This window comes from Apaloderma vittatum, unplaced genomic scaffold (genome assembly GCF_000703405.1).
Source record: "Apaloderma vittatum isolate BGI_N311 unplaced genomic scaffold, ASM70340v1 scaffold3342, whole genome shotgun sequence".
NCBI classification, from domain to species: domain Eukaryota; kingdom Metazoa; phylum Chordata; class Aves; order Trogoniformes; family Trogonidae; genus Apaloderma; species Apaloderma vittatum.
The window spans coordinates 17779-77558 of record NW_009703994.1 but is presented as its reverse complement, the minus strand read 5'-3'; the positions used below and the strand labels follow the sequence as shown (position 1 = coordinate 77558).

The following is a 59780-nucleotide window of genomic DNA, read 5'->3' as shown; positions in this document are numbered from 1 at the left end:
GAGGGTGCTTCAGGATAACCTCTGTGACTGGGGCAGCTGTCGAAAGCCGCTTCAATCAGTTTCCTCCGAGAGAAGCAACGTGCAGTTACCCCGAGCCCGACTGCCTGCAAATGCTGTTCGCCTGTGCCCATGTGCCAGTGTAAAATGAGAGGTGGGACTTGCGAGGTGTAACAGTTCCAAGTATTTCCACATCGATGCATATGAAACCAGGAAAACTTGCAGTTTAGACAGAACTGATGGTTTAAAACTGTCTGTTTAGCGATCTAGTAGGCTTACTTTCTGCGTGTGGGTATGTGTGTGTGTGCACACGTGTATTAGTGAGAGGTCACATTAGTGTATTTCGAGAAGAGGGAGGTCCAGTTTGTGTTACCTGAAGTAGGCAATTAATGAAACAGTTCCACGTGTGCGTTACAACCTGTGGAAAGCACAGCATCAGTTATGGAAGATTACTGCCAGGAGGGTCAGTGAAACATTTTCCACAATGGGGCCTGAGGGGACAATAGGTTGTTGAGTTTTCTACAGCAGAATGACACTGTAGTTGTACAATTGCTTAACTCTAATGCATTCCTGAAGGAAACATGATAAAAATTCTCCAAAAATAAATTGAAATTGAGTGCAGACATATGTTTCATTTTGTTGCATAACATAAGAAAAGCCAGTTTGCAGACCAGCGTAGTTACAGTATAACTCTCTATACAAGATCAACAATTAATGTAGGAGAAGGTTCTAATTGCAGTTTTGTGGTTTCTGTTACAGGATAATTCTGTTTTAAAATGCCAAAGACTAATGTGTTAAAGAAGGAAAAGAAGGCAGAAAAAAGAAAAAAGCTAAAGCAGCATGTGCCCCAAGAGGAAGAGCCAGAACTGGAAACTGAACCAAAGGAAAAGAAACCAAATCTGCAGGTATGTTCTCTACTTTTGACTATAACTCAGTCAAATGTGTATATGTTGTTTCCTGTGATGTGACCGTTTTAGAGATCTGATATTGAATCTGAATGTACGATTTGATTCAGTTGCAATGATTCGTTGAACGGGATATGCCTAGAGGGAAAGCTAGAAGGAGAAGAAAATTTAAGCTGAATCTGGATACGATTGTAGCAGTCAGAGTACGCGATCTCTGGTTTGGATGCTTCTGTGAAAGATGGAGAATCAGTGAGAGAATGTGGGTGAAAGGCCAACTAAATGGCTTTAAGCAGCTGTCATATGCCACTATAGGCGTAGCTTAAGTCTTCATGTGATCCTGAGTTGTTGGAAAAACATGAAAGATGTTTTCCTGGAAATCCTCTTAACTTTTGGACAGAATGTCAAGTGGCCAGAAGGTGTCAGCAGTCTCTTTGTGTTACTGAACATTTTATTAATTAATTTGATGAGAATGAAATTAGCAGTATTGAGATGTTATTCAAGCGGAAGCTTCGAGCTGTAAGCTTTTTTGTGATGAAAATGATACAGGAATTCTCAAGGTGGTGTTAAGCCATGGTCTTAAAAAACTCTCCTGTTTCCTGGCCTACCATAAAATAGATGTCAAAGCTCCTTGTTACTTCATTTATTGTGAACTTTATAACTCAATGTTGATAATGTAACTAAAAAGTAATATTTCTTATTTTGTTACTAGACTGTATTTAAGCCCAAGAACGTTTTTGAGAGCTTTTGCATGCACGTCTCTATTACATTTAGAGTTTGTGAAGCATAATATAAGAAAAGCCAGCCTACTGGCAGTAGCTATTCATGGGTCTGTAAATTATTCCAGTTTTGAACTCAGCAGAAATATTCGTAAGTAGAGAAAGATTGCACCTTTGTCTATGTCAAAGCAAAAATAGAAAATATGGTATTTATAGCATAATAAGGGAATGATTTTCCTTTCCTTTGTAGGGTGTGTATTGTAGACTTTAGATTCACAGCAGTGTAACTTAGTCTGAGTGGAAATAATTTTTCCAGGATGAAACAGTGTGAAATTAAAATGTCAAAATTAAAATTTTATTAGCTGTGACAATCTGTACAATTCAATGTAAAAGTGGATAAAAATCCCAAGTAGGTTTCAGACCCCTGGCAAGGGGGCCCTTTTCGGACCGTGTGATGTCAGGCGATAAGTTCTTAGAACCCCCACATTAGTTGTTGTTGGCTGTGCAGACTGTAGGACTTGTGACAGGAAAAGCAAATATTAAATAGAAAGAAGCATCCTTTACACTTCTAGGGAACACAACTAGAACAGTTCTTAAAATTGTAAAATTTGGTGACAGTGGGTGGCTTAAACATGTGTACAGTGTGAGTTTGAGGGCATTCCATATAAGGTCTATGACAAGCCATTTTTTGGCATCAACTTTGTAAACGATAACTGTTGATAGTAGGAAAGCATAAATTAGTAGACTGTGGGTTTTTTTGTTTTAAATGGCTGTTGAGAATGAAAAATGTTAGGCCATTTTTTGGCATCAACTTTGTAAACGATAACTGTTGATAGTAGGAAAGCATAAATTAGTAGACTATGGGTTTTTTTTGTTTGAAGTGGCTGTTGAGAATGAATAATGTTAGGCAGATCTGAAACAATTTCACTTCAGAAATGGTTAATGGAAGTTAGCTGTTGACCAGTTTACGATTGTTACTCAGCGAGTGTGCTGCTGAAACAATTTCACTTCAGAAATGGTTAATGAAAGTTAGCTGTTGACCAGTTTGCGATTGTTACTCAGCAAGTGTGCTCCCAGCTTTGCGTGAAATGCTCTGTTAAGTCACAGTGGCAGTTGTGCTTTAAAATGTTTTTGGTCATCAAACCTTCTCGGCATGGAAAATGTGAAACAATTTCACTTCAGAAATGGTTAATGAAAGTTAGCTGTTGACCAGTTTGCGATTGTTACTCAGCAAGTGTGCTCCCAGCTTTGCGTGAAATGCTCTGTTAAGTCACAGTGGCAGTTGTGCTTTAAAATGTTTTTGGTCATCAAACCTTCTCAGCATGGAAAATTTAGTAGAAAACAAGGTAAAACTGCTTTGTGTGTACAGGAAGATGAGGAGGAACTCTGAAGCTGCAGTGATGTGCTCAATCTGGATGGTGGCAGAGAAGAAATTTGGAACAAAATTTAAAGCAACTATTGAGAATATTTATTCTGCAGCTCTACTTTAATTTTATTACTGCTACTTTAAAATAAGCTGGAACCTTGATAGATCTACAGAAATTCCTGGGTCATGATGACTGGATTCTGATGAGTGTGATTGACTTTTGTTGCAGTAACTGAATTAAAGAAAAACTTTTTTTTTTTTTTGTATTCTTAAAGTAAGGATGGGTAGACTCCAGTTTCTCCTAAGAAGCCTCAGATGTGATGGCAAGAAGTCAAACGATCGCTGTATAACACATTGCTTTTGGTGGGAGAGAGGCTTCACTGGTTCATTAAGTCATAGTACTTTTCTGTGGTTTACTGTTTTTCTATTCTAGTACAGCAGTTTTAGTCTCCAAAGTGGAAAATGTAAATCTCTAATTGATTTTGTTATTGAGCTGCTAGTAGACAAGTTGAAATGTGTCCAAAGTGACTGCATTTAGTGTACATTAATCATTCCTTCATGAAATTTCTTTCAAAAATTCTTCCTGGTCAGAGACTAAGGCATTTTTTCCTTGGAACAAGTTGACCTTTCAGAGTGATCTTGATGTTTTATTGATTTTCATCTACTCGATTTCTTCTGTTTACATTAAATAGCAATGAGCAATTCAAGACCAATATAAATGTTTCCATGAATGATCTTAGAACCACACGCTCTAAGTGACACACCCATGTGGTTTTTTCTGACAGATTTTCATAATGTTACTGTTTTATTTAGCTACTTGGCTATAAACCCCACATTTTAAACACTGGTGTTATTGTTGTTGTCTTTATATACCCAAACAGCAACTTTACTTGCTTTTTAGTGATTTTGTAGTTTACTAACATACTTGTAAGTTCAACCTTGTGATAGTAAGAGTTTATTCTTTTGAATCATAAGCATAAAGAGATTTAAAGTGTGTCATCTAGACTGGTGGTCTGAATTTAAATGCTGTCTTCTTAAATAAAAATCTTTCTCATGGACCTTGTCCGAGACAAATTCATTTGATTCAATTCTCTGGGGAAAAAAAAAAAAAAAGAATTACAATGTTTTAACGTGTCATCCTGAAATAGCAGAAGTGCTTGTTTGCAATTGCCCGTGTCTTGCTTCTGCTTATGGATTTCTTCACCTTTCAAAATTTCAGTTGCCTTAGCGCCACGACACACATCGAAACAGCAGCGTGGACATGTGCAACGCTGTACGCGGGAACAACTTGCCATGGTTGCTTTATTTATGAAGGCTGAGTTCTACCCAGAGTGACCTCACTGTATCAAAGGATCTTTTAACCTTGTAAATTAAGGGAAGATCTTGTTTCTCCAGTGCTGTTTTCAGAGCTGCAGGCTCTCTCTTCTTTGAGAGTTGAACATCTATTAGGCAAGATTTAAAATTCATAATCCATAGAAAACAGCATTAATTTCCTGTTCATTCCCAATTTATCCGACTAAACATTGTAACTTCAAGGCAAATTGCAATTACTAAGAGGCAATCAATCTTTATAACTGAAATCCCCCGGTTTGCGGCTGGAGGGTACTTTAGGTAATGCTCAGTCAGTGGGTGGTTCCTTGTTATCTTCAGCATTGCAAATGGTTAGAGGAGGAGGAGTCAGCATTTTCCCCAGATAAAGGCAAAATCAGTGGGAAAGGAATTTAATTTTTGAGATTCCATACAGACAGTACAAACAATGGCAAATAAACAAGTAGCTCATGGTGTTTCTTTAATCAGAGGGCTAGCATGCAGGTGCCCAAACAGAAAGATCTGTTTACTAAATGGAAAATGGCAAAATTAGTAGGGAAAGGGTTTTTCTGTTTAGCTTTTTAGAGGTTGTTATAAAGACCAATACAGAGTTATTAAGCTAGAACTACAGCAAAGCAATCCACACACACACAAATGATTCTTTAAATCGTTGTTTGCTTGTAGTGGTGGAAAATCCCGTAAAATTAGGCTTAAGCTGTGAGGATAAACGTTTTGGCATGAGCTTGGTGGAATAGCTCAGAATGTCACTGTGAAACGATCTCTAATGCTACTTGTAATCAGGTAACTGGGGGAGTAATTTGACTGTTTGGTGAACGCAAACCAGACATTCATGCTACAAAACCGATCAAGTGGATACCGTAAAGTTATCATCGGGACGTATATTTATTTATTTGACAGCCCAGTAGTTCATACTGAAGCCTGTTGTTGAAATAATGAGTTGTGGATGATTTGCAAAAAAACTTGGTAATCCTTTATTGTTCCATTTATTTATTTATTAATTAATGGGAGGCTTATCTTGAAACCATCAAAATAACTGGTTTTGTATTTTCCAACCCTAAAAAAAAAAAAGCCATGAAGTTACAACTTAGTGTTGCAGAATTTTCTTCTGATTAGCTACTGATATGAGCTGTATCTTACATATATCAACAATATATTGTGGAAACTGCTTGCATTGCAATGCCGCTATCAACTCTTCCTACATTTGTTTAGTTTTGCTTTCCTAGTTTAATCCCCTCTTGCACACATTAGCATTATCTGGGGTTATTAATTGTTGTTTGTTTAAGAAATATGTAGAAAACCAATCTTAAGTGTTGAAGAAAAGGAAAATAAATTCCAAAAAGTTATTTTTATTTAGTGGAACCTCATAAAATAAGCCTCTTGTAATGTTTTTTTGGACCATTTTTGAAGTTTCTTGAATGTGCAAATAAGGTTTTGTCCATGTTATGAAGAGAAGATGACATAATCTTTCAACTTCCCCCCCACCCTTCCGTCTGCCCCCACGGTTGCTGTAGGGACACATCAGCCATTAGTGGCTCTCAGGTGACGGAGTGGAGGTGATGGTTATTTCTCAAAATGGCAAAGTTAAATGTTAATCTGGATATTAGTGCATTCTTGTCAGCCTGCTGGTTTGGGTCCATCTGTAAATGAAGTGTTGGGCCTATTTCTCTTTTCTTTGGGCTACCTTTCCTTAGCTGAATGCATATTCTTTGCTTTATTTGTATTTTTTTTTATTTGCACATAGACAAATTTGCTGGCCTGTTGGCTTTTTACGGCATCCCTCTATGATGGCCTCCTGATAGTTGAAAAAAAATCATGAAGTTACAAGCCCATTTGGCATTTATGGCTTAGTGTGTGACACCTTGATCTGTCTCTTTCATCTGTGCTTTATTTCTCAATTTAGGAAGAAGAAAATTAAAAGAAAACAAAAAAACACTTTTGAGGGCAGCTGCTTATGGGACTGAAACATTTGCTTCCTGCTTACAGTTTTGCATTAGAGTTTTGATAGAGTTCCTTTAGTTAATTAAATTAACCATGCATTTATTTATTTAAAAAAAAAAGAGGTAAATTTGATTATGACACCATATAGTCCTTATAGAGAATAGTAGCCCCTTTGTAAATGGACATGTCTAAAAAGGTACAAAATAGTGGCTGAAATATGGATATGCATAGATTAGGCTGAATAATTTTACATGCCTTTGAAAATTATTTTTGTAATGGTAGGAACAGATTTCCCAGGAAAGAGTATTCACAGCTGGGAAAACAGTTGCTACTTTGAAGATGGTTTTCCCAGGCGAAAGGCTCACGTCCCCAACTGTGTTTGGTATAAACAAGATGTGGTGTATTTCTTGCTTTTGTTTAAAGGAATTGTGCGTTCTTCGTTACATATTAACCAGCAAGAGTTTCATGCTAATTCGGCCTATTTGCGTTCATGTGTATACGTGCAAAGTTAATTCTTTGCTTTTAATAATATAGCTAGGGAATGAAATTGGTGGGGATTTGGGTGGTGAAACACAACTGCCCCGTCTTTGCTATAAAGGGGAGAAATTCTTCCTTCTCCTCTTGTCCTTGACATTTCCTCTTGGCACCCCTTCTTCACCTAGTGGTGAGACCTTCCTTGATGGGTCTTGTTAGGTTTCCAGGATAAATCCTTGCTTTTGTGACTTAGCTGCAAATATATTCACCAAATTGAAATTCAGCACTTGTGGGCTAAATTTGTTGAGTAACATGCGTGGAGGAGTTGGAGCAGGGGCTCGGTCTGCTTCACTACGTGTCACCCAGTGAGAACACTGTTTTCTGCACTTTGTCAATTATATTTTATTTTTTTTTTCTGGTTCTGTGTTAAGGACTTCTATCTCATCACAGAGAGAGGCATCATAAATTAAAATTGCTGAAAAAGGCCCAAATTGCTGAATGTAGAAAATTTGACACAACCCCCTCAAAATATGTGTAACTTCAGTTAAAAAAAAAAAAAAGTAAAAATCCCATTACATTCACAAAATGCATTCCACTTGGCAAGACATTAAATTGTAAGCTTGAAAGGGTAAAGGTTTACTATGTTTTGATACAAGATAAAGAACAGGGAAATGGATATTCAAAGGCAAGTGTTACTGATGGGGCATGAAACTTGCAAATTAGAACAGTGTAACATATTAATGCAAGACTGATTCTTGTGGATCTGTTACTTCCTCTTTATTGCTGTTGGTAGTATTTTGTTAATTTGTTCAGAAAACATAAAATGGCACAGATTTGTGTATTTAAAATATGTTTATTCTAAAAAGCAGCAGTTTTCCCTGTCCTTGACAGAACGCTACTGCCTTTATAAACAGCACAGGAGTCTTGCACAAGGATTTTTATAAAATACAAATTACTGTGTGTGGATGGAATAGATTTAAAAACTAAAGAAACCCCACATTTTTGGAGCAGATTAAAAGGGGATGAGGGCCGTTTCCACAGTATGAATGAGATACAAGAATTATTTCACCTAAAGTTTCCTCTTCCAAAATATCTTTGTGTTTAGATGCAATATTGTGAACCACATGAAAGATTAATGTATATTTATGTATGTCAATTAATAAATTACAGCATAGATAAAATGACTCTTAGGTACTAGATCAAAGCCACACAGATTAATAAATACTTGGAAAGTACTTATCTGTTACATCCAACAGGTAATTAGAACAGAAAATTAATCTTTTGACTTTCAGAAGCTGCCTGAACTAACAAGGATATGAGCATGAAGGTATTTGACAGGGGGAACCACTTTCTTAAAGAACCAGACTCTGTCTTTGAATGCATTTACCTATTTCTAATTGAATCCCACAAGAGTTCTGTAGGACATCAAACAGAATATCATCAGCCAATGTTTTATTAAATTTCTTGGCACTGTATAATAATTTGCATCTGTAAACCAGGCTTTTGCAAACAGCATTTATACACAAGGGAAGGCAAAGCTCTGCTCCTACCATCTTACAGTTTGAAACATGTCAAAACTGATCAGAGAATGTACCAAAGACTTAAGAGCTGCTTGCTTGAAAAAGAGTAGAGAGGTTGTATAAAAGAGGATAGAAAATCTTACGTATGCGAGGAAAATACATGCTTTTAATAACTATCATTCTATCCTACCTTTACATGATGTACTGAATCATAAATGGGAGTTATGTGTATTCACCCACTTGTAAAATAACCAGCTGGTTACAGAACTGTTGTGCTGAACCATAGTACAAAGCTCAGTGAAACCGGTCATGGCCTTCTTGTGTACTCAGAGTGGACTTTGGAGCCTTCATGTACATCATTGACTGGTTCTTTTTTTTCTAGTTTCCTTTGGAATAGACAGGTTGGTAGTATTTTGTTAGGAAGGTCTCATCTTTCATGGCTACTCTTACATCAGTCTGTAGCTCTGTGATTTTTCTAAAGGCATTTGTAATAAACTTACAGGGATTTTCCTGTTTGTCTTCGTGGTAAAAGTTTACTGTGACATGGTATCTTCTTTACAAAGATTTGTCTGGAGTACATCGTGGTCTTGTTTGGGCTTAGAATTGTCCTAATCCGATACGTCTTGCAATAAAATCTTCTGGACAAGACCCAAAAGGTCTCGCTTGGTATCAGTGAGAGTCAAGAAGAGCACAGGGTACATGGTCAGTTTTCTGTGAATCCTCCTGGGCCCTTTGTATGAGGCTGAGCATGCAGTTAGGTTGTGTGATGTGATGTCAACTTTAGCAGCACCTCTGCCAGCAAGTTTGTGCTTCTTATCATGTGACACTTCAACAGTGTCATGCATCATCAGGCATCTTTACGTTAGAATAAGAAAATAATTTATCATATTTCTCACCATTATTTTAGTATCAGAAGTAAGTCTTCTGACTTCATGTATTTGAAAGCCAAGCAAGGTTATAAATCAACTCTCACAGCCTTCACTGTCTATCTGTATCTTCTTCCTTTCTTGTTCCTCAGTTACCAGCTGGATGTTGGGAGTATTGTCACATCATTTAAGTGAGTGCGTTCCTTGGTTTCACTCTCAATTTGCTGTGTGTACTTCACTCTTAACTGAGTACTGGAACACAAGAGTTAAAAGGTTTCTATAATCAGGTAAAGACTGTTTCTCTTTCATAGTTCTGAATGGAGAGATTATGAAAAGAAGAAAATCTTATTTGCCATTATATTGCTGTTTCTACTGAGGGAATGCCCGGGAAAGGAAATGGTTCTGCTGCTGAGGCAGAAAACAAATCTTTGTCGCTATTAGGCAATTCTACCACTGAGCTTTTTCTATAGCCTTAGCTCCAATTTCTAAGGATATTTTAACAATATTCTAATAATTTTCCTGTTTCTCTAGTATGTCTTCTTTTCATAGTTTTTCTAAAGCCCTTCCAGAAAACACATTCCATGCAATCTGAAAAAGTTTTAAGCCTTTTTAGTCTTTTTTTCATGTAGGTCAAGTGATTTGGGACTTGTAAGCAAAGTTGCTCCTAGAAAGGCTTACCGTGCTGCATCGACTATTTATTTAGAGTAGGAATATTAAGAAAAAAGTTAGGTTTTACTTTTTGGCAATGAAGAATTCAGCAGTCTGTTAAATTAAAACTGAAAAACTTCTGTATGTACCTGCACCAGACTGTATGAACAGTTTGAGAAAGCAGATTGGAAACTTGGAAATGGTTTTATCACCAGGGTTGGACAACTTAAAAAACTGTTCCAAACCCAAAGGTTACTTTGTGGGGCTCAGACAGTCACCTTTAAATTTTGTAGTGGAATTCACTGGACATAACTGAAGTATGAGACTGAGCTGAAAGTGCTGAGTCTGAAGTTCTGAAAGGTGCTGCTCTCGGGCTGGCCCCTTGGGTGGCTGGCTCACTGTGCGGCTCTTTATTCTTAGCTCCTGGCTGTGTCATGCTGCTGTATGATGGAGTGGAAGGCTAAAAGGAAGCCAAAAGCTAGGGGCTCAAAGTTTGGTGCGCCATATGTCAATGTGGGATAAATAGTTTGGACAATACTGTTGAAGAAAGGACACCTAAATTATAAATATGACTGGAAGGTGTTCACACTTTCAAATCCAGCGTGTCTCTCTTTACAACACAGCGCAGGGCACGTGCCACGATGTCCCTCCCCGGCAGCAGAGCTTAGGACTGTACAGAAGAGATGGACTTTATGCATGTTCCCTATCACCTGTGGTTGCAGATTTAATGTAAAAAAAGAAAAAACTACAATTCCAAGATGGAAATGGTTTATTGGTGACATAGTTATTAAACAGAATGTAATATTCTGTAAGCAGTCTGAAGGGGGAATGGCGAAATCTAACTGTGTGCCAGGGGGCTGCTGCAGATGGAATTGGTAATAGAAGCATAAGTTTCTATTGCAAAGACTGAATTAAGCAATTAATTTGGCACTATGGTTTTCTATGATGAAAGTTTTAAATATCCGAGTTGGTAAGGTAAGACTTTTGGAGCGGAAGGGAAGCATGCTGTCACTGAAATTGGAATCCAATCCTTATCTTGGTTGTTTTCAGTCAAAATCAAATCACTTCATTGGTTTGCCTTCGTGAATGGCTATTCAAATCCAAACCTGCCTTCTTCATACACTCGCTTGTTTTTCCTACTTATGCAGAAACAAGTTCAAATGGAATTAAATGATAATCAGGGTTGAACTTGACATGCTTTTACTTATGGTAAACCGTTCGTAAGTAAGGTTAAACTTTTTAACACTTTTTTATGTGACAATCCTAACCATTTAAAATTGTCCAGACAACCTTTTCCCTTTTGCAATCTTAATAAACAGCTGAGAGAATATAGCAAAATCCTTACAGGGGAAAAAATTCAGTTAGCTTCTAACATAACTTGATGGCTGGAAAAAAGATTAGAGTCTGCACTGTACATCCAAGTGAATTTTGTTTAAATCACAGTCTGAAATTCGAAAAGCATTTTCTTATTAAAACTTTGTGCTCATTTTTTTTTTAAAGCTTTCCTATTTGCAGGTTTAGTAGAATGCGTTTTCTGTGCCAGATAAGCCATTTTCAGTTAATATAAATGTCAGATTACATTGGTGGGAATATAAGATGAACCTGTAACTTTTTCATTTGATGGAAACAATATTGAAAAAACCCACACGTTTCAAGAATTCTGATTTTCACATTTTTCTAAAATTCATTTTATATTCTCCGTTGTCTTTTGGAATTGGTGGGTTGACTGTTGTGAATGGTAGTGTTCTGATCTTCTGTGGAGCTGGAAGGGGAAGAAGGGGTGACTTTTCTCACATCTTGCCCATATTGTGTCGGTCTTGCACAGAATCTGGGATCGCCTGTCTCACTGATTCAAATTGCCTGTCACATGCCCTCACATCACGTAATGCTTTTCATAAATTAACCAAAGCTTTATCTTGAGTCTGACTCACTTTGCTTTTTCTAGATGTGGATGTGTCGTGCCTGTGCAGTCAGTATTCAGTGTATCTCCTAAAACTGTGCAAAGTTAGAGCATCTCTTTAACATGTTATAATAGTCTCAGGTAACTGTATTTCTCCCATCTTTTTATGCAGCTGAGGGAAGACTGTTGCTTTTATTTGTATCAGCTTCAGAATGGTCCTAGTTTGTGCTGTTTGGGTTTATTTTGTTTCTAGATACTCAGTAATAATTTGCATTCGAGACATTTTTGTGTTAAGGTGCTGTTTTCAAAGCAGTTAACTGTTTCAGGGATTCTTTGATGAATTTTCTCCCCCTTTTTCTTTTTTCTGTGTGCTTTTCCTAATACTAGGCTATTCTTGCCTGGAGACTTGATATAGACTATTATAGCAAAGCAAGCTAACCGGGTTGTTAAAACTCATAGTTGTTATTAGTCCAGCATTTTAGAAAGGTATATGGAATCCTTTCCTTAAATTAAACAATTTGTGAGAGACCAGAGAGAAAAGTGAAGAAGTTGTATCAGGATTCTTACTCCCATGTCCCTTTCCTCCTACACTCCAGAAAAGATTTTGTTCACTCATGATCATGCTCTTTAATTTTAAAGAAGCACGTGAAGCACGGGTCTTCTTGGTTGCTGGATGAGCCATGGTACTGAGTTACTGATGGGCTGCAGAAAGTGTTGTATATCTAAATATGTGAAAATTGCCTGGCATTTCTGTAAATATTACTTTGTATATAGTTACTGTTAAAAAAAATAGTTTTGGGAGGAAGCGTGTCACTTTTTTCACCTCGGAGAGTACTTTTTTTATTTAAAGTAAGTAGTATGTTTAAATTTAGGCATTTCAGGCACAGTAAGCCTGAAACCAAAATATTGACAGTATACCAAAATATCAACAATAGGAAACTCGTCAGGTAGTTTAGGTTTGTAATTTGGCTTTAAACATGCAATACCTTGTTTCAGGTTGAGTAAATATTGTTTCCTTCATGCTATCGTAACCTGATCTTTCCTAAATTTCATTGTGATACCAGGACATGACTAAGATCATGTAGAAACAAGCTGTTTCATAGTATCAATGAGCAGACACTTGCTGTTACTGTCTGTTTATTATTATAAGCTTCTGAGCAAAGACACTTTATCTACAGTGGTGATGAAAGGACTTCTACCACAGCCTTGATAGAAAAAACCAAATTCCTGTACTGGAAGGGAGAAGGAGGGGAAAAAACACCAAAATAAGCAACAACTGTAATTGGGAAAGCGTATTCCTGTAACCTCAAATAAGTTAGTTATTCATGGGAGGTGTCCAGATTACACAAATTTAATATATCTGTAATCTCAGAAGACGCGTCTTCACGGAATTGCATTGCCAAAAGAATTATCCATTCCTTCAGTTTGGCGTTGTCTGAAATGGCTCTTTCAAGGTGTGATTAATGTCAATAGGATATGAAAAACTGTGGCTGATTCCAAAAGGAAAAACAATGAGGAAGAAGGGCTACGTGTGAGGTAGCACAAAGGTGTGACCTCTCTTGCTAAGGGTTTAGCAACCCGTTCTATGCAGAGGAGGCACAGCAATGCTCGCATCTTTCCTGAGGGAAGGTGTGTTTGGTGTTCTACAGGGCAGATGTGACTAAAGGACATCTTTCCTAAGACTAATGAGCAGTCACTGCACAGTTGCTGCAGTCCCTGCAGTTGCAGGAATATCTAGCTAGCTATTTCAAATTCAGCCATCGTCTTGTGCCCTTTCTGTTTATAGGTCAAGTCTTTTGTGGCCAAAGCTTCCACTAGGAAACTCTAAATATTTCATGAGAAATATGAGTGGAATCATCAGTTTCATGGTTTTCTTTATTGCTTAGTAACTTTAGTCCTTGTTTTAAGTGTCTGTGTTTAAAAATCCTGTAGAATCCATTTGTGTGCTCATTAATTCATATATGACATTTGAAAATAGGACAAAGCATCTTATTCTGCAGAGTTCTGGTGCTTAAGTCGATGAGCACAGAGGTGAAATGAATTTGTTCACTTCAGAGATGCAGCAAGTGATGCTGTAATGATCTTGCACGCTAATCTCCAGGAACTTTATAGCTTGCTCTGAACAAGTGCAGCAGTAACTTGTGTTAAACATCAATCAGATTTAAAACCCAATTATTTTCTAGCAGAAATTAAAAACTACTGTTATTCAAGTATGTGGTGCTAATTTTTTTCTTTTAGTATAGTGAATCTTCAGATGAACAAAGCAACCAACATAGAGCTTCAAGTCTCGAAAGGCCAGTGGTTTCTGGAGGTGGGATGGACAGTGCACAAAGTGCAGATCTGGTAATAGCTCATCACACTCCCCATTACATAAGTTCTTCCTTTCTAAAACCTGAGGCTTCTGGAGTTTTCAAACAGAATTTCAATACTCCTTTGCAGAATGTGACTTTTCTTTTTCAAGCCACAGCATTCCTGGCAATCAAAACAGGTCTGCTAAATGTAAAGAGATCTCTTGCGACCTGCATTTAAATCTGAAAGCAGGTATGAATGTGCATCTACGAGTGCTGGTTTGTGACAAAAGGCCCAGTTATGTCTGTCTTGGGAAAGGTGGTCTTGGGCAATCCCTAAAAGAGGGACTGAAGTGTTACTTCTTGCTTAAGTTCTTTGAGATGAGCAGTATAGTTTTGATCAAGTACTGTTGTAAACAGTAAGTTACATTTGTGAGACGAAACCTCACCTCCATGCTAGATTATGCTAAGATTAGAAAAAAAAGTTAATTGTGGAAGATGCGCTAGAATACAGCAGTGATAGTGCTATGTAGTTCTTCTAAGCAAAGTCATTTATCTTAACATATTTGGATGGAAAGAATCGATGTTTTCTGCATCTCCACATCAATATGTTGTAATGATTTCCCCCCACTGTTACGGCAGCTTCATTATTTCAGTGGAAGTACCTTCTATACACCAGCAAAGTAGCATCTCTGATAATCAGGTTACATCTAGAGTCTTCCTAACTTGATAAACTTTTGTTCTGTACTGTCATTCATACATGTATAATACAAAATAAAGCTTCATCAGTGCTCAGCTTTTAATAATCCTGTTCATAATTAAATATAATCTGACTAAAACATATTCTTCTACATTAAAGTCTTGTCATAAAAACATTTTGAATAGAAACCTTCAATACTCAGTAGAGCAATACAATATATATATACAAACACGCTTTTTTTTTCTGTTAGTAGCAAGCATTTTGTTCACTATTGGCACAACTTCACAGTCATACGTTTTATAGAACCACTGCTAAATCAAACTTCTGATTGCTCGTTACTGTCGGGAACGACAGATGTTAAGGCAGCCTGACAAAAGCGATGCAATGTTGACATTTTTGTTTTCTGTTCGATATACAGTCGTAGTTTGTCTCTGAAGGTTTCCCCTAGAAAACTGTAAATTAGGGGGTTCAAGCAGCTGTTAGAGAAAGCTGCCAGGTTCACAATGTGTCCCGTTAAAGGATAATCGTGCCTGAAGGATGGGCTGCTTGAAGAGACCGGCTCGCTTTTCTTTTGGAGAAGCTGAACACTAATAAAGACATTTTCGGGTAGCCAGCAGATAAAGAAAACCAGGACAACAACAAAAATCATTCGAAGAGCCTTTTGTCGCCGCAGACGAAGACTCCTGTGCTTGTGTGCTTTTATGAGAACTCGAACAATTAACGAGTAGCAAAGACCGATGATCACGAAGGGGATAATAAACCCCAAGGTTATTTCTAGCCACTGGATTTCTTTTACATCTGCAAAACAGAAATAGACCTCTCCGGTGTGCTGCAAGTGCACGGCTGTGAATGGCACGAGTGCCGCGGAGATAGACGCCATCCATATGAGCCCGCAGCTTAACCTGGCGTGTTGCATTGTGCGAAATATATTGGACCTCATCACTTTTGCCAGTGCTATGTATCTGTCAAAACTCATCCATGTCAGAAAGAAAATGCTGCTATACATGTTGATCTGAAGGAACAACGACATAAAGGTACAAATAATAGTGATATCATAATACTTTTCATCTAGATTAAAAACCTCAATGAGCGAGTCGGCAACTAAGATCAGGTCGGCTACGGCAAGATTTATGAAGTAAAGGTCTGGAATAGTCATTTTTTCACGAAAGCTTATGTTGACAACCAGTATCAGAATGTTTCCTACAAAGCCAATAGGAAAAAGAAATATTGTGTAAAGACACGATAGGAAAAGACCAATAACGTATTGTTGGTGTTCTGATTTATCGGCTAATCTAGAGGACAGGCTTTCATTACACAAATGGGATCCATTTAGGCTAAAAGTTGTGCTGTTACATATAACAGGTGACAGGGAGGCAGAATAAGTTTCCATGGTTAAAATATCTGCAGAAAAGGTGTTAGTACTCACAGTTTGGTGGTAATGCCAAAAAAATGAGATTTTTGCTTGTTTCCAAGTAAGTTCATAGTAAACATTTTGCTTGACGTGGAGAAAGATGCACACTTTTGCATAGGAAGTCAAAATTCTTTAGAAGTCAAATTAATTAGACTTAAAATTGACTCAAATATAACAGTACAAATAGTAAATTTTGTATATATTTTTTTTACAGGACACTATATACATTGCAAATGAAAGAATTTGCAGTTCCTGTATGCCTTGAGATCATGTAGGAATCTTTTTACCATTATGGTATTTGGATCTCTTTAATAAAAGCTTTTCATCAACAGTGTTTCTTCATGCAGGTGGGAAGGTAGTAGAATTTTATCTCCATTTGTTTTCCTTTAATAATCAATGAACGTCCTTTGACCTGCAATTTGCAAATGGAAAACAATTAATCTCATACTCCAGCATTGTACCACGTACCATTTCCTTCTGCTAATGTACATAACACAGCTGAGGTTGTAGGAAACATAATGTTTGAATATATATATACAAAGGTTCAGTTAAAAGAATTTAAATTTGTTCTAGATGATAATATATGATGAGGGCAGGTCTGTGAAAATTGCGTGTACCCCTTGGGGATTCAGTATTGGAAAATGTAGAAATGGAGAAAATCACATGAGTGAGTTTAGCCTATTGAAGAAGATCTTTATTTTTTGTATATATAGTGTGTGTGTGTATATATATAAAAATATATTTATTTCATCAGCAGCATGTAAAGCTATCAAGGAGGAGAGTCTGTGCCTGAGAAGGCAATGGAGATGAAAAGCACTTGGTTCCTTCTGCCTTCAGTGGGAAGGAAAAGGCAGATTTTAGAAATGAAGGTACTAACAAGAAGCGTATTGATTTACACCAGCATTATTATACTCAATTTGCTTTTCTTTGTGATTAATTATGTTGCACCGACTTCCGCATAAGAATGGAAAATAATCAGTTATCTGATTTGTTTACTTATAAATGCTGAGGGCTATGGACTTGAAGCATTGCTAGAAATTTATTTTAAAGAAAAAACAAACAAATGAGACACCTCAAACAAATAAAACAGCAATAAAATGATAGCCCAGGGTATTTTATATTAAATTTTAAATATTTTTAATAGCTTTTATCTTCATCTTACTACTAAACCCTTGTTGTAATTACAGTGAAAAAAATAATTGTTTTCTAATTAAACTCATACTTATTTCTACATTTTAACAACTTAAATCTTGCTGAGGCACAGTCGGGGAGGGAGAGAAAGGAGCAGACCGCTAATGAGTAGGCATGTTCGAATATTTTCCGTCAGGAATATAGCTCTGAGTTTGCCTGAATGTATTCAAGTTATCCAAAGTAGCCAGCAGTTATCGGTTCCTCAGCTTTTATTTCTTAGTGAACTCGGCAATGAAATAGGCACAGTGAGCAGCACTCGGTAGCTGTTGCTATGTTTTGAATCATTTTCATGATCATTTTCATGACACCCGTATGAAATTACGCTGAATAGAAGAAGGTTGGGTGTTTGTTTTAAGCAGCTATGGAAGTCAGATAAGAACTGCTGCCTTTCATGGGAAGTCCTTTTACAGTGAGGCAGTAAAGCTGCTTTAAATACAATAAAAGTTAAGAGTCTAAGCAATTGATTTGAAGAGGTCGGTCTGTGGTCAGATTTTAATTATGTCTTGAAAGGCCACCCAAAGCCAAGCAATTACAAGCATTACAGGTACCCGTGTACTGCGAAACACTTCATTTTACCTTAATTCCATTTCTTCAGAGCTGATTTTCCTCCAGACGACAGAAGGCTGGTTCTTGCTGGGGTCGACGCTTAATGGATGTGTCGGCTTCGACTGTCCTGTTGGTAAAAACTTGGATTTAGGTGTGCAAAGCTGCAGTGAATGCCACCTGTTGACATTTCAGCAGTAAAAAAAAAAAAATCGTATAAATGTCGGCTCCGTTTTAAAATGTCTTAAATAAAGGATAGTTTACAGCAGCAAAATGCAGATCTTGCTGCGTGTCCTTGGCAATAAAACAAGCTTTATAGATTCCCAGGGTTGTTCTAATTTGTGTGCAGTTGAAGTGCTGCTGAACAGCCTTATAAGACTAGAATTAACCCTGTTTCTGCTGGTTTCTTTTTACTCAAACTAGTCAAACATCTTTTCTCTCTAGTTTGTCGATTTTATTTTGCCCAGTGTTCGTTGCACCCTCCTTTTTGCCTTTAGCATTTTCTTCAAATTATGTAGTCTATTCAGACCTACAGCTCAGCTGATCAACAATTAAGAGATTTATTTGCAAATTGTAACTAAGCATATTCTTACATTGATATAAAACAATAATTATTGTTATACATGTTTTTCTTTAAAAGTCTCTGGACAGTCTAAAGAGAAGTATTCGGCTGGAGAAATCTAGCAGCTGAGAAGGCTCATTTGCTAAGCTGACAATAGAAATTTCAGTTTTCCTACCTTCAAATCGATCCCATGTTGTCTGTTTGCATTTAAATTTTCAGGTATACATCGTCATCCTCACACTTCTTCAAATTGTTCAGCTCAAAATCAGAGGGGTAAAATCAGCTTTTTTTTTTTTTTTGCAGAGGGTGTGGAGCCTCGGTCTTGCATAAACCCACCACTATTGCAGGTGGAGTTTTGCATTTCATCTGTAGCAGAAAAAAACTACTTGACATTTCCCGAAACACCACCTACTGGTGGTCAGAATTCAGAGAAGGGGAACGAAGTGAAACCTCTCTTTCTCACAAAAGACAAGTATTTCACATGTGTAAGTTGCTCTTTATGATTAGACTGAGCTGGTACCTGGCTGTGAGGTGGCACCGAGGGCTGTGCCGGGCGCTGGTGCAGCATTTCGGCTGCTGCTGGCACGAGATGAATGGGAGCTCAGCCTTGAGGATTTTGAGAAGACAGCACTACCGTTTCAGAGGCGGGGAGTAAACGATGAGCGTGTCACTCTAATGAATGTATTACACCTATTACAGCGGTCAAATATTTTTGGATTATAAAAGATCTCTTCTGTAGGGAAGTGAAACCCAAGTTCTTTACACAAGTGGCTTTGGAAGTCAAAGGCACTTTGCCTTCGAGGGCTGTTGAGGCCAATGTGTTATTCGCCGTAGGGACACAGTGTTACTAAAAATGATTTTTAAAAAATGTTCTTAGGTGGTGGCTCATCCTAAATAGTTCTGGAATAAATTGTTAAATAGCTTAAATGAAAGTTCGTGCAAATTAGCGCTGGTAAAGATTTTCTGCGCAGAAGGCTTCCCGTGCGTGGGGCGTGGCTTTCTGGAGCGTCTTTCGACAGAGTTATGAGGACGATGAGCCTAAAGCTTTGAAAAGTGTGCAAATATGATTGCCTTACAGGGCTGGAATAATTGTAATGTTAGACAAATCTTGTGATACCAGCTTTGAAGGTCTTAATTTTTGCTGTCCTAAAGAACAGGATTATAAAGAGTCTTTGTTGTTGTTTGTTGATCATGTGGTTTTGCTGTACTTCATTCTGTCCTTCAGAGCTTTCACTGATCTTGTAAGGGCCAGAAGGATTTTTTTTTTTTTTCCTTTCCTTTACGCATGATGTTGGCTTCTGAGTGTTAGTTGTTTGTAAGTATGGGGGCCTGAATTTGATAATCAGCCAGTCTGTCTGTCCTTGTTTTTCTAGCTGTGAATATCAGCTAATTTGCTATAAAATCTATAATTCTAGTGCTCATTTTCTTGTTTGAATTCACGATAAGAAATCTGTCAGTTTGACAGACTTCCAGGATTGTTAGGAAATTCCCTTTTGAAAGACCCATGAAGTAGCTGTTTTTCCTGCTAGTAGAACTATGAAGTGTAAGAGGCCAAATCTGGTATTGTATTATTATTTTACAATTAGCGAGTTCTGTATTGCACTAAATATTTTGAGATGACCATGTGAATCCTCTGAATCCCATTTCCTAAACCAGATGGCACCATATTCAGGCTCTTGTTTACGTAGTCAAATTGTTGTCACTGGTTAAATACCTTACTCTCACCATTTGTCCACTCCATATTCCATAAAATGCCTAAAACTGATTTTAGCTGCTGCTGTGCCTTGTACCCTTTGTCTTTCCCTGTCAGTTGCTGAGATTCTATGGGACTTCACAGGGAGTTCCTTGATGATCCATACTGGGTGACAGTTGTGAGAGCGTTAAGTATGACAGTTGTGCCTGTCGGACCTGAGCTTTTCTGGTTGTTGCTGGGAACATGCGTGGAAGCAACCGGTGCAACAGCATCCATATCATGTCGGACCTCAATAATCCAACATTGAAAGTTTTCCTACCAGTTCCTTTTTAAAGCTGCACTAGTCCATTTCCAAACTACTGTACATAGCTCAATAAACGCGTTTAATAGTCTTTAAGGACCACCAGTGTAATTGTCTGTGATGTACTTTGGTGCACCAAGAGGCTTTAAGTGGGGTATAATAAAAGATATTGTGTGTAATTTAGCAGACTGTGACATAAGTGCCTGCTGTTGTGTTGCAAAACTGTGACAGCTGAGGAGGGAGAAAGTGGGAGGTAGGAGTACAGGAGAGGAGAACGTAAGAGGTCTGGTGTGTCGGAGCTCTTGAGCCCTTGCTGTGTGGCAGCCTCTCCAGTGGGATGATGAGCAGGATGAGCCCTGTAGGATGTAAGAGCTGTTGGATTCTGTCACAAGTGTGGAAGTGAGTCCTAGAGAAATTAGATTGGGGCCAAGGCATATAAAGCAGGAGAAGGAAGGATAAATGAAAATTGTGTTGGAATGCTTGCAGTGTCACCTAACCACGTGCAGAAGAAATCAGATCTGTATAAGAATTTCCACTGAAATTATCTTCAGAGGAAATAAAGATGCTGTGGTAATGTTCATAAAACTTTGCAAGTAGACTGAACTCCTCCGAATTCTCTCATCTTTCTGTTAGCATGGACACTGACTGTTTTCAGCCACTGGGTGACATCTGTCTGCATCCACTGCCCTGCTCCAGAGCACCCTCAGACTCTATCTTGTCCAGCCTCAGTAACTTTCCCTTGCCTGCAAATAACCAAACCTAATTTGAGTTGCAATTAATTGTGTTCTCTGCCTGCAGAAAACCTTGGATAGAGAGTATTTTTTGTGTTTAGGCTTTTCAGTTGCCAATAATTCTGAGAATGCATTTTTCTTACTAAAAATAATTTGTAAAGGTTCTCTTTTGCTTGGACACCACCTGTACCTGTTCAAATTATTCTGGTAAAACCTTCATCTTAAAGTGTGTATCACAGAACTCTTAGGGCATAATACAAAAATTTTACAAAATTGGGCCACAAAATGTTGTGTAGTGAAAGATAATTCATCATAGGATGTTGGGCTCCGTACAAATGTGATGGAAAAATAAAATGCACAAAGCATCAACTGTTGTACTTTAGTCTGGCAGTCCTTTGCTGGACACTTGGACCATGGAAGCGAAATGTGTTCTTTCATTCTAGCCAATTAGTGAATCAAGTTGTCATGCAACATATATGGTGTAAACATTATATAGGGGACTTATTTTGGCTGAATTGCTTGAGCTTTTACCCTATCCCAAATCTACTGCAACTTCTTAAAAAACTGGGTAAATAACGCTGTAACCCTTTCAGGGACTGTTAAGTTTAAAATGAGAATGTAACTAAGGCCGGGCTTAGTAATACATGTAGAGGTGTAGCAGCTCGAGTTATGATTCAAATGTACCAATCCAGTCTCTCTTTAGCTCAGATGTTGTTTTGCAATGGGATCAGATCAAATCTGAGCCAGCTGGTTCAGCAAAGATGGCTCCTTAGTCTCTACTTGTTCTTTTCCAAAACATTACCAACTCAGAAATTCATGCTTAAACTTCAGCAGCCTGCTCATTTCTCTTCTTTTACTGAACAGAAGTTTTTTTCAAAAGCTGGCTAAGGTCTTGGAAAGATACTGATATTACCAGTACAGAAGTACGATACTCTTCTTAGAATTTTCCAGTATATCCCTTCAGTTAAAGTTTGACACCATGCCTATAAAAATATATGCTCTATTTCTTCTGGAACACACTGTTCAAAACTAGGTGAAGCCTGGGAAGTAAGGGTTCAACAAAGCTGTTGCTCGTATGGGGGGGGGAAATATCTCAGAGCGGGGAGATTTTAATTTTGTGCTTAAAAATACACTTCAAATTGTTAATAATTAAAAAATTATTACTTTTAGTCTTAGCCAAAGCTGCTCTTTTCTCCCTCACATCAGAATATTTCAGAATGCTTTTTGGAGACTGTTTCCTTTCCTTCCCCTATTGCACACAGGGGCGTCTGCCCTCATGTTCTAGCTGGATGCGAGTAAATTTTCTTCCGGACCGCGCATTTGTGGTCCTGAATTTTTAATGTAAGCTCTGAGTAACTTTATCAAGAATGAATTACCAAAACATTTCTGTATCACTGTAAGTTATATTCATAACCATTTGAATTATTGTTCTGCATTTTTCAACCTCTTCTGTTTACCTTTGTTTTCTCCTCTTCAGTTAAATTCTTTTCATTCCTCATGGAGGTTTCTTTATGACAGTATATCAAACCATCCAGAAAATACTCTGTTTTTTCTCTGTGACAGGAGCCATGGACAGGGAAGAGACCAGAGTACATTCACTTGCATCTCACAGCTGGCAGCCAGAAGCTATACCCAGGAGTGTTCACAGACTTTATAGATAGTAGTGAATTCTTGACAAGAGGTACTCGTTCCCAGATTCTAGGTCTGACAGTAGGCCCCTACAGGTTTTATTTCTCTGAGGCATTTGGTTCTGCTTTAGCTTAGAGTTTTGTGAAGCATCCTTCCACCTCTGTTGAACCTTCAGGCTCCTTACAGGTGCGCTATTGGGATTCACTCCCCGTTAGACAAGTTTCCAAGTCCCAGCCAACGTTTACTGACTAGGTTTTCTGTTAGGCACCTTTAACAGTAACTCAAGACTCAGAAACAACACAATATTTATTCTTTCATCCTTAGTTATAAAATATATGGAAACAGTGAGTAAAGTAGAATCCTTTGGTGCATTATTCCCATACTAGAAAATAGCCTGCTTGTTTTCAGCTGTGCCGGGAATATGATATTCTGTCTGAATTGGGATAAAAAGCTGGCACCTTCTGACATACTCTTTCACTTGGTCTGCCAGCTTTTTCAGTGATGTACAGCTCTTAGAACTCATCTTCTCAAACTTCTTTCTGCCGGGTGGAGCTTTGGTCCATGTTTTTTTAATCTCCCTCTTCTCAGGTGCAAAACAAAACCTCTGATGCCAGCTGCGAAATCCTTTCACAAGTATGAAATAGGCTCTTGTATTCAAAGAGATGATTCTTATCTACGTACTTCCTTTCTGACCAGATTCTATAATGGTCTGTTTATATGTAGTGTTCCTTAATTATCCATCTGTTCATGCTGGCAGCGGAACAAAATTGAACAGGAAAACAGGCTGACATAATACAGTGCAGACATCTTCCCAGTTGATTTTTACGTCCTGCAGAAACGTTGGTTCTTACAGCCACAGTTTTTAAGACCATGTATTGCCCTCTATTTTCATGTGATACAGTCATGATCCATAAATTTCATATTTCATTAGACTTGAGTGTCAAAGACTAGTTCCATATACCCAGATACTAGATTTATATACTGTAGTATTACTGAACAAATGTTTATTCTTCCATTTATGCACTTGAGCCCTGTTTTGCAGAAGGTGTTCCTCTTGATCAATCAGTGCTCACTTTTCTCAGTCTTAGGCAGCTCTCCACACCTATCTGCACCCTGGCAGGAAGACGTTCCGAAGCACACAACTGCAAAATAAGAAATCCATCAGTTCCATTAGCACTCAGGTGTCCTGCAAAGGCTCAGATTTGAGCATTGCAGTGACTTTTCTCACACCCCTTCTGGTCACTTGCACCTTCCTCCTCACATCACAGTATTTTCAGAACTCTGCAATCCAAGTCTATGTTTTTATCCAAGACCGAGTACAATTTTGTCCCTACCGTGTTGTTTCTGTTCACCTCTGAGAGAAAAAGCTGAAACCGAAGCCAAATGTGTGAGATGGCTCCTGGCCAAATTCGGTTGCAGTAACAACGTGCTCAAAGCCAGTATTTAAAACTTGCACCTACATCTCTGCCTGCACTGGCTACTGATTCTGCAGGACTACATCTGAACCGCCACGCCACAGCTGCTTTATTCGCTGATTCAGTGGGTTTTTTTCCCCATTTTGTACAATCTACCCATGAATTCTCATCTAAATTTATAATGCTCCTATGTTGTCTCTGATTTCAGTTTGGAACTGGGTCTCTGCTTTTGTTTGCTTTTTTAAAACCATGCTTCAGTTACACTGTTCTGGGCTGGCCTTTTGTTTTTGTTGTTGTTGGTTTGGTTCAGTTAGTGTATTATTGAATGTGACTCTCGCAAGGCATACGGCTTCATACTTCTGAATGAGCTCATCAAGAATGGCTTAAATCATGAATTGCTCGAAGTCTTAATGCAGAGTTGAAGCTGAGAGTGCATTAACAAAAAGCATTCATTCTTGCACAAAGTTTTAATTAGCCATCCTCTTGATCTTTCCGGCTCAGTGCTTCACAAAGGACCTGAAGCTTTCTTTTATGGACCAGCATTTCCATTAATTTGAGGGGGTTTTTAGTGTGGTTTGGTTGGTTTTTTTTGTTTTGTTTTTTTTTGGTACAGGAATTCAGACAAAAGCCTTAAGGATTCCAACAAAAATATAAGTCAAAAATAGGAAAAGGGCAGAAATGTTCAGTTTGTGTGTGTGTGTACGTATATAATATAAACAAACATTACAGTAGACTTACAGAATCACATCATATTTCAGGATTATAATGGATTCTTAAGCTATACTTTGCTGCTGCTACTGCAATTTACCAATGTTAAAAAAAATATAAAAATAAGTAGTTTGTAGGGTAAGCACACGTGCAAGTATGCTTTGGCTGCAGATTTTTACCTTTGTTCAAAGTTGCTTTCTGCTATGTTTTTTTTGTGTGTATCTTTGCTGGGCCATTGCTATTACTAGAAAAGCATACTTCTATGGCAACAGCACTTTTTTTCCACTTGCCTTTGAAGTAACACTTGCAGAAAATAAGTGATTTAAATATATATATACACACATATATATGTAAACCCCACACGACCCCAGACCCTACATGTTTTCTCATAGATCACTGCAAATACTAGAACTAAATATTTTTGTTGCCCCCAGTACTGCTACCAATAGGATAGTCCCAAGTTTGGATCCTGATGAAGGAACAGTTTATCCTTTTTTGGAAGAAGTAAAAAAACTAAACCAAGACCCAAACTAAAACCCACAAAGTAACTAAAGAGTGAAGTGGGTTGACAGTTCTTCAGAACAGCAAGCACTACTGAGATGCGCTTTCCTGGGACGTAGCTGATACTGGTATTTCAAGGTGATTGCTGGCAGCATTTTCCCTTCGGCAATTCTGTATGACTTTAAGTATTTCATCCTTGCACAGCTTGTGAAAACAAAGTATAAATACCAGGCTAGCACAGCTCTCACAGAACAACACTATTTCTGCAATATTCATCACAAGCTCATTCTTTGGAGTTCCAATGCTCTTCTGCAATTTGAATGTTGTCCTGAAGAGAATCATAATGTTATAAAATAGACGGCAGATAAATATTGTTGTGCTTATAATGTGCGCAGCGGGGTAAGTACGAATGTGCTGTTGTAAGGCTGGAGCTTCAGCGGGTGCTTCTTTAGCCAAGAGAAAAATAAAACAGAGTATCTGAAGAAACGCTGGGATTCCAAAGCCAAAGGTGAATTTAACGATCTCGTATTCAGGCCGTGCAAATAATGGATCTAACTGGCAGTCTGCTTCCACGTGGTAGTTTTCTGTGCCCACCAGGACTGCCCCGGTCAGTGACAAACAGAAGGCGTATATAAATAGAAATCCAAGACACAATATGGGTCTTTGGGTTGCTTTGTTGAGAGCAGTCCTTGCTGGAAATCTCTTGAGTAAGAGCATGAGAAGCGTCAAAATCAAAACATAATGAGAATTGAAGTAAGCAAAGTTGAAAAAAAATGACAGTACGTTACAGGAGAGCTGGGTTGCTTTTAGATAGTCAGGTCTAGGAAGGACAGTGAATGATAAAAAAATCATTATAATATTGCTGATGGTGAAGTGTAGAAGAAGTAAGTCCAAGTTTTCTATGGCTTTGTACTGCACATAATTCTTTATGAAAATGATCAAAATGCATATGCCAGCTATTAATCCTGTTGGTACGAAAAAGGCGATGTAACAGTGCATAAGTCTTGATATGATGTTTTGAGAAGCTATAAAGGCTTCGATTTCTTCTGGGGAGCTGAAAGCCAAGTTCTTGCTTGGGTAGCTGATCCATGTCATGTTGTGAGAAGTCATCCTTCCTTCCACACCGTGCTTATTGCCTTGTCAACGGAGTTTCAAACTGCAATGGAAAAGGAAGGCGAAACAGGTTTGTGCGTTAAATGTTATGTGCAGTCAGGAGTAGAAACCATTTGTTCAGAATAAATGGGGTCATTTTTTGGGTGACTGTTATGCACCTATGTTAATTTCCAGCTACCTTGCATAATATTTTTACGCAGAGAGATCTGTCTCTGTTTTATCTGGTTCCTGCTCCCCTCACCACCCCCTTCTCCTCCCTTGATGCAGACAGAACTTCGCTGCAGCTCAGCTTTGCAGACAGGAGCCGGGATTGAGCGTGCGTCTCTTGCCTGTAGAATAAATTGGGAGAGCTGGCCCTTGGGCAGGTGAGGAAGGAGTCGGCTCCGGGATTAGGTGGAGCTGTTTTTCCTTCGCTGTCTCGCCAAAAAAGGTGAAGGCAGAACGTGGGGCAACTCCGACGTGTGAGTTGCAGCTGCAGCCACAAAATAGTTTGACTGTAGTGGCACGGGGATGGGAATTGTGTGTGACTGGAACCCAGCTGACAGTCTCGGGGCTCGCACTGTGTGCTCAGGAAAATGCACAGATAATCACAGTATGAGGCAAGAGTCACATTCGTTTCTTTGTTTGAGTTTTTGCTTCCTTTCTGTTATGGAAAAGAGCCTTTCGTAACTGCACTCTGTGCTGAGGAGGAGCCCGTGTAAAATTAATGTGAATATTTGAGAACTGTTATGAACAAACTGCTTTCACACTTAAACATTTTTATACATTAATCATACTGTCATTTTCAGATGTAGCTGTTGCATAAAACTGCAAAAAATAATGCTTTTTGGTATGCTCAAATTTGAGAAAGTATTTACCACTGCATTATAAGCCTATTGATAAAGTTTTAGTAAGAAATGCTTTTTACAGCTGAGTTATAAATTCCTGAAAATAGGGAACTTTAATATGGATAGGCTGTAAGCTCTAACGACTCTGTGTAATAATTCTGCTAATGTTTGGAGTCTCCTTTTTAAAGCCAAAAAAGCTTTGTAGGAGAACATAATACACACTTGTGGCAAAAAAAGAATGTTACAGATAAGGATATATAAACTTTACAGACCACCTGAAAGCACAATCAGTTTCTTAAAGTTTCTGTGTGATTGATGCAGAAAATAACATCCTTTTTTTTGTTTTTTTTTTTTTTACAAAGGATAAATATTTTTAAAGCATAAGATAATGAACTCACTGTTCCTAATGAATTTTCAATGTCTCACTAAGCATGGTCCTTAGTACTGAGAAAAGGTAACCATACAGGCATTTTCTTTTTTTTTTTTTTACAGTGTAGAATGTTGTTTTCTGGTGGGGAAAAAAAAAAATCCTTTGTTCTGCAGGGTTTCAATGTTAAGTTAAATTAGAGCTTGGTGGTTTTACTTTGTTCCTTTGAGTGCAAACTGGTGTGTACGAGTGATGGGTGTAGACAGAACATCAGGGAAAGACAGGGCAGGGGAGCTCCCTGCAGAAGTTTCTGTGCAGTCGTATCAGTAACAGGAGTGATTACCGAGTTGTCCGTAATGCATTTCCCGTAAAGGGATTCTACTGCTGTTAACTCTTAAAGTGAAAGTAACTTTAAATTGGTAAAAGTTCAAAAAGATGCATTAATGTTTTTAAGCAGTGTTCATTATAGATAAGTCAGTGTCTTAATACTGTTTGACAGTTCATTTATGGTTGTTACCTCTGATACTACTTCATATTTCCGATATTTCTAATCTCTCCTCAAAATTTGAATTCTAATACTGGTTTTAATTAGAAAAGTTGACTTATCAAAGTGGCTTTGATTAAGTGTGTATATAATCTTATATAATTATAATTTCATTTGTATAAAATGTGGAGTTATGTTTTGATTCAGCAGTGCTCTTTGTTTCCTTTTAAAGACAGTTTTTTCCATTGTATAAAAGGTTATTTTTTGAGAGATTCCACTACAAGAAGTGTTCCTGGTACCTTCACAGAAGGGGAAAAGTTGGTCAGACTCTGGCTGTGTTCAACCCTGTGAGCTGGAGTACACCATGTAGGAGAGCACTGATGGGCAAAACTGGCAGAAATCTCTGAAGCAAGTTAAGAGTCAATATAATTTTGAAGTTTAAAAATATTGTTAAATTTGAACAATCCAAAGATAAAAGAGTGAAAATCTTTTCAAAGATGATAGGTGTTCGGAGGAAATTTGTTGTCTTATTGAGGAGATGTATCTTAAATGCTTGCCAGCTTTTAGTATAAAACACTCAGAAAGACTAGTTTGTACTAAAGTACTAAATCTGAAGAGTGAGAATAATTATAAAGAAAAAAAGCCCCAAACCACACATGCAAAACCTCACAACTGTAGTCTAATGGTCGACCTTTTGCATTTCATCCTATCAGTGGTTTCCCCCTTCTAGATTTCAGTTTCAGAGTGTCTCTTTAGAAACAAAACTGATCAGTCTGATTTATAAATTATGTTTCATGCTTAATATTAAAGCACTGGAGGGGGGAATATCTAGAAAATTTCTCATAAACGCAGTAGCAGTAATGCTCTCTGCTTCACTTTGGCTCTATGGCTGAAAGGGATCTGCCGGGCTGTTCTGTAGCTGCAGCCGTGGAGCTTGGCTGACTTGCTGCTTCTGGCTTCCTTCTGTTGCTTTGATTTCCGTTTGTTTTCTGGAAATCCAAAGACCATGAAATTGTAACTTCTGCAACTCATGTCCTCTTAAATAGTCAGGAGAAATCTCAAGAAGGAAGGAAATGGTGGAAATCAAATTTTGACCTTCTGTTAAAAGAGAAATCTGGCAGAGGACAGGTGCTTTGTGATGGATGGGGAGTGTGGAACCACTTGGCCAACCGCAGAAAGTTTGTTGTGATCATCCCACACAGTAGTTTCAGGACATTAAATAATATTTACATTTTGAGCTCTTCCACCAGAGTCTCCACTGTTACCTTTTAGTCCCATCAGGCCTTTTGCAGGGCTGAACATTTGTATTTAGTTCTGGCACCATGAAGGTCTCCATTATCTTCTCACAACCTTTATACCATGGGCCAACCAACCATGCTCACTGTCCTTGCAGAAAATCTCAGAATAGGCCAGCAACATTCAACTGTTACGCTAACAGAATTGCTAAGGAAAGAAGGGACATAGTTTTGGGTTTCACAGAAAAGCATACGCCCTTACCTCAAATTACAGGAAAAACAAGATGCTAAATTTGCTCAGGATCTGGCCTTGGTTCTGATACTGGGTTCATCTTTGACCACAGCAAGCTATTTTTATTTTATTTAGCTACTCTTTGGGTGTTTAAGACAAAGTAAGGAACATTAGACTTAATGCAGCATATTCTAGTCGTTGCAACTTACTGTGTGAGGAAATTACTCAACTCGGTTTCTATTTCTGTACCCCCCAGTTTGCACACTGGTATTGGAATGGTGACCTAGCCCAGTATTACAGAGAGGCTGTCGGTGAGTTTAGGCCACGTTTGCCATAGGTGTCAAGAGGAATGCCCCAAATTAGTTTCAGTTGGGTTGCAACTCTTGTTTATAGCCATGGACCATTACTTATCCTTGTTAAATAATAACAAGGATGTTAGGGTTACTCTTACTCTCCACAAAGGCATTGTTACTCTAACATGTGTGTGTCTTTAACTTACCTCACCTGGGAAGGGATTTAAACTAAACAAAAGTAATCTATTTGACTTAGAATTAACATAATCAATTGGAGGGAAATAACAGTGCAACTATATGTGTATAATTATAATCAGTGTAATTATTAAAATTCTGACTTAAGAAAAAACTTCTGCTGTTTTAAAGGGAGCATTGTGAAAATCACCCTAGAATTATCCACATAGACAAAAAGTCACCAAAACAACGAGCTGCTTGCAGTTTTACGGCAGTTAGTCAGTATGAGCATAATGCTTGCCTGAATTCAATAAAGTCTGCATCGCAGAAGGAAAAAAATATCTACTAGCAGTTTTTAGCTTATTCTGAAATATTTTTGGTTTGGCAAGTAAGATTCAGAGTGTAGACATTAATTTTTTTTTTTCCCCCTTGAAATTGTTTCAAGAAGTTTTGTTGTTGTTGTTGTTGTTGTTGTTGTTGTTTTGGTTTTAATAAATTGCAATGATGATGCCAGATTTTGAGTTCAGGTTGTGGTAGGAGAAGCTTGTGTGCAGGTGGCTGCAATCAGATATGCCCAATATTTCAGACATTCTTCTCTCTAATATGGCACATCTAGATAAATATTTCTAACTTAAGTCCTTATCCTACAATCTACTATTTTTTTTTGGCAGTATTTTATCTCTTCATAACTACTTCCCTGAAATTTGAGGATATTCGCTACTTTACAAGATGCATTGCTCATCACCTTGTGAAGTCGCTGCTTTAGGGTTCTCTGGCTGAGATTATAAATTGGACCCTGTCAGAAGAGTCTGACTCCTTCGCAGCCTCTGCCGCTGATGGATTGAATATAGTCACAGATGGCATAACCTCTCTAGCCATTCATTTACATCGGAATGGAGAGCTTTAGAGTCTTATGGCTGTAAGGTGCTCATCGATCATGTAAAGCAACTCGTTAGAAATTGTAGGCCTTTACAGTTTGAAAGCATTCCCAAAGCGGTAAGTTCATTCCTTGCACTGCAGTAAGGGTATGCTGAGAATAGTAATGGGATGAAGGAGCTCACATCTTCTGCAGTAGTAAGATGAACGTACTTGCGGGGGTTTTTTTATAGACTTTCAGTAATGCTGATTTCATTTAAAATAAAAGGATAGGTTTCATGGGAGCACCAGAGGGCGGTTTATTTATCGCATCTTTTATTTCAGAATCTCCATGCAGCTGGTGGCATCTTTTTGTCAAAATACTTGGAGTTTCCATCATAAAAAATTAAGGCATTTATTATGTCATTTTCATGTACTGTGAGAAAACTCAGTATTCTCTAAGTTCTTGTCTGGTTCTTGGATTTACTGCAGGGACATAAATTTTATTTCAAAATGCATGTAATGTTTATGCTCTGCTTGGCAGGGGACCTAAGTCCTTTACACTTTTAGTGGAAACTGTCAGCTGAGAGTGGAAACACCTCAAGACCTGATTTTTAAATTTTTTTCTTTCTCACAACACATTATGATGTAAAATGACTTTGTTATTTCTGTTTACTCACTGGTAACTGAAGAGTAATATAAATATACTGAAGCCATGGCAGAAGTCGAGCCTATTCCTGTTTCTCCTAAGATTGATTAATGAGGCAAATTTGCAATATCCTACTTGCATTATCTTTCCCTGTATTGTCACGCTCCAGTATTTTGTCCCTTCTTTACTTCTACTCCCCCTCACTTTGTCTAATTGTCCATCACTTGCACGTTATGAACCCTTCCTTAATGTCACATGGCCTCATTTTTTTCTTTTTTTTTTCTTTCTATCCGTTTCCCCACCCTCACCCACTCTGCCTTTTGTGTCAGCAGTTAAAGCAGCTACGTTTGATTTTTCCGTTCTGAAGCACAGTGAATACATTATCCTTCACTTCCAACAGATGGAGCTGAGCAAATAAGCGTCCTGTTCAGAAGGCAGTTTAAAAACAGCGACTTGTGAAAAGACTACTTTCACCACTGACAGGACCTAGTCTCTAAGATTTCATTGTTTTTGGTCTCCCATCCCCACTTTGGTGGTTAACTCCTGCAAACGGAGAGCTTGGTTTCAAGGAAACTTTTGTTTATTTAAAGTCTAGAAAGAAGAGCTCCTCAAGCAGGGAGTTTCTCCGTGGCAGCCAGAACTCTTCCTCTATAAAAGGCTTGGCAGGGCAGCCGTTCTGCATTCTGTCACCAGCCTTTAGAAGGAAAATATTCTTTCACCCAGTCATAAAGCAATACACATAACATTCCTTGCTGAAACTTGGCTCTTGGTGGGCACGGCCTGCATCGACCCGTGAAAATGCTGCACGTAATTTGGGGGGTGAATTTGTCCTTTCTGTTCGTACTGCGCCTGCCAAGCTAAAAGATGGAGGCAGCGCTCAGTATATACAAGACTGAAATGCAAAATACTGTATTAATCTTTCTTGTAATGTCAAAATTCCTACACTTGGGCAAGTATTTGAGGCTGTGAAGATTTAAGAAATCCTAGCCTTTGCTTCTGAAAAATTACCAGTTTCCGAGAAGCCCAAAGCTTTTTCATTTATAGTCTGGAAAAATGAAAAAATCTGCCGTAACTGGGCATAATCTCCAGGCAGCATCGCTGACGTGTTTCCTGTCCTATACAATTCCTGCAGCATGTCAGGATTATCCAACAATGTCCATCCTTTTAAAAGATTGCTGCTTAGGCAGTGGTTGGAGTCTTTTGCCCAGACTACTGAACAGTATTTCATCATCTAGCTATCACCGGTTAAATCAGAGTTAAGTACTTACGAGAAAACAGTCTTCACATTTAATCTACTTAATGCTCTGCTTTATTATACATTTCAGCTTTCTGAGGATGTTTCCCAGATACAGTATTTTACTTCGTGTAGTTCAAAAATGTTGTTAGAGAAGGGAAAACTGAAAACTTTAAATTATAACCTTAGCTTCACAATTTGAGCCTCTTGTGATGAATAAAACATTGCATATGCAAAGTAATATAAAGCACTTACCTTTTCGAGAAAATGCTCCACAGATAAAACAGGCTGAGACTTTCACTTTGAGTAGTCAGATGAAATATAATTATTGCTTCGAGCATAGAGTCCTTTTTATTTACGTAGAAAGCGGGGTGTATATATTACAATAACTCCTTTAGCTGCTGTGCATCACGATGAAAAATCGAGATGCTTGCCGAGTGGAAAAACATAACAGTTCTGTAAAGGAAACAGGAACTTGGGGTTAAGTCATTCAAACCATGCAGCTTGCATGTTTAGCAAACCTATGGTTTTATCATGTGATTTTAAAGTTCAAATTATCCTCTGCAGTGAGATATTTTAGAACAGAAAAGTAGTGTTTGTCCTAGCCATTTCTAAGTATGTGAGGCCATCCAGTGGATTTTTTTTTACCCCTGTTCATGAAGTAATCCTACGCATATTGGCCGGCCTGTGCAGTTACATTTTGTTCTGTTGAGCTGCCTGAAGTGCTAGAGGTCTAGAAAAGGAAAAGCCTGTTGAATAAATACCAAGCAAGTCCCCTTGCTTAACAAGGCAAAAACTTGACACAAAAGTAGTGCATGTCAAAAAATAATAAGATCCCTTCTTAAAAACAGAGCATATTTCTCTTTTTCCATGCATCCTGGTGCTTGGAACACTCCCAGTATTGTACATGTGCAATAAATTATTTTTCCAGGTGTTCTGCAATGACTGTGAAGTGTTAAAAGACAGGATTTTGAGTCTGTAGTATGGTTTGGGTCTGGCTCAGCATCAGTCTTCCTAGTGACTGTTGAATGGTGTTCTTAAAACCTCAGATGTAAATGATCAGGAAAGAGTTGGCTCATTATTTTTTTAAGTTTTATTTTTTTTAGTATGTGCAGCCTTTTTATCTGGGATGCATTGGTAGCATCATGTTTTCTCATGCTAGCACATGGGGAAGAACATTTTTGTTGTAACCTTTTAATGATATGCAGCTGCTTTCGTAGTTTGAGAAGATAATTTGTGACCAGTGTTTGATCAATGCTCTCTGTTTTCATGGCATCTTTTTGCAGTTTAACAAACTTTACTGGAAAACACCTGGAAAGAGCTGAAACACTTCAAAGAAATTAAATGCGACAAATATGTACGAGTCTCGACTGCGAAATTAGAGTTGTGAGTTACCTGGAGAAAATATTTCAGCACTAGGTCTGCATTTCCACCTGAAGGTTAAGACTACTGCTCTAAATACTTTTTTGAAACTAGAGATGTGCGTGCAGGGTCTTGGGTTGGAGCGGTGGCCCAGAGATTTTTCAGGTTGAAGGTTGATATTTTTGGTGAAATAGCTTGTGCTCCACAACAGCTCTTCTGCAGTGCAGTGGCTCTGTGAAATGTGGTTTCCAATCAGCTTACAGATACTATTTGGAATATTCTTAATTCTCATACTGGCTTTGTATGGCTTATCATCTTAGCGTAGTAGTTTGTTGGACGGGGCAGATTGTTTCCCTTTCATTTATAGTAGTTCCTTCAAAGTGTTCCTGAAAAGCTTGGTGAAGTTACAAGTGTAGTGTAGGTGGTTTACATATAGGATTTGCTTTTGAGGTGTACCCAAATGCAGGTTTATTCTATTGGTATTAATTTCTCATAGTTAAGAATGGTAAAGAAAAAAACCTGCATTGTCATTGTTTGCAAGTCAAGCGTGTTTTGGTTTCTTTTTTTTCCCTGTTGCTTTTCCATGAAAGATGCAACTTTGAAGTGTCACTTTATTCCTCGCAGGACTTGAGGCTGTGCAGAGAGTTCGGTACACTGCGTAAGCGGAGTCAAAGGAGTGGTTTTGAAATTGGAGTAAAATTTCAGGGAGTTTTTGGTCATCAACTGGTGGATACTAGCTTGACTCTTTAGCTTCTAGACTGGATCACGTCTGCAAATGAGGCAATGCTAAACAGTTATGGCATCAGCTTGCTGCTGTGCTTTCCACTGAAGTGGCTTCAGTAGGCATGTGATTGATAACCACGGCTCTGCTCGGGAGCAAGGAGGGAGTAAAATTACTTCTTGGCTGAGGGCCACCAGCAAACAGCTGCATTTTGTATGTTTTTCTGAAGTTGCATTGGGTGCACGTATGCAAGGATACCTGGCTCTGCCCTTTGTGGTTATTAGTAAAATAAAGGCAAATCGATGGCTCCACCAAAATTTTAAGGAATATTAAAACTACTCTGTGCAAAGGTTTAAATTGTTCTGAGTTAATTCGCAGTCAGTGAGCAAGGAGTAATTCTAGTGAAGATAAGCCCTGACACAGCAGTGCTAAGACAACATTTCCTGTTACTGAGTAACCGCTTTTCTGACAATGCTGGGTGTAAACCAGAGCTCTACGGGAACTTGCCCTCTAATGAGAAAAAATGTGTAAATAGAACCAGTAAAGACAAAAAGAGAAAAGCTATTTCTTATGCCTCCCATGTTTAAAAAGAAAAAAGGATTGAAGAGGAAGCTCCAATTTTCAATTGATGTTCACCTTCACAAAGATTATGTCATACTTTGACCAAACCCTGTATTAAGCCTCATTATTCAGTGGTGGTTAGAGGGCAAGAACATTTTTCATATGTTGAATCTGGAGCAAGTAGCCCGATACCATTTCAGAATGGGTACATAGATTCAGAGAATCACATCAGAAAGTGCTCCGGTGAGAGAGCACTTGGCTACTGAGAAATTTACTCTGCCATGTTGATGGAATAAGTTGAAAGCCAGCAGAGAATTAGAGATTAGAAAATCAAGGTTTCCCAACTCCGTATTCTGTTTAGGGCATGCCGATTCCCATCTTGAGCTGCAATTCTGCCTCATCTATGAAAATGGACAAAACTTAGTCTGAGGTATCTTAACAGCTATATGGGGGAGTTTTGGCAGCAGCTCACTGGGCTGTTATTGGCACAGCTAATGAGTTACTAGAAGAAAAGCAAGATATTGCTGTTGTGTGACCAGCTGTGTCTTTCCTTAGACAATACCAACAGTTTATTAAGTTTGCTTAAATGATCACAGGGTGCAAGTCATATGAGAACAGTAGCAAACAGACTAGTGTTTAGTTGTATAAATGTTTCATAAAACTGCAAAAAAAGGTGGTTAAGTGACTGTATTTGGGATGATGCATAATTTTACTATTACTCTTATTAGTGATTTGTGATTTCTTGGTGATTAGTTTGTATTAGTACACATGCTCTCAGTGTAAAAGGTTGATGTATGATGATGGTCTGGATAGGACAGAGGCAGGAGAGGTAGAAGATGCAGAACTTCAATATTTGTGAGACTCTCTGATATTCAAGGACTGGCTGATAACACGTAAAATTACACTAGCCACCTACAGTGTGCTGTGGTTGGCAAAGCTCTTGTTTGTTTTTTTTTTTGTTTGTTTGTTTGTTTAACACATCTTATTGTTCCTATAGCAGAATAAATATATCCAGTACTGAGTGACAGATGATAAAGAAAGTGGGTGTGGACCACTTTTCTTTTGACCAAAACCAATAATTGCTCTTAATTGACCCGTATTACTGCTGCAAGAACTTCTCCATCTTCTCTAATGAACGCCGCTCGATGCTTCTGGCTTGTGAGATGCCGAAACCATGGAGATTGCAATCATCCTATTCTCTGGCCTGAGGCAGATGCATCCACGAAAGTACCCGGGAGAAGGCGATTCCGTCTCGCTCCCGGCCATCGGAGCCATCGCCAGCAGTTGCTCAGTGATGAGTCGGGGGACAGAGCTCTGGGTTCCTTGGGGCAGCATCGAAGAGCCTGGGTCAGCACGGGCAGAGACCAGAGGCTGCAGTGAGTCCAAGGGCTGGACTGGATTGCTCCAGGGTAATGAGTATGGTTAGGGAGTTAATCCTGCCTCAGAAGCCTGAAGTCTGGTTTGAGGCTGTGCTGTTCTTTCCTGCTCTCGATTCACGTATCTTCTGTCACCTTTTGGATGTGATGTTACTAAGAAAACTGTCCCTGTCTTGTGTGATAGGATTGGTTTGCAGTATTAAATGGCTGTTACTGCCTGTTCCCCGGCGTATTATGATGAAAAGCAATTGCTGTGTTACTGGAATTTGGAACTGTGAAATAGTCTATGGTTTTTTTCAAAGGTATTTTTCATAAACTACCATGTATTTCCATCTTAATATTTCCTCTAATGTTGTTATGCAACAAAAATTAATTTGAGTGTGGGATATTAGCTGCAGAGTTAGTCAAAGATTGCTTTGATTCTGTTTGAGGACGGAGCTTACATATTGGAAACTTCATGGCAGTTTAGCACCTTAAGGCTACTTGTATTACTGCAATAACTCTCAAAATTTCTGGATTTTTTTTTTTTTTTGAGAAGAACATCCTAAGGTTTTTGTTATATTGATGCACAGTTGCCAGTTGCTCAGTGAAAGGCCTTGCTTTTAATTTTAGTCTTTTTTTTTTTCCCATGGAACTATGTGAATTTGTAAAGTTTGATAGTCTTGCTGCTTCTGCTTGGACAGGGTTAAAAAAGCACAAGTTAGAGATGTGTATACATAAACACTGGTATTAATAATTACCTATGCCTTAGAGGCTGGTGGTAAATCAATGTTTCTTCCATTTATTCTAGAGCAGCTGTGCTCTGTAATTTTTGCCTTCACATCTCAGGGTTGCTTGCCCATCATTCACTATTAGTGGTTTTATGTTGGCTTATTTGAGCATTGTTTGTAATGTAAGTTTTATAAACAGTATTTTATTATTATTACTTCACTGTAAAGTTTCTATCAGTCACAAAATAAATTCCTTGGTATGGATAGATCATCTGTGTGACTCAGCTACATGAGCTCAAGAGTTGCCTGTATTTCCAAATAAAACTTCACTTTTATTAGGGTGGAAAAAAGCTTTTTCTAATGCTGAGTTTTATAAGAGGGCTGGTCTCTGCAGAGCACTGCAGGTGCTAGAATGATTATTTAATTGCACATAGGCTGACCTGAAAAATTTCATAAACTTCTGTATTAATTAAGTATGCAATCTATTTAATTGCAAACTAGTGAAACCATAACTTAATTAGAAAGAATTACAATGCTCTGGAGCTGAATGGGAATGGTACTTCCTTTGATCTTTGAGCATCTTGTCAACCACAATGAGTAGTACCAGATGTTTCATAAAACAATACAAGAAACATATGCTTTTTTATAAATATTTCTTTCTTCTGAATAATCAGACCTAATAGCCTGGTTAAATATCCATCTGTTAGGTTCAAAACCAAAATTAACCCTTGCTGAGATTTGTTTCTTGCAAGAGAATTTTCTCTTACCTGCCTCATTCTCATAGCAGCAGCTTGCTGTAGAAGTTACAGTTAGTTTTCTTTCTTCTTGCGAATACTTGCAGCAATGCTTTACTGCCTGAAGACAGCACCAAGTAGTACAAATCTCTATTTAACCAGCAACTGGAACTGATTTTTATTTTTTTCTAATGATTAACTTAAATCCTTTAATTAGAACTACTGATCGCACCGCTTTTGGGAACTGTGAGAGTATTCTGATACTCACCACTAGATGGAGTTTCTAAAACAGCTTTGATAACACCAGGATTCAAAGTAAGCTTTTAAGGGTTTTGGAGGTGAGTTAAGGAACGGTTGTGGAAATGCTACCTGCTTTAAGATAAATTTCAGCTTATATTTGCAAATGTTATTGCTAAAATTAGGCTTTTCACATAATTTTGTAATTGGGAATTGGATCTGTGTGGCCAGGTTTTGGTAGCGAGGGAGGCTGCAGGGGTGGCTTCTGTGAGAAGCTGCCAGAAGCTGCCCCCATGTCTGCCAGAGCCAATGCCAGCCGGCTCTGAGACGGACCCACCGCCAGCAGCACCCCTCTAATAATGTATCTGAGAACAGTGGAAATCCCTGTGGAATTGGAGCTGCGTGAAAATATGTGAGAGAAGCAGCTCTGCAGACACCCAGGTCAGTGAAGGAGGAGATGCTCGAGGTGCTGGAGCAGATTCCCCTAGAGCCCGTGATGAAGCCCATGGTGAGGCAGGCTGTCCCCCTGCAACCCGTGGAGGTCCCTGGTGGAGCAGGTGTCTGCCTGCAGCCCATGGAGGACCCCTGCCCGAGCAGGTGGGTGTGTGACCCTGTGAGAAACCTGTGCTGGAGCAGGCTTCTGGGAGCACTGTTGGCCTTGTGGTGAGAGGAGCCCACGCTGGAGCTGGGCTGCTGGCAGGACTTGTGACCCCACATTGGAGCGGTCTGTGAGGCACTGCAGCCCCTGGGAAGGGCTCGTGTTGGAGAAGTTTGTGGAGGACTGTCTCCCGTGGGTGGTACCCCACTCTGGAGCAGGGGAAGTGTGAGGAGTCCCGCTCCAGAGCAGGAAGGAGCAGCAGAGACAGTGTGTGATGATCTGACCACAACCCCCCGTCCCCATCCCCCTGTGCCACTGGTGGGGAGGACGTAGCGAAACCTGGGAGTGAAGTTGAGCCGGGGGGAAGGCGTATTAAGCTTTGGTTTCATTTCTCATTATCTAATTCTGATTTGATTTGCCAAGTCAAGTTGGTTTTGCCCATGATGGTAAATGCTGAGTGCGCTCCCCGTCCTCGTCTCGACCCATGAGCCGTTCATGGCACTTTCTTTCCCCGTCCAGCTGAGGTGGGCACCTGGTGTCCAGCCCTCCACAGTAATGTGGAGAACTTCTGTCGATATCGGTGAGATTTGTGATAAAAACATTTGAATTTCAGAGATTAATTCTGTAGTTTCGAGTGTTAAATTTATCCAGAGTTGAGCGCTTTCTCGCATTTTTATAGCAGAATTATCCCTACTGTTGGGCAGTAGACTTGCAGGTGCAGTTCCTGTAAGATATCTCTAATGGTAAACCTGTTTTTCTTCTTATTGGTCTTTTCTCCAGGTCTCCGAGTTGGAAGTATTTAGGCTGCTGCTTATTTACCTTTTCATATAATGCGTCATCAGGTAGTTTTTAAGTAGATAAAATGGATTCTTTTTCTGGCTATACAGTTTGATTGTTATAAAGAACTTTTGGTAGGGAGTTCTTTTTAAAAAAATATATTTGTATATTTAATTCATAAATACTCTGCTAAGAATCAGTTTTAAAAATCTTTTACTGTCATGAGTTGTAATAATAGAAGATTTCTGCCTGCTATAGGCAATGTTTTTGACCATTCTTGTGAATGTAATTAAAATTCTTTCTGTAGAAGGAAGGAATATAAGGAAATCACATGAAATTCCAAGGGAAGGAAAGGACATGGTGGGAAGAAAGTGGAATGACAAAGCAGATAATCCTTTCTTGATGGAACAAGAATGTATTCAGCATACGTCAAAGTGTTTTGATATATAATGGAAAGCTAAAGGGAATACAACAGAGGAAACATTTCACACTTCAAATTTGTTACCATGGCTGTCTGCACAGCTGGTTCTGTGTGTTTAGATTGCTTTCACTTGGAAAAAATACTGCATGAGACAGTTAAGAAATACACAAGGTTTCGTTTACTAAGGAGCTTCAAAAATCCATCTTGGACCATATGCTTCAGATTCATCAGGCCGTGGAGCACTTTACAGCTGCAGAGACTTAAGCAAAAGTTGGTTCCTGCAGTTCTCAGGTACCAGCAGAAGTGAGAGAAGCCCTTGGCCAGGTTCTGCTTTTGTTTTCTCTTACCAGTCTTGTCCTGCCACAGTAAAGCTGTTCCAGCCTGAGCGCTGTGATGCTTTCATTCTTAGCGAGCAATGCTAGCTGGGGTTTTAGCTGCATACTTACCCTTGATACAAAACCAATTTAATCGAATGTTAGTTTTTAAAAAAAAAAAAACCACCCACAAAAATGTGTTACTTCCTTTGTGAGTTTTCTGGTAGCAGTGTCCTATTTTCTTGCTAACGTTGGGGCCTATTTTCCTATTATTATGACAGTGAAATGTGTATTTTCTGTGCCTGCTTCAGAATGTGAAATCTCTTGGCCTGGTTTGACCTAGTGTCACCCAACTGACTTGGTTATACCTGATCAACTCGTGCAGAAGTTCACCCTTTGCAAACTGGGGGGCTTGTTAAATGAGAACAGAGTTAGTTAATAAGCAGCAAGTTAAGATCCTTCAAGTCTGTGGTGTATAAAAAGGGAAACATGGAGAAACACAGCTTTTTTTTTTTTTTTTCAAATGAAGGTTCTATCTGAAAGCTCTGAGGAATGAAGCATCAGCAAATCACTGCTTCTGTGTTTGTTTAGAGATGCTGGCTCTCCAGTTAGAAAATACTCTTTAAAGCATTGTGTGGAAGTAAGGGCATCTTGCCAGATATTAGGCTTTGACTAAATGATATAAAGGTGCAAATTCCATTTCACAGTTGCCATTTTTATTTATTTCTCACAGAGACCTAACACTTAGAAGTGGCTTGAACTAAGTTGTTTTTTTTCTTTAAGGAATTTACCAGTAACCATTTAAAATAGAGTATGTTTTACTTGCTGTCTTCCTACACTTTACAGCAAATTTAAAGGGAACAAATATTATTAAGTTTGGAAGTATAGCCAGGCAAATATTTTCATATACATGGGGTAAGCAAACCGACCCAGGGTGAGTGCTCATCTGGTTAGATGCAGTGGTTACCGCAAGAAACGCATTATGAGGTACACTATATTTTTTAAAGCTAAATTTTCCTCAGGATGACAAAGGTATGGATTATTGTATTATGTTGTTCTGGGAACCCGGAGAATTTCTGCAGGGACCTGATTTCCAAGATCTCATTTGTGGCCACACAAAGGAGAGGAAGCGACAAGGATGTGGCTGATGCATTAATCACCAGCTTTTGTCTTTCTGTGGTGCAACATTGCTCCATCCTATTACTTGCAGGATTCTTTATGCTGAAAAAGTAGGGGGTGCATGGCTTTTTGCTTTCATTCCTGGCTAACTTCATGCTGATGAATAATGATATTTTAACGATGTCAAAATTATGACCTGGAAAATCTGGTAACGTAACATGTCTGATTTGGCATCCAAGTCACGGAATCCTGTTAGGTTTTGATTCAGTGAAGGAACACAGGTTTAACCTTGCCTACAACGGGTTTTTATCAAGAAGGCCAAAAAAAATCACACATCTTATTGACCAGACACACTTGAACGTTTTTTATTGAGAATTTATTACGAGTCGATAGTTCCTCTGTGAAGCTTTGCAGAAAGCTCATTTCTATAGTATTTTGACGTAATATAGGAGGCCACATCTCTTTATTCTAATAAAACCAGAAATTTTCTAGTGGTAGATCACTTTCTTTTAATAACTGAAATTATATCTTCAGAGATCAATTCAGTTTGATTCTCATATGGAACTTTTACACTAGGACCTCTGTCAGGTTAGTGAACAAGGACCCATCCTGAGCTAGCAATGGTAGTAATTCAAGCGGAAGCAGAGCGCAACGTTTTTGTTAGTTCGTTGATTTGTGTTCAGCAAGAGGGCTGTAAGCCACAGATCAACTCAAATATTAAGTTTAATTCTGTGAGAAAATAACACTGTTAATAATGGCACTTCATTAGTGCTTACTTTCTAGTATACAGTATATACATACAGAACCATACAGTACACCTTACTGCTTAGAGGTTTACATTTAAATGATACACTTCAAGAAATAATTTAATAAATTCTTTGCAAATTCTTTTTACATCAGTAGGTTGATTTTTATCTTGCATATATACAGTATTTTATTCATATTTACTTAAATGTAAAGTAGATCAGCCCCTATTTACAGTCACCAGAAACCTTCAGGTACTTGAAATGGAAAGGCCCCATTCTTGAGAACTTTGTATATTAAAATTTTGCCTTAAAAACTCTTTCATATTTATGATACCATGTATTTCCTTAAGTATTTTACTGCGCTTGCTCATGTACTGTTCTTTATATAAAGACTGCTATGTTCTTTCTTTTTGAGATACTGCTTTTTAAGAGATGCCGTGTGAGGGTGCTGCAATTAAGTTCAGAATTTCCTTAACAGAATAGCTGTTAGGCAGCTTCATGGCACAGTTTGTCTGAGGCAAGTAATATACCTAATTAACTCTTAAAGAGTTGAGCAGGTATCAGCCTTGTTCATTAAATTATGAGTATTGTTTGTCTATACGATTGCCATCACATTTATATATTATCAAGGATACAGAAACACTGCTGCAATAAAAAAATTAGGAAAAAAATCAAAATTGATATTTCAAGGCTAGATTATTTATAAACTTTTCTTTCTCCATCTCTTAGATAGCACCTTCCATTTTACTATGTAAATCCATTTGTAATGTCAAATCATTGAATAAGATTTGGGCCATTTTAAAGGAGTCACTCTTATGAAGTAAATGTACGTGGTGAACGGTACCAAGTGTACAAGACCAAGCAGGGGTGGAAACAGAAGAACAAAATAAAAATCAAATAAAGAGCACAGAGAATTGTGAAAGATGAGAGGAGACAATAAATCATAGAAGAGGCATGATCTGAAACTGGGAATTTAACATGGAGAGAAAGGAACAGAAACAAATATGATGGTCATATTAGAGATAGAAAGTGAGATGTCTCAAGAGCAGGGAGAAATAGAAGTAGGGAAGCAATGTGGAAGTTAAAATTGCACTTAATGCTGCCTGTTCAGCCACACTGTTCTGGCACCGTCCCAGTTCTGGAAGCCTTTATTCGCACCAGATAAGCCAGTTCTTCCCTGATGGAATTTTTCCTGCATAATGGGACTGAATTTCTTTAACAGATTTTACATGAGAGATTTATTGTGGTGCATTAGGAAACCTCATTTTCCTCAGATGGGAAGAAGAGGATCCTGTTTGCTTGACAGTTGCAGGGAAAGATTTCTGTCCTGCACACTTCTGTGTGGAAGTCAGCTTGAATGCTCAGGATGGGTAGAAGTTCACAGAACACCTCTGAAGGGGAAGAAACCCAACCAAAGCAGTCAGTATCATGTTAGCATAGAGGCACTTTAAATTAGTGTGTGAATCAGACACAATGATAAAGAAAGGCTTCATTCCTTAACATGGTTTTCATCACCAGGCTAAAACTATGAAGTGAACTGATGTGGTTGTGCTGGGTAGTTTTCCTGTGGAGAAAACACCATAGAAATAGCTGATTTACTGTATAGGATTTAAGGGTCATAAAAAAAATTCAGTAAAATATGAAAAGCTATTTAAAGAAAAGAGATTAATGGAATCTTCCACCAGGATGTTGATACCTTAGAGATGCTTGCATAGGAAGAAGACAAGCAAAGATGGCTAGGAGAAGAAGTGACTTGAATAACGTTGAAGAGAAGGGAAAAGATCTGAAAAGGCTGTTCCTCACCTGCTTCCCACCTAGAACTTAAATGTGTCTCAATGCTGACAAATTGGAACTAATTATCTGATGAGATCAGGCTGTAAGCTGTGGAAAAGGTCCAGTTGTGGTTTTGCTCCGTGTTTTTCCTGTATCAGAAGCTTGAAAAGCCACATTTTTTTGCATGAAGTCATGTGGAATTTGAGTTGTGTTGTGACAGATTAAGCAACAAAATGATTCTGCTGTGCTGCTGGGCAAGAGACAAAAATGTTTTGTTGCCCCTGGACCAGCGGAAGAAGATCAGTTTAACTTCTACCCGGTCCGTCATGACTAATGCAGCAGCAGCACAGCAACACGTAGTTTGGGTCAACATTTTGTAGTTTGCTGTCGTGGGTAACTTCATTTGCTTCCTGCAGCATATTTGTGTTTCTTGTGTATTTCATCTACTCAGTAAAATTTGGCAATCTGGGCTGGATTTCTTCATCCCTGCCATGAAGCACAGAAATGGTACTTTAACTGTGAATTCAAGAATCCCATTGGAGACACTCCCATTTCTGAGAAGTCAGCAAAAAGCTGACTGGGATTCCTGCGCATTACTCACGGTTTAAAATCTTGTATGCATTGAGGGATTTTGCATGGTTTTCAAACCTGCTCTAGATTAAAGAGATTTTATTTGTTGCAAACATATCCCTTGAAAATACAAAATGTTAATCATAAGCATATTTATTTCAACGATAATTACTCTTGTTACATGAACATATGTGGACCATAACACTTAGCCAGACAATCCTTACTAGTTAAATTTTGATTTAGTTTTGTAAACCACTGTGTCCTTCATATTAGTATGCGGAGCAAACATCTCTCAGTTCCCTCACAATTAGCTAATAAATATTTCTGAATTCTTGAAATGGTTTAGGATGCAAACAAAGCACTGGAAAAATAAAATGCATTTTTGTTAATTGTTATAACTAAGAAAAAAATCAATTTACCATAAATGTTAGAACTTAGGTTAGTTTGTACAAGGAAGAAATTTCTGAACATGGTAAATTAGGCTTATTTTAGAAGGGATTCAGTGATGGAGAAAGAAATTAAATAATTTAATTTATAATTAACATTTACTATTTGAACATGTGTAATTGGACAACATGATCTTTAGTAAAGATCATCTACATAATCTTCACTGAAAAACGCTATTTACTTCATCGAGGATAGCACTATTACTTCTTTGTACAGAAAACAAGGTAATACCTTTTTCTATACAATATACAAGGTGCCGTGTCGTCAGTCAAGACTTCAATAAACTGCTCAGTGATTTCTTCAGGCAGGAATATCAGAGCGATGAAGACAGAGTTTATGCTTTGTCCAATTCAGTGCACTGGCAGTATTGGATGTCACAGGTAGGACAGCACATAGGCCAGAGTTGCACAAGATTTCAGCAAACAATTACCTATTTGTAAATTAAGACTGTTTTACTGAACTAATGGGAAGCTCCTTTGAGCCTCTTGGTTGGGACTCGGGTGCGTGACCCTGAGTGCCAGCGCAGCGACGGTGCAGGACTGCGACGTTGAGGCCCGCAGGAGCAGAGCACCGGGGGCTGGTTCCTACCTACGTCATAACCTGCTGTACTACTGTGCGTTCGTGGGAACACCCTTGATTCCCACAGTGTATCTTTTTAAGCAAACGGCGTAATTTGTTGGGAAAGTTTTTGTTAATGTATCTGTAGAGCAGAGGCATTACGAAGCTGCTTGAGAAAGCCAAGAATTTTGATAAAATCTTGGTAAAATGTAGTATTCGGCTGAAATTTTCATCCGCAACTCTTCCTTGTGCATTAGTAAACGTGCTTACCAAGAGAATAACATAATAGGGTGTCCATAGCGTGAACTGTGTACAGACTGTGGCAATCAAAAGCCTGTGCACCGACGGATCGAGCCGTCCGGTGTCTTGATCCAGTGGTGTGGCCTCTTTACGTATTCTCAAGATCAATGTAAGTGCATACAGGACAGCGACAGCTGGTACAACGTACCCGATAAACACCATAATGGCATCCGCTGCTTCTTTGTTCTGCATCTTGGAACATTCAATGATTTTCGTGGATACGTGATTGCAGACGTAAAACAGGAGAGATGAAAAACTTGTCAGCATGGCGCCACCCCATATGAATCCACAGACGTGTTTGGTGTTGTACACGCTGGACATGTAAGTTCTAGGTAGAGCGCGTTCGATGTAGTAGTCCAGACTGAGTAACGTAGTAGAGTACATGGTAACCAAAGATGAGACGTTGAATAAAATAAGTAAGGTAATATAAACTTCGTTGTTAGAATTCCAGATGGCCCATCTGGTGTTGGCAAGACCTAGAAGGTACATTGGGGCCAGAGCGTTGATGATGAGACCGGCAATGGCAATGTTGACAAAGTAAACGTCTGGCATAGTCATAGTAGCTTTGTTATAGAGGTTAACTAGGACCAGCAAGCCATTGTAACAAAGGCCGATTGGGAAACATATGATGAGGTAGAATAGGGAAAAGACGGAAAGCACAAGGTGGAAGTCATGGCACAGATGCTGGTCCTCACTGTTCTCAGTGCTGTTGTTTAAGGTTTCACAGCTCCACATAGTGATTTTAGCTTTTGTATCTTCTCTGCTGGTTACCAGCTTTTCTGTAGAGAGAGAAACAGTGAAAGTATTGGTGAAGTATTACATTGTAAGTGAAATGCAGTGTAGTATGAAGAAAACATTTTAAAGACAGAGAATACACGCTTCATGTAACCGTTCAATTTAAGGTCAGTGACTGAAATGCTTTTTGATCTCGTTAGGGTAGAAGAAAGTCATCTGTGATTCAAAGTTTCATGAGACTAGTAAATGTCCTGAAGTTTTAATTTCAGCAAAATTAGTGGCAAATGAGTTGATACAGGACACTATATGGAAGTAAATCATAAACTGTATATCTTTAAAATAAGTACTGATGTAATATGCATGATGATTAGCCCAATGTTTTTCAAAGTTATTAAACAGTACTTTTTATATAGCTAATAATAAATAAGGGTAGTTGCTGAGGAATTGAAGGATATAAGCTGAAGCACAAATCTTAGCAATAAGATGGAGAATAGAATTCTCTAAGGTGTTAAATAAGCTTTCTCTTGAAAAGATAGTTTCTTAGGAGGCATGTCAGAGGCAATATTGTGGATGTATACTGGATCACTGATAAAACTGACAAAGGCTAAAGGAGACTGGGAAAATGAGGCGACAGCTTGTGGCTTTTTTTGTTTGGTTGGTTGGGTTTTCTACTAGGTCAGTTTGTGTTCAAAATGGTTATAACCATTTAGTTCTGAAAAAACAATTGACCTCTGTAGTCTATGGAACCTAATATCAGGGCAGGCTAACTTTACAAAAAGGCAAGATTTAGCTATCATTTCCTCTGAAAATAGTTTGAATTCTTCAAAATATGCTAGTATCAGCAGTTGTTGTCCAGTTATCTGCTTTACTGCCAGTAGAGAAAGAACATTTTACCTGAAATCAACGAACTTCAAAGCAATAATGAAAAGTCTCTTTAAAAAACGCAGAAATAAGAAATAATCTCTAAAGTACAACTCAAAACATCTACAGCCTTAAAAATCATGGTTATTGTTCCTGCCAGCCCATTTCTGGGGCAGTGTAGAATTTACACAGCAGGTGATTTCCCACGTCACGTGTACCCTGATAGGCGGTCAGATACTCGGTGGTGTTCTGTGTTCCCTTTTGGCACGTACCAGAAAGTATAAGTACACGTACCTGCGTTCTTTCCAGAGAGAGAACAAGATTTAATCAAAACCACAATAAACATTGTGCAATTAAAATGAATGTTACTAGACAACATGCTATACTCCGTGAACCATATGGCTAAATTATACAGTATGGGTTTTGTAAGCGTCCAGAGATGAGGCTCCATCTCTCAAGCGCTAATCCTTGGACACTTCTGCCATAGCACAGAATTTGTTCCAGAGTTACATCAACTTCCATTTTTTATTTCCCCACTGCAGTTGTTTTGTGTGCCTTTTTTCCTAAATACCATAGCCCATGCCAGAAATCAGGCTAAAAATACAGTAGTTTTATCTGGGCAAACAAGTCTTTGTGCCTCTGTCATATGTTGGATTTCTTCAGGGAAGTGGCTTCTGTGGCAGCAACGTAAGATGCGAGACTGGTGCTTTCAAAGCTTTCCTTCACGTTTGTGGAAAACCTTGGGGGGGTTTGTTTGTGTTCTCTGAGCCGTCCTGTAGCTACACTATTGCATAGGAGTAGGAAGTCCAGTATCTTGATGTTGTTTTTCAAGCCTCATACTATTTTTGCGTGCTGAAACCAATGCAGTTAATTTTCAGGAAGCATCTGTTGTTTCAAGTTTTTAAGAAAGAAAAAGCTGTTTCGTTCAGTTGAAGGCAACCAAAATTCCATCTCATTGAACTGTTACGACTTGATTCAGCCAAAGCAGCAGACTGGAACTAGATCTTGCAAATATATGCATTACAGTAAGTGCAAGAGTGACTAAGCACAGGCATGGGTACAATCACCTAATTCCATTATGAAGGTTTATGTAGCTTTGATTACTCCAGACTGAATTACATCAGCCACAGAGTACTTGCCTGTCTATTGTCTCAGAAGATCAACAATCTTTGCTACCCCACTTTCTATTTTATAGAGCAGGGGGATGTCTAGTTTCCGAAGTGCTTTTCTTTAACTCCCCCTTTTTATTTGCATCCTCAGACTGCAGTTCAGTAATTCTGTCTTAATGACATAAGTGGTAGGCAATTCATCGTGTTAAACAGTAATCTCACAAATTTATAAAACTTAACTGCAGAATGAGCAAAAATGAAGTACAGAATAAAAAGATTTTTGGAAGAAATGTTGTCGATGACCTGTAAATCTCCAGATGAGGTATTTTTGCCACTAATGTAGCAATCACCCATTTTCAATCATCCCTTACCTGTGAAGGCACTGAACCTGTTTGCGGTGCTGTGCAGGCCCAGATCGGCAGGTTTGTTTTACCCAGCCGCGTCTTTTGTCATTTTAAAAGCGGTTTTGTCCTCATGGGCCACGTCTGGGTTAGTCCTCGCGGCGCTTCGGACGCAGCCGTTCTATTCGATCAGTCTAAACTCAGCACTTCTGCAGGCAGAAGCAGTTTTGCAGTCCCAGGTTGGCTCTGTTGCGTAAGCGAACGCCACAGTCCTCCTGTTTACCGTGGCCTGACTCGGCCTCCCCTAATGCCCCCCCTTGGTCCTGGTGCTTTTAGGGAAGATCTAAAATCCCAACTTCAAACGTCGAAGGCGAGAGCGTCCGGCTTTCTGCCGCTCACTCTCCAGCCTGCCCTTCCCACGAGCCCTGACCTCGGCCTTGCCGTGCAACCTCTTACCTTCCCGTTTCACATTCCTCCGCGCTGCCAGGCCCGGGCGCGTTGGCCGAGCGGCGATCCCGCCAAAGGGAGCCGAGGGCTGCCCGGCGCCGGCTTGCTCCTCTCGCAAAACATGGTGCTCGCCTCTCGCCCGGGCAGCGTGCGCCACTCTGCCTGCCTGCGCTGCACTTGTTTTTCCTCTATAAGTTACTCACAAGTTTCTGCTTTTGGCTTGGCAGGCGGCAGGCCCCTCCCTTTTCCCCTGTTTACAGCCAGTTTCAAGAAGTCGAGAGGCTGCGCTCGGAGGGGAGCGAGCTCTTGGATCCAACTCGCTTGCGTCTCTGGGTTTCAGATTTGACGGCTTAAAATACCTGGGCTGCCGGAGCACGCGGGTTTGTTATGGTATTGTCATCTGTGCCGGGGCTCTCCGGGGACGGTGCAGAAGCCGTTCCATTCCCTGCGAGCGCAATCAACAGCTCTCGTTCGAGAGCGTGGGGTTTATTTTTAACCCGGGGTGAGCATACGTAGCTTTGAGGTTTCAAGGCCATGAGTCCCGACCGTCGCCTTAAAAATTCCTGTGCTGCAAAGCGCGCAGGTGCTTGTACTGCTGGCAAAGGTGAGCTGGCTTCTGGCCACTTTCTCAGCGTTTACTTTGAATTTGGATATTGTTTTGGTGTTGTGAAAAGACGTTATGACGTGAGCCGCGCTTTGTGATGGTATTGTGGATTCCATTCTGTTTCCTTTTTTGAAAAGTTGAAAGGACAATTGTTCTTAAGAGGATTTGCCTCTCACGCGCGATTAATGGATGCGAGTGTGTATACTCCCTCCACCTTTTAAAATGGATCATTTCTTGAAAGAGTTTTTGAACTGTAATTTATCCCATCCTGAATTCTGTTCTGGTTTTATGGAAACTCGTCAGACTAATGCACTGAAATTACCACGTTCAAAATATGCTTTTAACTGATCTCATCAACTGAAACAGAGAGCTGCCTTTTTCAAAATAATTTGTCTTAGAGATTCTGAGGCTTTATTCCATAGCAAATAAACACCGATGAAAAATCACTTAATTAAAAAATAAGGAGATGTTTATGGAATAAACACCAGAGAAATGCTAAAAAGTGGTTACTTGGTTTGTGTTGAGTTACTCTATCTGACTGCACTTTGGGTTTTTTAGGCAAGGTATGTGCTTCTTGGTTGATATTTAACAATTCATTATGAATATTGTAAAATTGAATATTGCAACTCCCAAATGGTAGAAGATTCCTACGTGCCTCTTTGATATACAGTTATTTAACAATTCATTATGAATATTGTAAAATCACTGCAACTCCCAAATGGTAGAAAATTCCTACGTGCCTATTTGATATACAGTCTGCAGACAGAATTGCGTCTGTGCTATGGATAGCTGTGTTACAAACTGTGGTATCGAGTCTTTTCTGTCTCAAAACTCTAGAAAGTCTTTGGTCGTCGTAAGTTAGTGTATTAGTGTACAAGTACTTTTAGAGTTCTGACACTTGGCTGAAAGCCAGCTCCTTTACATATCGTAAAAGTTGAAGGTGTTTTTATTTAGATAAAAATTTGCGTGAAGTACTTCAGAAAAACTCCTTGCAACACTACACAAAAAGTTAAGAGCACTTGGTGGTAAAGACTATTTTATAAAAGATGCATAAAATGAACTTGTAATTACTGAGGAAAAAAAAAAAAGCTGCATAGTCGAATTAGAGTCCATAGCTGCAGTCAGTTTTTTTCAGGCATTTTCATTCATAATGCAGCACTAAGTTGCAGAGCAGGTTAGTTAACAGTTTCAAGCATGACCATTCTACACTCTGATTGTTTTATTTGACTTTAAAAACCCCAAACCTTTACCCAGCTGTAGCACTACCTCTTGCTTTACAGATTTTTTTTTTGTTTAGACAATAAATCGTCTACTTACTCTGTTATTGCCTAGATGTGGAATAGCTTTTATCTAGATTATCTAAACTCTGAATATGTGTTTTCACAAGCTGTAATATCATTGTAAACCATATGTTGCCAACAAGGGAAGTCTCTAAACAGGCCTAAGACTCCTGCTTTCCTTGGGTCTTCTAGAATTCCCACAGGATCTCTTAATTCCTACAGAGACCGAAACCCAGGGGCACCGCTTAGGGAAGGCTGAGGTTTGCTTCAGATTCAGATGGAGAAAACTGAAAAGCTTGGCCAGAAGTGTTATTGCATGAATGCGTAAACCCTGACTTAGGGGATTCAGCTACTCACCAGGGTTTGAAAAAGTGCTTTCTGAAAGTGTCATGCCAGGTGTTACTTATGGATTAATTCTTAAAACTTTAACTTGTGGATGATGGGTATTTCTGGAAAATAGCATGCTTACAATTACGTGTATCTCAAGGGGAACACACTCTGAACTCTCAAGTGCGAGAGAATGAAGTGTCACACTGCTGTTACCTCTCAGTCTGGGTAACATGACATTTCTTAGGCTTACTAGCTTATATACATACCATAGGGATTAACAGAAGACTTACTGGCTGGATATAAAGAAAAGTAACACTAGATTGCCCAGGTTAGATGTGAAGGGGAGAAAATGCAGCAGTGCAGGCAAGTAGGGTTCACAATAGGCTTTCCTTGTGCAGTTGCTGGGTTACTGCTGTTTACAACGATACAGCTGAGATAAAATGCTTTTAACATTAGTGGGGAAGAAAATCCTGCTTGATACTGGGTGCTGGGCTGAAAAACTGGCCCCTTCCAACCCTATCATTTATGTCTTTGTGGTACAATCATTGCCCAGTTTGGCGGGTGGCATGTTTATGTATTTTATAATGTAGTTAATTCGGTGCAATTCAATATGAAAAAAGCCATGACTAAATAACAAGAATAATCGATGGAAGACTTAAAAAGTATAAATGTGTGTTGTCTTCAGAGCACTTAAAAACTTAGAGCCTTGCTGTGGGACCCTCTCTCACTTGCTAGGTCACCTTTTGTGTCAGCAACTGCTTTCACTTGTTCTTTCATTCTGTAGGCATCATCTTTGTGGTAAATCATCTGCATCGCAGCTACCTGCTCATTCAGATCCCACTTGTACCATGATAATCTGCTTACTGCTGCCTGGCCTCTTGGCAACCTACTCAAAAGATGGGTTTTTTTTTTAACCTTTTATTTATATTACTATTGCTATGCATATCTCTGTATGTCTATATATTTATATATATAATGTCAGCTGCACTCTTTGCTTCTATTTAGATTGTTCATCTCTTTGCGATGAACAAACTCTTTTGGAGTTTGTGTAGGGCCATATCAGAAGTAAGTCTCTGTGGATTGCTGTCACAAAGCAGTCAGCATCAACAGATGAGTTCAAATGCTCCTTTGGTTTGGAAGAAAAAGAGGAAAACTTGATTTTAGCTTATGGCAACTGTTTTCCAAGAAACATATCTTCTGTATATTACTTTAGAAATGAAGAGCTCTGTTGTGTCTTCATAGTTTGTAGAAGACTACTCAAAGCAACGCGTGTATCCATCAGAAATGGATAACTATATTTGTTTTCTTTTCTCTGTCCCCCCTCAGTTTCTAAGCAGCTTAAAGCTTATGAGAACAGATAATGTACTCCAATAAAGAAAGACAAAAGAGATCAACTACCACAATAAAAACCGCCAAAGGGTATTTTCAAGAGACCGTTAGGTCCGTTAGAGAGTGACAGAGGGGTGCTGATCTGGGAGGTTGCAATAACCGAGTGCTGTGGGGTGGAAGAGGCAAATGAAATTCCTGCAAAATGGGGAGACTGAGTCCTGTGGAGAGGAGATAGCTCGGCATTAAGGCACCTAAAAATCAGTGTGGAAGGAGTCCCACATTCAGACACAGATGCTCTCTGCCAGGCACATCTGCCTCTTCACATAAATCCTCCTTTTTTTTTTTTTAATGCTGTTTATTTCTTTGTAATAGAGCCTCTGGGGGAGTTGGGTTGCTGATGGCTGTGCCCTCCTCGCAGCTGCTCAGGAGCAGCTGCACCAGGAGCTCCGCAGGGGTTAACTCTATAAACCTGGTCGTGTTTTGTTAACTTCTCTCAGGGTCCCAGTATCGGATGAGTGTGACTGGTCTCCTGCTCCACCTCTTCCTGACTTTGCTTTATCACTGAATTCCGGAAGAGCCTCTGTATGGAAAACCTGACATATCTTTACTTTTTCTAACATTTATGTGCAGCGAGAGAGGATTCGCCATAGAGTGAACAATGCAGCTTTTAACACATCATAGATGTATTGTGGATTAAGATTTCAGTACTGCAGAGAGTGTAATAGCTTATTTTTGTGCAGTTCTGAACACAGGGTATTCCATGTGGCAGTTAACCTGTATCTGTTTATATCCACCAGGTAATACTTTTCTTAAAAACTGAGCTACATGCAAACCCCCTGTAATTTTCCTGGCATTCATAAATCCAGTCGCCTGTGGTGTATTAAATAACAGGAATAACTAGAAATGAATGTAGTATTAGAAAATAGGCTTCATGAGATTCTTCAAGTTCTGGATTTTATAGGTTTAACTAATTAGAATATGAGAAGTGACAGCTTCTAAGCGTCAGCAGAGTCGACAGCGCCAGGCAGAGTGGGGAATACCAACAGCAGGTAGCGCTGCTGTGGATCCTGATCCAGGTTTTCCGGGCACTTGGAAGCTGATTCGGGTGTAAGCTGTCCTGCTTCAAAACTAAGTGGCAACAACCTGAAATAAATTTCAGTATCAAGACGACTGAAGTTCCTACACATGTTCAGTTTCTGACTGGCCCAGTGGAAAAAAATCCCACGTGTGGCAGAATTTCCACTGTGTTTATAACTGGTGAGCCACAGAAACCAAAAGAGCAAAAGAGTTGATTAAAACACAATTTCATTTCCTGGAGAACACACAAGCCCAGTAACTGTAGCAAATATTTTGATTCAATTTAAAACTGAATGTAAGTTACAGCTTCTTTTCATGTGAGATACTTCAACTCAGTGGGTGTAACAGGGATTAAATGCACCTTCAGAAAACATTTTTACTGTCATCATGTTGATGTTCAGAGGAACTGGCAGTTGGTAGATTTACATAGTAGATGCACTTTGTCCCACTGTTTGTAATGAAAGCACTTTTGCTGACTTTTTCTGACTTAAGGAATTGAATACACTAGATGAGTGATTTCATTAAAGGATCTTTCTTACACGATGATAATCAATGGATAACTATAGGTGTTTTTTTTGTTCCCCCAGTATCTACAGACACTTAAACTGTAGAACAAGTCAGTTAAGACCGGTTTTATGGTAAAAATCTTTATGAAACCTCTATGTTCCTTTTTTTTTTATTAATGTAAAGATCATCAGATCCTGGAGACATTTAAAATTTTCTGCTGAGGCCCTTTTAATATTTGAGAAAATATAAAATTACAAGACACTTTTATGGTAAATTTTTTTGTTTAGATCATAGGTGCAAGCAGATTGTTTGCTATCTTACAAGAAAGTAAGCGCCTCGATCTCTGCATTTCCAGCATTTTGGAGTCACTCAGGTTCCGGGTAAGGAACGCACATGAACCGACTGTGGTTCTTCTGGTGCCTGTAAATCCACATCGCTCCGGGAAAGAAGACATTCTTGCCAATCACGATGAATGAAACGGTGCCTGTTCTAGATACTGCAGACTGCATTTACCCCAGGGACAGTGTCGGAGGGCACCGACTCTGCTGGAATTACTCCGTAAATGAGTTGGCTCAGGAGCTGGCAGGGTGGAAGCAGCAGCTCTTATCTTAGAACCCCAGTGGTCGTTAGCTTCACCCCTGCTTGGGAGCTCTGACAGGGAACACTGCTGAAATTTGGCAGCGTGCAAACATTCCCCACAGATATTCTGCTGCCAGTTGCAAAGACTGACAGGAGGCACAGATGGTAGTTTTCCTGGAAACTATAATATAATGCCATTTCCCATTAGAAACGTCGGTGAAAGTGGACCGGGTGACTTATCAACAAGACGTCATGTTGACCCTGTAGGAAACTCTTGTGAAACAGACCACAGAGACCAGGTTTCCAGAAAATGCAAAAATATTGACATAGTTCTTTCTTAGATAATGTTTATAAGAATGAGTATAAAACTGGTTTGAGTTTAAAGGGGGAAATTGGCCCTCAGAGTTGCATTAAGACTGAAATTACTTCAAAAGTTTTCACATTCTTTGGAGATACACAGATATCTTTCTGGTAATTGTGAGCAAGTAAGAGACATACTGTTCTTGATGCTCCTGTGGCTTTTAATTTCTATTGCTTGGTGAAGGAAATGTAATTTTCCAGCTATCTCTTGGATGAACTTGCATATTTACTGTTACATTTTATTCTGTTCATACTGTCTGAATAAAATATTTCAAGTTTACATTCTAGGAGGGCTAGTATAATATTAATGCTGCTCTAAGAGTGGCTATTACTAGAGTGTAAGATTTGAAGTAGGAATTTTCATTTACCGGGGCTTGAAATCAGTTGAGGTATCTTACATGAATGGGTTCTGATTTGTCCATCTACTGCTTGTCATATGCCACTCCCCATTCCACTTTATCAGTGACAGGGTTCTTTATTCTTTATTGATCAAAAATTTCTACCAATAATCTTGATTTATTATAAGGCTCCACATTGCACCTGCGTGTGTGGAATGACCCATCAAAGTAAAAAAAAATCAGTAATAACCTCTAGCACTTTCTGTTCTAGGATGGAAAAAGGTTTACCAGCTTTAAGTATTTAATGATTTGATCTGAGTCATAGAATCATAGAATGTGTTGGGCTGGAAGGGACCTTTAAAGGTCAGTTTGGTCCAACCTCCCAGCAGTGAGCAGAGACATCTTTAACTAGATCAAATTGTTCAGAGCCCCATCGAGCCTGACCTTGAATGCCTCCAGGGATGGGGCTTCCACCACCTCTCTGGGCAACCCATGCCAGTGTTTCACCACTCTCATAATAAAGAACTTTTCTAATGTCTAACCTAAATCTGCCCTGCTCTAGTTTAAAACCATTGCCCCTTGTCCTGTTGCGACAGACCCCTGTAAGCAGCCCCTCCCCAGCTCTCCTATAGCCCCTTCGGGCTCTGGGAGGCCACGGAAAGGTCTCTCTTCTCCAGGCTGAGCAGCCCCAACTCTCTCAGCCTGTCTTCGTCCTTGGCCACGCTCTCACAGGTGTGTGGGTGGGGATGTTTCCTTAGATAGTCTTAATGGACATAATTTTTTCCGGCCCAGTGTGAGGCCAGGCAAATGTTTCCAAGGGCAAAAAAAGAAACCAAAAAAAGAGGTAATTCTGGGGGAAAAAGTGTGCAAAGGCATCTGGGACCTCTGTAAACCAAGGCGCTCTAAACCAAACTGACCCGTTGCAAGAAATCTGTGAAGTTACACCTTGAATATACTACCTGTTAGCACCTGCTACCCACTCTCTGTCTAATATGTGGTATTTGGGGAAGCAATAGCTAGGATTTGTACAAATTTCCAGGACTACAGCCAAATAAATGACATTAAAATAAATACTAGTGCTTACTAATTGTAGTGTATTGATTCACATGCCATACAGCAATTACTGTGGTGTTTTTTTTAATTTGAACATATATTTATGGTCTTCTTAAGATTTCTTAGGGACCATGATAGGTGTGTACATTTTTAAAGATCTTGCATGCCACAGGCAGAAAACATGACTCTTGTAGCAGATTTTGTTACTGCAGGAACTGTATAGAGCCTTGATATATAAAATTGTGTTGGATTTTGGTAGCAGGCGAGGCTATGGGAAGGACTTTTGCAAGAAGCCGCCAGAAGCTTCCCCCACGTCCGACAGAGCCGATGCCAGCGGGCCCCGAGACGGACCCTACACTGGGCAAGGCCGAGCCTATAAGCAATGGTGATAACACTGCTGTGATAACATAGTTACAAAGTGGGGAAAAAACCTGCACAACTGCAGCTGGAGTGAGAACATGGGAGAGAAGCAGCTCTGCAGACACCCAGGTCAGTGAAGGAGGAGATGCTCGAGGTGCTGGAGCAGAGATTCCCCTAGAGCCCGTGATGAAGCCCATGGTGAGGCAGGCTGTCCCCCTGCAACCCGTGGAGGTCCCTGGGGGAGCAGGTGTCTGCCTGCAGCCCATGGAGGACCCCTGCCCGAGCAGGTGGATGCCCAAAGGAGGCTGTGATCCTGTGGGAAGGCCACGCTGGAGGGAGGAGCCTACGCTGGAACAGATTTGCTGCTGGGACTTGTGACCCTGTGGGGGACCCATGCTGGAGCAGTTTATGAAGAGTTGGAGCCCATGGGAAGAACTCATGTTGGAGAAGTTCATGGAGGATTGTCTCCTGAGGGTAACAAGTTGGTTTTTGCCCATGATGGTAATTGCTGAGTGATCCTCATCTAGACCCACCAGCCATTTACTCTATTTTCTCTCCCCTGTCCAGCTGAGGAGGGCAGTGACAGAGCGGATCTGGTGAGCACCTGGTGTCTAGCCAGAGTCAGCCCACCACAAAAAAAAAGTTTATAATCTGATTCCTTCTGTGTTAATGGGTGGAAGCCTGAGGAGCAATTAGTTTGTCAGAGAGGCAGTTTCTTAGTACTGACTGATAAATAGTTGTTTCTACATAACCTGCACAGACAGGGTGAATACCAAGAGTAAACCACATTTTGTAGGGAGGTCACTGACGCCTACTAGCCTGTCTTTACTTAAATGAGCCTTACATGTTTTGGCTGTTGTGGAAAATATGTGGATAATATTCTGATAAACTCTTATCTGATGTTCAGATCCTGCATGCAGAAGTTCAAATGAATCATTCTGATGCGCAGACCATAAACATAGATGTTCACATGAATCACTTTGTCCAGACATTTGATTAACTTTTTTTCATCGTTTCAGAATCATGCTGACTTCTGTTGAAATCCAAGAGATACTGCTTTGACTTAAATGATGGGGCCAATCAAACATGTGAAGGATGTGATGCTCGCATGAGAAATAGGGTGCTGCCTTTTTATGCTACTGTAGCATTTATATAAAAAGGACATGAAGTTCAGCTGACAGAGCCCTAAAGGAAAGTAGGTCTTCTGCTAAGTACAGTAAAAAACAGATTTGCAAATATCATGGTGATTAGTGTAGTTAAAAATGCTTATGGAGGCTAGAAAGAACAGCAGTCATTCTGCTTATTCAAAGCTTCTGCTGAAAGCAGCTAGGAAATTTTTGGTGCTTTGAAGTTTGCCTTTGGCTTACCTTCTTTTGTAATATAAATGAAAATGCAGCTTAACTGTGATTAATTAGTTAATTAGTTTCTGCTGTGTCTTTTTGCTGCTTTGCAGTAATATTTCACAATACAGTTTGCTGTGTGTTTTATTATGCTACGAATAGAAAATTCATAAGTATCTCCCTTCCATTGAGAATTTTTTTGCTTTATTAAGGACTAATTAGGTTAACTTTTGATCAATTCCTCTGCTATACTGTTGTACTTCTAGATTTAATACACAGAAGAAACTGAGGCCTCCTATATTCAGAGCAATTAATAAAAAACCTTAAGCACATACTCAGTACATAAAGAAACAGTAAATGAGAAACACAGCTTAATGCGCATGAGCGTGAAAGTTGATCTGCATTAGAAAAAGCCTACTGTAACTTTTTTTTGGACACCCAGAGCAGGACAAATTTAAAACAATGGCATTTTTTCCTTAAAGAATTATTATCTATAAACAGAACGCTGGTTTCTAACGATGGCGCTGTTTGTTTTCACTGACCCTACGTTTATATGCATCAGTGTAAATTGTTTCTAGGCTCTTTAAACCCGAAAGCAGCCGCAAAGATGAACTTTGGAAAATCTCACCTGGTGGGTGCTGCCTTGCTGCTCCCTGACGCCCAGCAGAACCATGTTGCCCATCGAGCCAGACCCTTTCCAAAGCAAGCTCAGCCGAAACTCCCAATATCTCAGCTCTCCAGTAGGAATAAACAACAGGAGGGCTTAGGGACAGAGCGCTGACGCCGCGCTGCCCGGGGTGGTGGCACCGAACTTTGTGTATACATGTGACTTCCCCTGCACATCCCTACACATAATCCTTTAAGCCGCAGCTGCACGCTCTTATTGGCGCGGAGGGGCCACTGCAAAAACAGGGGGGGCTGATCCTGCCGCAGGGACCTCTCCCTGTGCCGTGGTCACAGCCATGAAAGGGGCTTCTAGGGGGCCTTTTTTTGGAAAGGACGCAGCTGTGG

General features: G+C 39.3%; 2 protein-coding genes across 2 annotated transcripts; both read right to left on the bottom strand.

Annotated features, from left to right (window-relative positions):
• Nucleotides 1-14958: 14958 nt before the first annotated feature.
• GPER1 (G protein-coupled estrogen receptor 1) lies at nt 14959-16464 on the bottom strand. The gene has a single exon (XM_009864851.1). It carries the CDS (start codon nt 16035-16037, stop codon nt 14964-14966), a length of 1074 nt encoding a protein of 357 aa, XP_009863153.1. The 5' UTR covers nt 16038-16464; the 3' UTR covers nt 14959-14963.
• A 29385-nt stretch (nt 16465-45849) lies between these two features.
• GPR146 (G protein-coupled receptor 146) lies at nt 45850-46895 on the bottom strand. The gene has a single exon (XM_009864850.1). It carries the CDS (start codon nt 46852-46854, stop codon nt 45850-45852), a length of 1005 nt encoding a protein of 334 aa, XP_009863152.1. The 5' UTR covers nt 46855-46895.
• Nucleotides 46896-59780: the final 12885 nt, after the last annotated feature.

Excerpts from the sequence above, each read along its gene's own strand:
- GPR146 (XM_009864850.1), bottom strand. The coding sequence starts at position 46,854 with ATGTGGAGCTGTGAAACCTTAAACAACAGCACTGAGAACAGTGAGGAC.
- GPER1 (XM_009864851.1), bottom strand. The coding sequence starts at position 16,037 with ATGGAAACTTATTCTGCCTCCCTGTCACCTGTTATATGTAACAGCACA.